Here is a 63236-nt window from a genome sequence, read left to right as displayed (position 1 = left end):
CGTCTGGATATATTTGGCTGCACGTTGGCTCCTTTGAAACCTGCTCATAGACTATTTGTTGCCTCGTTTCATCTGTACTGGCATTTCCCTTCTATCATAAATACAACTGAAGTGATTTACTAAAGGGAAGCGGAATCTAACACAACGATTTCTTCCTCTTTCGACCCTTTGAAAAGCACTTGAAATTTATTTGGTTTTTGCTATTTACTGTACTGAGGTGTCAGAGCAAGCCACTGGGCCTACACCCAGAAAGCTCCACCAGTTCCTTCTTGGTGGCTGTTCTGACATTCAACACCTTGACACCCGGCCACGTGTCTGCTTTCAGGTTCCATGTCATAACTGACACAGATTTTGGTCTAGAAATATACTTTCACTGTGATTTCAAAGGCTCAGTTCCACTTGTATGACAATGGAAACAATTTGCTTTTATTTTGAGGAGGCTTTATTACTGTAACTATGGCCTACAACAAAAATTAGTTTTTTTCATACGCTTAGGCCACGTTTTAAGTTACACAGCCTCATCAGTTAGCATAAGGGCATCACCTCAGTTTTAATGTCACAAGTATTCATGTTTTCCTCTGGCTGTGGGAGGATGGGGTTACTGTAGATACCCCAATGTTGAAAAAACACAACCACACTTTCTAATTACCTTATTTTATCACCATGACATGGGATGTTGTCAGTAAATAGTGATTAAACTGATCAATTATTGACTAAAGCCCAAAGCGATGATGTTCTTAGTTCCCTGCATTAATTAACATCAGTGATATGAGAATAATATGGAGGTAGAAAACAACAGCAGTTTAAATTCTCCATTTTCTATGGCTGACAAAGAGCTAAGAAGTGATAGAAATGTTCCAACATAATCTTTCTGTAAATATCTACATTGTTTTCTAACTTAAAGGAACTTAGTAGTCACACTTATGTCATCACTGATACATAACCAACCTTTCTACAGTAGCCGATAAGGGAGAAACCAAACACTGGCTCTAGAGGGAGCGTGTCATGTTTTCAGGGTACCGGAAGGCTAAAGTCGCCTCTCCTGATCATTGGGGAGGGGAGGGGTAGTTGAGGGGCATTCAGTTGGTTGCAATATGCAATGTAACCACTAGATGCCACTAAATCCAACCTAGTTTCTGGAATACATGTCCTCCGTTTTCTGTCATTTGTGGGTTTTGGAGATTTTAGGCATATGGATGTTTAAAGCTTCCATTTGACTTAGTTTAAATGAGAATGAGAAAGCAGAGGGGAGGTTTAAAGAGGAACCAGGAACTTGAGCAGTCGTTTCCTTGTAACTCAAGTGCCAGTACTTCCCCATGTTTTATTAATGCGTTCGTTTTTTTGAACTATAAAAAGTGGGTACAGCCATGTCCCCCTGTGTTCCCTCTATAAATCACAGCCCTGCTTGGGAACATCAAGACGCTATTAATGGAGTGTTACAGTCCCTCTCAGTTTACATCTACCTTTTAGGCCTTTAGCTGACACACACAGAGCGACTGAAAATGAGCGGGCAAGTGTTGCACAGGGGAACTTTGCTTAATGTGTTAAAAAAAAAGTGAAATGGACGTAAAAGAGAAAGACAGGTTAAAGTTTCGACAGTGTGGCTCTATAGAGAATGGGCAAAAATGGTTTACCCTTTTTATCGAGGTCATTTTATATTAGAGATTAAAAGGACGAGGAAACAAAAAATCTAAACTGTTACCTGAAGCAATATATAATTTTTCAACTTTTACCTTTTTTCCTCAGGGGCTGGATAATTATACTTCCTTCTCAAATAAATCACACATTTTATAAGCTGAACAAATCACATAATGTTTCCACAGATCGTTGTTGTCTTTGAGGGTCAGAAAGCAGAATAAACCTGATAACTGAGTAAATAGTTTAGTTCCAACTCGGAGGTTATGACCTCAGCTCTGGCACCAGAGGGCCCAATTTACGGGAAAGGGATTTGTTTAATGATCCTGTACCAAAAAAAAACAATGTCTACAGTTTAAAGTGTAGTTTGTGCAGAGTTTGGACCTGATGGAGAAGTGTGGACAATGTAGACTGTACTGCCATATGACAATGTAGACTGTACTGCAGGAGGAAGTGAGACTAACCCAGACTGGAACAAAACCAAAAACGTTTTGTCTAATCTGTAATTTTCAGGGGATTTTAGTATAGTGGTTTTTAATACTAAGATCCTTTCATGCCCACAGTAATTTTTCATACAGTTTTGGATTCACCGGAAACGTCTGGACACATTTCATCATGGGTGAACTCCAGATGCAAACCAACTGTTTGCAAAAGCCTGAGAAAATATTCCAGAGAACAAGACTGGAGTGAACGATTCAAATTGGTTCCAGTCAAACCCCTCCCCTTGGCCTATTGGTCGGCCCACGGAACATGTGGCCAGACACCCTGTGGAGCTCTGCACTGTATCTCCTGTAGATAAAACACACCACAGACACGGTGCGTTACTTACACAGATGTCTCTCTATCTATGTCTATCACTGACCTTGACACGCTCGCCTAGGTAATGGGAAAACTCCGTCTCCTGCTCCTTTGCTATCGTTTCGGCACAGTGTTGATATGCACAGAGGGAAAGAAGAATCTGTTCTAGGTGACATTATGGAGAACACAAGGTTTTGTTCATGTGTGACTGAATAATAAATTATCTCCTATCTGTATAATATGCAAAGAAAAGTACTTTATCATGTGAAGATGTTGAGGAAAGACACTGCGTTCAGTGTCAGGTGTGACGTGGACTAAGATTATGAAAAACGCACAATGAATGTGAATGTGCGGCCTCGTGTGAACGTGTTTCTTTCTCCAAAGCCACGAGGAACCTGCAGAAAACAAGTAATCAGAGTTTTGAGGTGATGTAATGTTCTTATGTGAGCTGGGAGGTTCGGTGTTAACCTCCTTCCTCAACCGAAAATCCAGCAGTTCAGTTAAAAAACATGTTTGGTGTTTATAACGTGATTTTCTAGTCTTAATGACTCAAAGAGCTTTACACTAAGCACTTCATCCATACCTAGAGGCAGCTGCAGCTCAGGAGGTAGAGCGGGTTGTCCACTGTCCAGGATGTTGGTGGCTTGATCCCCTGGCTCCTCCGTCCCATATGTCGATGTGTCTTCAGGGTCAGTATCTTGCTCAAGGACAATTTGACCGGGGTTTGAACCACCGACCCTCCAATTAGTGCATGACCCTATAAAGTTGATTCTAGACACAATTTTATTATTGGATGATTTAACGGGATTGAGTCAGAACCTGGCCCAGTCGCTGTTTACACAATAAACAAATAATAAAACTTTGATTAAGGGAATTGGCCACGTAATCAACTCAGTCATTCAAAATGCGATCAAAAATAATAAACTTAGTTTCAGCAGGAGATTTGAAACCAATAAATGATTAGATGAGTTCATGAACGTAGACTTTAAAGAATTTCCACCTGCCATTCTGATCTCATTTGGGGCAAGAGTCCAGTGTGCAGTAGTGATCGTGATGTGGAGCTGCCGTATCGAGGTCCCGCCCATCCTCGTGCTTCACCAATCACAAGTCGGCCTCAGCTGTCAATCGTGATGTTTGGCCCCATTTTTATTGCATAAAATAACAACTTTGCATAGCTCACCTGACAATACTAACCTACATCTACCTGCTCTCACACACACACACACACACTCACACACACACACACACACACACACACACACACACACACACACACACACACAACAACACACACACACACAGTAATCGGATTTCTCTTGTGCTTTCTTTTCTTTTTCTGGTCTGTTCTGGGAGTGTCTCCTATCTGCTTACTGTCTTTGTGCCCGTCCTGACTGATCTATTGTTGCTGACTAGATTTCTGAGCTAAATAAACTTTATTTTAATCTCACCTGCACAACAAATACATGTCATGATGTTTTATCTCCTCTCGTGGTTCTGTCGGGCCGGCAGTGTCAGTCTAGTGGAGGATCCACCTTTTCTCATGTGTTGGGGCAGAGCGAGGCTCCCCTCTTTGCACCAGAGGAATTCCATGCACCTAAATGTCAGCATGCCGGAGGTAGAGCTCGGTCTCTGGAGCGCTCCGTGGTGATGCAGATCACAGAGTTTTTTCAAGGAATCTTGTCGCTGGGCAAACAAAGAGCCACGTCCAGTTTGAAATAATTCTCCAGGTTTGAAGGCCAAGCCAGAATAGTTTGGTGAGAGTAACAGTAACCAGTATTTTTCCTGGAGTTAAGCGCTGACATGTTTCTGTTAAAATCTATAAAATACAGTTCAGTGTTTATGTACGCCTGTACCCGAGTATGTGATACTAGAACCGGCTGTGGAAAGAATATCTCCCACTGCACGCGGAGAACTGGAAAGCAAACAAAAGGTGCTGAATTGAAACGTACCAGTCGTTATCTCACATTACTGGTCAAGCCGGTGTGTGTGTGTGAACCCTCCTGAAACACCGGTGATATTTCTTGGAGCTCTAACAAAGGGTTCCCAGCATGTATGAAATAAAAGAGGGTCACTGTTAACAGCTTCTTCTCATAGGGCTGACACATGAAGAAGGATCGCACTGGGGAAATTAAAGTGTCTCAGATAGCATGCGGATGTGGGGCCGCTCAGACACTGATGCAGCTCTTCTGCTCTTCTTGTGTCCATCACAAAATGGAGGTGAACCTAAAGCTGCCCACTGGTAAAACACCAAACGTGGCCCAAATATTCCACAAACATATCTGGTCCTTTTTTTTGGCCAAGGGCAAAGTGTAATCTGGATGTAAAGCTAAAGTGAGCCATGTGGTAAATGGTGACTGTGCGCCAAATTCACCACCTTTATCACCTTTGGGTGAAATGCGGTATTGTCGTGTGCCCCAGATCTGCCAAACTGGAGCGGACCGGCCAAGTGCCATCCCACTATGTGGGCCGGATGTGGGCTGTGTGGGATTTAGGCCAACCGGGCAACCTAAGCAATGCAATTACAATGTGGGGTCCAATTTAAAGAGTCTTTACTAACTTGGATTGTGGCAGGAACCTGGAACAGCTGTAGGGAAAAAAAATCTGCTGTTAGACTAGACTCAGACTTTGGCCTTCTTCCTATGACTGGATGAACCTGCTGCGGGCTGGGGGTTGGGGGGGGGGGGGGGATAGAAGAGCAGCTGGGCTCCTGTTAAACCTTTACTCCGTCTACTTTCCGCACATTGTGTACATTTTCTCTGCATAGCCCAGATTGTTTTTCGGTGCTAAATCAAATCCACGTTGTGTGATGCTCGGTATGTGGACTGACTCAAACGACCGGGGCTTTGATGTTTTCACGTGATGGTAGCTTGCAGCAGTGCACGGAGCAGCGGTGCGGTGCAGGGATGTTGAGTAACTCATGCGTGCCCGTGGTTTTTTTTTGGGACTCTCACTGCTCTGTAAGGCGATCAGTCGTGAGGGTTCTTCAGCGCTCCGCAGCGGAGTGAAGCTCTCACCTTCTATTGACTCAGTCAGCGCTGGAAAGAGACATGACGCACTGAAACACGAGTCCTCGCTCTCTGCAAAGAGGCTATATAAAGACCAAACTGTTGCACGGAGGTACCACTGGACCCCCTTTAGTTTAAGCACGCAAGATAACATGCTTATTTATTTGCTTACTCAGTTTCCCCATCAACTGCCATTTTCTTACCAAGCCTCTCAACCCCTTCTCCCTAAAGAATGCACTCTGGAGCATCCTCACAGGCTTGTTAGCATTCACCCTCTGCATCTGACGAGAAAGACCGCACTGTTTCTCCCCGATCAATCAGAGGGCCCCCCCCTGAAAAGCCGCATCACCCGCCCAACGCCAACACCTCTGTCTTCGCTGCTCTTCTGGCGACTGGGGGCCTGCGGGTGTGATTCTGGGCACTGGGATGCCTAGAAACCGGGTCCTGTGGTCAGTGCCAGTTTCCATGGTTCCCCGCTGTCAAAAGGAGGTCCTCTCTTGGCCTGGCGTGTTTGAGAAGGCCCTCGTGAAAAGATGGCTCTGTGTCCTGAGGTCCCGAGCCCACCGAGAGCAGAATTCCTCTGTGCCTCTGGCTGGGTCGGGGTTGTGCAGCACAGCGGATGGAAGGGAAAAAGGAAGGGGTGGTGGGGGGGGGCACACACACAGAAGCAGCATGTTTGGGTCCTGGCTCGGAGCCATGCATCAGTTAGGATCTCTGGGGAGTGGGTCACAGTGGGGGTTCACAGGAGGGAAGTAAAGAGGCCAGTGTGTACAAATTTACGCCAGCAAACACACACACTCCAACTGCAAAAGATACAAACAGACACAAGCAGCTATCTGTGCTGGGGTCAGTTTGTTTATATGTCAAACTGCAGTTTTCACGAAGATGGATGATTTTCATATTTCTAGGAATCAGGAATCTTCTATTTTTGGCGATGAAGTGTACGTGTGATTCATCTCTTGGAGAACACCTCCATAAACACACACACACACACACACACACACACACACACACACACACACACACACACACACACACACACACACACGTACACGAACGCCCACACACACACACACACACACACACACACACACACACACACACACACACACACACACGTACACACACCCACACGTACACGAACGCCCACACACACACACAGGTAAGGAACTATGTGCACATAACTTTGAACAATGACTCAGCGGAAGTAGAGCAGGATAAGCCATCTTGAGAACACACACACACACACACACACACACACATAACATCCAGACTGGATCTCCCAGTAACACATGAGAACAGTTCAAAAGAAAATAAGTAAACTAGGAAATGAGCTGTCGCTTATCGAAGAAAACAAATCAGATGAAGAGTTTTTCACTTTTTGTTTCAGGCAGAAAAGCATTCTCTCTGTTTAAAAGGATTCGGTATTAGGAGTGTTTTTCACAAAAACAGGAAAATGTGGACGTTTCTCATTTTATTATCAATTCCATGTTTTGAATATCAACAGAGCACAAACGTACAATTGTCTGAGGGCTCAATGTGCAACAACAGACCGAACGATCTGATTTCAAAGGGACGACCAGTAGAACCAGTCGACTGTGCTGGTTTCGCCACCTGTCACAATAATTAGCTGCTCACACCTTGTAAGTTTAGAAGCACAATTATTTTCTTGATATTCTCACTTTACAACTTTTTTTTTCTCCAGGCCTTCACCTCTTTACGGCAGGTGTTTAAATATTAGATCAGATGTGGGCTATTTCAAATACTTTGACAAGAACTTCTGTGTTGTGCAGGTTGAAGTGGACACATAGTAGTCACTTGAATATAGAAGTATTTCCTCTTCTATTCCATAATGACTTGTGGTCATTGAAGGTCTGATTCACTGTGTCCTGTGCATATGGACGGGGATGGAGCCACAGCAGCAAGGCCCCGTCAATCACGACTCAATTTCAACTGTCAATCATGATGTTTCATTCTATTTTTTTAGCATAATAACTAATTAATACTAAACCAAACATAAGTCTGATAAGAACGACCTAAAATGCCGAAAGAATCACTGAGACAAATGTATTTGATTTGTTTTTCTACTTTATTAGTTTGGTCCATGTCCCATCCACCAACGTGGATGAGGCACAGCGCATGACTTATAGTGAAGCCAGCCACATAAGGTCTGTGGTTGTGACTTAAATTGTTTGCGAATGTATTATATTTAGAGTCAGTTGGGCCAAACATCTAGAAATATTCAAATAAAAAGACAAATTGAAATGTTTACAGTTGACAGAGACAAAACTCTGATCTCATCTTTGGCTCGGTGGATCCCAGAGGAGCAGACAGTTGGAGCTGAAGGTGCTGATGAGCTTCTCTGACACGTCCAGGACACAGAAGCAACATCAGCTGCAGTGAAGCTGTCAGGAGGTTCAGCTGTTTGCTACTGTGGCCTGAAGCTTCTCCTGTTGAAGGACCAGTATGTGATGGTTGATGGTTCACTGCAGCATCAACCAGTCACCAAGCTGAGAGATGATCTCAGACAGCAACAAATACCATTTCCTCTACATCATCTTTCTCTCCACTATGTACACACACCTTCAGTCGATACCTAAGGGTGCATACTGAAAATAACTGTTTGACAATCGATGTTTTCTTTATCTTTCTCTCTTGACTCAAATAAAACTTTTCCACAGTTTTTCTTGATCATTGGGTCTCTCAGACCCATGAAGGCCTACACTGGACACAGTGTACGTCAAGTGTTATTATCTTAATACCACTGTGCATACAATAACTCCCATAAGGACGATATCATTCTTAAACAAGCACAGGGAACACGCTGTGAGTTTCCACCGCAGCGTTGAAAACGTGCTGACGGTGCTCGAGCTGCGGGCCCAACGCCTGAGCTTGCACTTGCTGAACGGCTGCGTTTCCACTGTGGCTTCAGAAAAAGCACCTGGGACTCCCCACATCAGGGCCCCGGGAGGAACAGCCACACACGCAGGCTGGGCTCCGTGGGGCCAAACATAACAATAACCCTCGAGCTGGTCAGCGCTCGCATGCTGCTCCGCTTTCCATGAATTGACAATGTCGAGTCCAAGGTTTTCCGTGGTCAGGATCCAATGAAACCTCCGTCCAGAACAGCACCGGCCTCTGTGAATACACAAAGAGGGATTTACTGTGAGGTAAAGAGCAATTATGTAATATACAAGTGGAGCAATGACACAAAACAATATGTCCTTTGAATTACATTGTTTATTCCTTTCATAAAGGAACATGAGAGGTTCTGCATGTGTATCACAAATACTTCATAATTAGAGGGATATTTTGATAAGTGTATGATTATATATTATTATACGATACAGCTTCAGATTGATCGAACAAAGAGTTTAAAACTAAAGAATTAAACCCATTGCTAACTTTGAGAACACGTTGAGGTGCAGTATGATTCAGTGTAAAACAAACATTTTCTTTTTTTATTCACATTATATCTTATTTTGGTAGATTTGAAGCAAGATATTCACAAATCAGTCAAGTTCTGGAGTTAAAGACGCAGTTCTTCCTCCCCCTGGTGGACAAGTACCGACAACGCAGCTATACCAGCCCAAGAGAGACGCTCATTATAAAACTTCTCACTAATTCTGTTTCTGGTTATGATTTCCTTTTTCTACCTCTTCAAAATGATTTTATAAACTATAATAATATTGGGATATTATGTATTATTGGTTAATTGTGTAAACTGTCGTATTCTGCTCTAGGGTCAAGTTTTACTTTTATAATTTAAGTATCTTTTCTGATGATGCTCATGATTCCTCATCCTCTGGATTGAAATCTTTAATATTTTTACACATTTTTAAAGACAAACTTCTTCGCACTTTCTGGCACGACCCTCCGGAAGCTCTGCAGTTTTCACGGCCAGACCGGAAGTTAAGGAGGGCATCACTCTCGTTGTGTCATTCATCTTTGTTTGTGTATATTCAACAACACACTGGTTTAGTTAAGAACTGTTTGATCGGGTTTAAAACAGTTCAATGTGGTTTAGACTTTACTGGTCTGAACGGTTTAAACCGGTTTATACTTCAGGACACATTGACTTCCTGTTGCTTTTCTTACCAAACAAGCTACACAACATTTAAATGAGAGGTTCAGACTCTTCCTGTTATTTCAACTCAGGCTCACAGTAAAATAACATTATTACAATGATAAAAACAGGTTAATACAAAACTTTTTCCTTTTTAAAATGTCACTGCCAAAGGTTTTGTTTTTTTATTCAAACTTTTCATAAACAATAATTGCTGGTATCACAAACACAATCCACCCTAATGTCAACATTCCAATCATCATCTCTTTATAACCTGGTTAATTTAAACAGCACTTATCTGGATAACTCTGATAGACCTGTAATCCACACAAAGGTCAAGGTAGTAATATACATTTAAGATTATTGTATATATATGAATACTTTATAAGTAATACTTTAATAGTTGTAAATTATTTTAGTGACTATTGTCCCCATCGGCTCCTCGACATTCTTCAGATGAGATAAGACAAGTTAAACTTTAGTAGACAAGAGAGCAAAGGAAAATACCAAATGGATTAAACGTATTAAATATGATATAAAAGATACACAATACATAATAATCACTCCAAACAGATTATTATGTGTAGAAAATGTAGTAACATAATATTCAGAGTACAGCAGACATTCCCTGCGATAGTATTATATGTGGTTATAAAGTTGAATTTGGTGAATTCTGCAGGAACCTTGTTATGTCACCACCCCATAGTAAATGGTTATGAGAGGTTTGCATTGTGTCGTGTTATTTTACTGAGTCCCACTAGAGGGCGCCCTGATACACATGTAGAAGAAGCTGGTGTTTAGTTCTAACCAATGGGACATAATCTATAAATCATTTATTAGTATTCTATAGTTTAACCATAACCTATTTTCACAAAAATATGTTATGGCCCGGCTGTGAAAGCATGACTGGGACCCAAAGGTTAAGAATCCCTGAACTAAGCTGCTAAAGCTGTGTGGGAAGAGACACAACCTATATTAATAATTCATCCATAAAGCGACCTGAATGATTTAATAAACATGAATTAAGCATATAGTTCAAACTGAAACCTCTTTTCAAACAGTGCTGTGTTGGAGACTGGTAATGAAAGCAGTAACCACAACACAACCCTCGGTTACAACCTGCTGTGTGTCTCACAATAGCACAAAAAACACAGCATGTTTTCCTGTTTCTTACAGTATTGGTTCTTAATCTTTGGATCTTTGCAGGTGAGACAGACGGACTGAGCCACAACATGTAACAGCCTCTCACAGACAATGTTGTGAAGCAATGAGTGACATCACTTCTGAATAAAGGATATGTTTCCTTTTCTTTTTTTCACGTTTGAAGGTCAGGGTTGAAACATCACGTGTCACCGCCCCACGGCCACTGGCGTCATGTTGGTGGTTCTCCTGTCCTCCATCGCTCCAGCTGCCCAGTGGGCTCATGATGGCCCAATAAGACTGAATAGAAGAAATACATGGAAGCTCTAAAACCAAGGTGTCCTGTAAAACGCTGTAAATCTGTTTAGGTCCCACAGAATACAGCTCAGTGTGTTTGCTCATTAAGACGAGTTAATTATTAATCCCCCCTTTTCACTGGTGGACTCTCCATCTGGCGAATATATACTGATTGACCAGAACTGGAACATCTCATATATCTGCACTAGGAGACTTTTCTACAGGAAGAATGGAAACTGAGAGGTTTGAGAAAAGTAACGTTAGGAAAATGATAGAAAGAAAAATGTGCTAATGAATCTTTGTGTCTTTTGCATGAAAAGGACCAGACATTTCAGCTAATGCCTCGAACTAAATAATATCACTGTTAAACTTACATTCAGCTTTGACACTTTTTATATATGGAGGAACATGGGGCTCTGGAAGAAGATCTTTCCTCCATCTCCTAACCAGATGATTGGCTGAAGAGCTGAACCCAGTTGTGGTTTGTCCTGATTCCTCCATCTATCCAGAGGCCAGAAATATATTATATATAATATATATAAGGTGTAATCACCTAAACCTCTGCGTAGCTTGTTTACCATGTTCTTGATGAAGAAATCAGAGTGAAAATTAATGTATTTGTGCCACAAAGATCATTACGTGTCTTCTATGTTGTGTTTTTAATAGCTTTGAATTGAGGGTAAATGTTTTTTTCACTATGATAAAAACTTTAAACATTTGCAGTCTTCATACTTTCAGTTGATTTCCAGGATTTTGTACAAATCAGTTATTAATTGAAGTAAATCTCTATATGTCCTGTATATTTCTGAATGGTGTTTACAACATCATGGATTATGAACAGAGGGAAGCAGTGGAATACATGTCCACTCTGCACAAAGCCATGAATGGGCTGGAAAACTTCCTGTGCTACTCATCAACAAACCTACTGAAGAAACTCAGCAGGACAAAGTGAACCGGGGAGACAAAGAGACAAAAGGTCGATTGATGATGATTGTTAAATCTGTTGCATCTGTCGTCTTCTTTTTAAATTGACCCCAGCGAGCCTCCATTGGCTTTGCTCCACGGGACCTTCTGTTGTTCTTATAGAATCGTCCACAAAGTTCCATGAACTTCTCACCTCACTGTCTGTGAAGGCGTCGCTGCAACAGGAGAAGCACAGACAACTTCTGGCATCTGCTGACATCAGAAAAGTGTTACCGCTCCATGTTTACTGCTCGTGCCACACACACACATTTCCTTACATCTGCCAAGGAGGTTGTGTTTTCATTGCTGTTTGTGTGTCTGTCAGCAGGATTATGCAAAAACTGCTGAGCTGATTTAATTGACACTTGGAGGAAACGTGGGCTATGATCCCAGGAAGAAACCTGTAGTTTCCAAGTTCTTTCTCTTTCTTAAACATTGTGAAATACATATTCACATTTCCCCAGATTTCCAAATGAATAACTTGATGAACGAAATCAGACATATTCAGGGGACTGGTGCGTGTAATGTGGTTCGGCTTGATTGATTTTAAAGGGACAGTTGGGCCTGGAGGTTTGAGCTCTTCTAGTTCAAAGTGTCATGTCTGTGTGTGTCTCTTTTTCACTGCTTGACAGCTGCTGTAGAACCAGTGCTCTTTTCAAATGTATTTGTACATTATGTATATTTGTATGTATTAGTTTGCAGGATTAAACATAACCACTGAATTGGTGGAGGGACGGAGCCGGGTACTGGGAAGAACACCTTTTATTTGGGTGTGGATAATGGATTGAGGACAGATCCAGGATTTCTTTCGGTCACTTTCTTCCACTGTGTTTTATGAAAGATAAATCATTCAGGTTATCAGACCACTTCAGTGTTTATACTGTTGGGCCCTGGTGGAGGTTTATCCCTCTAGTTTTGAAATGATAAACACATGTCAGACATAGTTTCAAACGTGCCAAGCCGCAATGATCAGGATACTAATGTAAACAATCAACGAAAATCACAAGGCTGTAAAATGTACATTATACTTAACCTAGGTATATATATATATATATATATATATATATTTAAGAATCGCTCTAAAGCTAAATATCTAAAGAAAATTCAGTAAAAAACTCAAAAAGATAATTGTTTTTATTATTTTATTGAAATTGACAAAAAGCACTCACACATTCCCACATGGCCTTGTTTGGTTAAATAAACCTGCAGCGTTTTCCCTTTCTTCTTCTTCAGGCTTTTATTTTGAAAGTGGCTTTAACACACACACACACACACCCACACAGACTCACACTCACTCACACGAGGCGGAGTTTCGAGCTCCTCCAGTCTGAGGCTCACTGGAGGATTTTGTGCAGCAGACTCGGACTCTGCTTGTTTCCTGCTGCAGGATCATCTGAGGAGAAGTGAGATCTGTGAACATGTAACTGTTCACACACACACACACACGGACACACACACACGGGTCCGGGGGGAGAACCAGCCGACACGATGGACTCACACAGCGGGAGGAAGTTGTGTGTCTGCGGGCTGCTCTGGTGGTCGCTCCTGGTCGAGTTGGCGTCAGGAGGTAACAAAGCAACTTTTCTCTCTTTTTCTCACCACAACGACACACAAACCAGATTCAAAGTGTTGATGGTGTGAACACAAGCTCGCACTGGTTCACTCTGGCTTCACGTGCTGGTAGTTTCCCTGAGTTCATAATCTCCAGGTCATGAAAACAGAGAAATCAACCTAAACATAATCATTAACGTGTTATTCCCTGCGCGTTGTGTCCTCGCTGCAGCTTCTCTAGTTGTGTATCTGCAGAACCAGTGTCACACTGGATTGTTCGATGTGCTGTTGAATCTCTGTGGGGACTCACTGGTCTTAAAACGTTAACCTGCAGTGAGACACCCAGCTGGGCTCGACAGAATGGGACTGTGGACATTCCAGAACACTCCCATTTTAAATGCATGATTATGTGGGATGATTTCTGAGTGAGACTAATAATCCCTGTGTTTATTTTGTATCGAATAAAAGGCTCATTATCCTACTATTTATGTTATTACATATGAAATACATACTATGATAATCACTTTTAGGTTATAAGGCTGTCTTGATCGTTTATTAATCTGGTCATGATCTAGTATTTTGCAAGATTTTCCAAATGAATAAAGCCAATAATCCCAGTATTTGTTTTATGTCATATGAAATAAATACTGGGATTAGATTAGTTTTAGATTATTTAGCTGCAAAGTCACATTTCATTCCAACCACAGCACTCTTACTTAAGATGCATGATTATTTTGTGGGTTTTTTCAAATTAGTGATGCTAATAATCCCAGTATTTGCATTACACGATATCAAATGAATGTATATTCCCAGTATTTATTGTATATCGTATTAGATAAATACTGGGATTATCAATTTTAGATTGTTAGGGTTACATTTCATTCCAGCAGCAGCGAGACACTCCCACTTAAGATGAATGATTATTTTGTGTGATCTTTCCAATGAATTATCCATATTTGTTCTCGCAATGATGTGCATCAGAGTTTAGATCCTGTGTTTGTGCAAGGTACACACACACACACACACACACACACACACACACACACACAGGATCTATACTTTGCTTGAAGCACCCACAGCACTCTCACCTCATCAGAGGCAGCAGCAGCAGCAATGGGACTTGTGATGCCCACTGCACTGGAAGAACTATCTGACTGTGACAATAGCACACTCAAATGAGTTGAAGGAAATGGACGGTCGCTGCTGTGGGACCTCAGGGAAAAATATGTTTCTTATTTTTTCTCCAGATGTACATTATTTACAACTGTGTGTGTGCATCCATCAGCCCAGTCTGGTTGATGTGATTGTTGGCTATGTGTCATCTACACTCAGATTGGCCCCACGCTGTCCCCCTGGGGATAATCAGGAATTACTTCACTATGACTCACTCTCACCATATCATTGGCTGAGTGCAACTACAGTACAGACAGTGGCTCCACTGTGATGCATCACTTTCTGCATACGTTCATCCTCCCTTCATGCAAGAACCATGTGGCTTTGTTATAACCAGAGATGTTCTGAAACCATTTTGTTCCTTCCTAAAACTGATTCAGATACCTGGAATCCTCCAGAGTACTGATCCCAGTGCATTTAGAAACACTTATATAACCTATTTTAACTGCTGTACTGACCCTGTATGGAAGTGATGCTTGCTATCACTGCTTAATGGGCTCAGGTTGAATCCTGGACAATGAAAATTAAAGATTTATTAATAATTGAAAAAGAAGACAAGTAAATAAAGCTAGAAACTCACGATTGTTACACGCTGCTGCGAAGGATGTCACTGTCACCACCTACTGTAACAACGACTCCATTTTCCTTATATTCATTGACTTTTCAGTAAATCGCCAGAGTCTTAACGTTTTGGAACCAGGCCGACCAGCTACAAAATGACCCGTGACCACAAACATTTGACATCATTATTTTAAAGGTGAAGGAACTACGCATCCCATAAATACTGAATGTTTATTCTTGAATTTGACCTTGTTGTTGACGCAGTGTTGCAGTATATTGTACTTTGTTTGTAGCGTTTTATATTGTGCATAGTATAGTATTGAACCCTGAACGATCCGATCCTAGCCGAGTCTTCCTTGGAGGCTGAAATATGTTGGCTGATAAGTATAATCTCATTTCGGAAAAATAATGAGATTTTTAATTTAACATTTAGCATGAAGTTTACAACCAAATAAGGAAGCTACTTAGCACCTAAAGTTCTTACGCCGCAGTCGGGAGCTCAGTGTTGTCAGTTGTCGTCGTAGATGGGCGGGGTCAGAGTCCTCTGGTTCAACGTTCAGACACGCCCCCTCGCTCCTCACCCGCCTTCTAGTCCAAATATGGTATATTTTGTTTGAAAAAATACAAGATGCTTTTTGTTAATATCCAAAGTCTCGGCTTCAAAATGGTTGTTTCCAAAACAATAGGAGACGTCATGGTGTGTGTGTCTGTGGGGGGGGGGGGGGGGGGGGGCACTTGGAATGAAGCCAACATACTTTAAAGATGTAGTATCAGTACACAGATTAGTGTACTCACTGATGCCTGACCTGTCTGTGTCTGCAGTATCAAAGGCATTTCCGTTGCTGGTATCGAAACATCTCAACCAAAACATCCACGTCTCAGGCTTTGATAAAGCATCAGACCTGACAGTCGGCAAAGAACAAAAAAAAACAAAGAGACACTTCCGTCAGGTTGCATCTCTGGATTGTTGTATAACCCGAGCACACAGGCCGTGACAAGGCCTGGTCGTGTCCCTCAAATTAACTGTAAGGTGTTCACTGAAAGGTCACTGGCTTTGTTGTTGGTTTGAGAATTCTCACACAAAAAGAAAAAAGTGTGACAAAGAGTGGCCACGCAGACACGTAGATTACAGAACAACCGGATTCCTCCTCGGCAGGAGCACTCAGGTGCACACAGGTGTGTTTATGTGTTAGCTCTGTCTTTCTGGAGGTCTCTCATTTACATAGTCCCATAATCTCTGTGTTTCTGCAACATCCCAGATATTCTTCCCACCGCAGCCTTTCCAAGAAGTCCGTCTCTTACAGGGACCTTTTCAGGGGGACGACCCTTTTGTTTCAAGTCACATGACGTTCAGTCATGTGACTTGAACAGAGCTGTGATGACGCCAACATACAGTGGAGCGTGCATGTCCATCCTTGTGAACTAAAGGGAAAAATGTCATTGCTTTCCTCTTGGCTGGTTTTCGGAAGTGCTCCCCCGCCCACGCTGTTATGTACACAGAGCCAGTCAGATGAACGAGCCTGACGTATAAATGAGAGAGGACAATAAATTCAGTTTGTCTGAGTCAGGGTCCAAATAGGGATAATTTACGCTGTTGTGCCTGTGGGCCAATTAATTTATTTTATTTCCAGCTGCATTTTAGCATCAAGCAGGCCACGTGCACTTTACTCCCGACTGATCAGCGCATCGTAGGACAGACTGGATAGTTAACGGTGGTTAATTTGATTCCAACAAACAAGAGCAATAAGGCAAACTGTCCACAACAAATATGAAAATGACGTCTTCGGGTGACTGCCTTTGTTAGGACACACAGAAACAATATAATTGGTAGAAACTGTGAATACAAATGTCCACTGGATCAGCGGGGAGAGGTTTGAGAGGAATCGTTGATTTGAAATGAAGAAAATGTTTTACTAAGCTTTTTCGAGAAGGTGGAGACATGTGAGGGAAACGTCTTTGAAATGGAAGAACGCTGGCTCACTAGAAATATGTTTGTTTAGGGGTAAATTAATGAATTCAGCAAGAGAGCTGCAAACTAAACTGCTATTTTAATCAGTTAATTGTTTTGAGACCTGTTTCATGGGAAAATACCAAAACATTCAACATTTGTGTAAGAAATTGCACCATCGCCTGTTTTCATAAACTGATTAAACCAAGAATCGATAATATTCAGTATAATAGTTGATGATGGAAGTAAATGTCAGTTGAGAGTAATTGAGAGTTTAGAACCAAACCTAAACTGTGAAAACTTCAACAATAAAATCTGATTTATCTTTTTTAACTCTGGATTGTGGTGAATATGATGGAGCTGCAGGTGACATCTGGTATTTAAGCGTTCAGCGTTAAAACTACAGAAGAGGAAAAACTGAATTCAGCGCCATCTGATCGATTCATTCGATTTTCTGTTGTTTCCTTTTTTACTGGAAACCATTCAATAATTTACTGAGTGAGTCAAAAGAGAAATTGGCTTTTTATGAAACATTTACAAAAAACCCTTTTTTAAATTTAAAGAAAAACTCCTCAGACTTGATACGTTTCTTTTCTTTCTTCTATTTAGTTAAAAAAAATCTTACCTTTGTATATGTGTTAGCAGAGGACACATGTGGTTTTTGTTGCATTTAGGTTGATGACTATCGTTTTTTTTTTCAGTCAGCAATCAGCTGCTGTTCCTCTTTGTGTGTGTAGTGATGGTTGAAGGGCGAATTCACATGCTTTACTGGTTTAATTGCACCAACAGTTCATTCAGGTTGGATTTGATCATTAGTGCATTAACCCTTTTCACATAGTAAAGTAAACACATTAACTACCATTAACTTCCTCTTAGTTTCACCAGTGAGTCACCGAGGCCCATTAGCTCCGGCCGCTCTGGCCTCTGGGTCGTCAACTCCCAATAAATCAAACGTGGAGGGGACATGTTTCCTCACAGAGGCGGACATGTTTGTTTGTTAACCTTTGAATATGCGTGGGACTCGTGGAGCTCATTAAAAACCGAACTGGTGGTGCCCGGGCACGGAGTCTCCGATGAGAAAGCCTCAGAGCAAGTCAGCGCAGATTACAGGGTGATGCGAAATGGCAGGGAGGTGAGGTAGAAGAAACAGCTGGGTCCATCCGCCAAAGCTGCTTCTGGAACAAGGGGCCACAGACAGTGTGGGGACTTCAGAGCCTTTCATGTTCAGGTTGAAGGTTCCTGTCAGGGCAGGGCAGGCCCCAACACGCCCTGCTCCCTCCGAGCCGCCTCCACATCCACTGCCTCGGTGGGGATACTGCTGCTGTGGCACATAAGTCAAAAGAGTTTTTAAAAATTGAGAAGAGCCGCCACCGTGGGTTCGGACAGTCCACGAGCAACTTTCTCCTCAAGCTACAAACGAGCTGAGACGTAAACCTGCAATTCTGTTTGGTTCAGAGTGGTTATTATCGGACAGGTAGAGCTTCAGAAATCCTAATTATACTCCTGCTGCAGTTGAATGCATGTAAATCATTATGGTGCAGTGTATGGAGTACAAACAGAGCGGGCCCACCAGGAAGGCTGAGCAGAGCCAAAGACACTTGCAAGCATTCTTTACATCAGCTGAGGTATAATTTGTGTGTGTGTGTGCGTGGACACATGTGTGTGTTTGTGTGTGTGTGTGTGTGTGTGTGTGTGCGCGTGCCCCACTTGTAAAGAACAAGCAGGATGATAATTAGCTTGGCTTTTACATTTAAATGTCACATGTTGGCTATATTAAGACCACAATGCTTGACTTGACTCGCTCTGTGTTTGCTGTCGTCGCTGCTCTTCCTCTTCCTCTTCCTCTTCTCCCTCGAACTCAGCTCAGTTGTCATGCGTTGATTTTTAACAGCCTGTAAAAGACTGTGATCACCACATTGGACACCATATATCAACTCCCTGTAGTTCTCGCTTGTCACTTTCTAAAAAGAAATCCCTCTCTTTTGTCTCTTCCCGCAGCTTCCTTCTATGGCGACGGCTTTGTGCAGCTCAAGGCAACAGAGTCGTCCGACCATAACTCGCTGCGCGTCCGCTTCCGAACCTCCAGCACCGACGGCCTGCTGTTTCTCGCTGCCGGCCAGACCAACTACTTCCTACTGGAGCTCCACGCCGGCCGCCTGCAGGTGGGTACATCCAGGGCCCTCGGCACGGGAGCATATGTGCTGGAGCATACATCAGCGCACACATGCACGCACACATGGGCATCGCTGCATATGAACGTGCATACAATGCATGCAAGGGAACGCGCTTGACCACATACACACGCTCACTCAACAGACTCTCAGACCCGGAGCACCGTGAGCTATGGGTCCATCTCAGCTGACAGTGTCAGTCTCTCAACACAGTAACACAAGCAGACAAGCCTGCATGGTGCGAGCTGAGTGTTAACCCCCATACCAGTCGCCTCTTGTCACAGTAGACAGCAGGAAATAATGAAAGCAGTCAGATGTGTGTGTTTTCTATTGTGTCTAAATGAGTCACATCTTTTTTACCTGTTCACAGTGAAACACAATCTGCAGCTGATGAAAACATTTCTTCATTTATCAAACACTGTTAAACTGATGAGTGTACGGCTGGTGTGCACATCTGAAGGTCCTCAGTTACTGCACAGACAAAGGATTTTCTTTTTTATTGTTAATCTTTATTATTGAATTAATGGCATTTCAAGAAATTGTGAAAGAATGTGTAACATAGTTTCCAGTGGGGGTGTGGTTTCACCAACTATAGGTGCTCAAGTACCAATGCAGTGTAGTCTTAAAAGCCTAGTCAGATGAGAAATTGATTGTAGAATTAACACATAGAAGTTCAAAATGTCTTCTTATTTGATAAAGAGAAGCTCACGGCATTGACTTCTATCGTAGAATCCTACTAATTTGAGAAAATCTCTTGTTATTGAGACCCTTATCCCAACCCCCCTTTATTTTAAACTTCACATGCAGTCCATGAAATGTGTTTGGGTTTGGGATTTAATCGGATGGTGACAGACCACATGAGAGTACAGATAAGGACAATGCCTTCACACAGGTGTGTACACAGGCACAGTCAGGACGGATTATAACCCAACCGGCTAAATCACCTTCGGAGGTGGTCAGAAGGAATGATTTCGTGCAACTGCTTGTAAACACACAAGTCCTCAGTCCTCAAGTTATTTGAGAGAACCTTGGATAGAAGACGAGACAAATTGAAAAGCAAGTAGTCACAAAAAGGCAGCTTCAGGGATGGCCAATTTCTTCTCTTCTTATATTAATCTATTCATATTAATACCAGATGTCATCAGATTGAAATCTGACAGATACAACCTGCATAAAAACACATTTGCCTTTTGGCTTTGTAACGAAAACCCATTAATGTCATGCACCAATAGGCACATTTTGAACCGTCTTAAAACACTGTTACTAGTTCTGCAAAAGTTAGAAACTGATTTAAAAGTTTACCGACAGTGGAGCTGTGAGCTGTGTCTGTGCAGCCAGTGGATTTATAGCTATTAAAAACAGAAAAAAAGAAACATCCGACACACTTCCCCGGAGATTTACTTCAATGACAAGATGTGTTTACCTTCAGAACTCTTGAGAAATTTAGGGCACGTTTCTGTCCTAGGCAAGAGGCTCTATTTTTAGCCCACAACTCGAGCATTTCTGGGAGGATTTAAAGGTGAAAGACGCTCGCCCCTTCTAAAGCATCCCGTAAGCAGCTCTGCCAAACTCCGTCAACATAGAGAATGGACAGACGTGTTGTAGGAAGCCTTTTGTAGAAACACTTGGATTTGCATCAGAGTGTTGGTGCATCAAACTCAAAGAAATCCTTGTGACTGTGTTTCTATTCGGGTTAGACTGTTAGACGACCGGGGTTTAATCATGCTGACGACTGGGTGACACGGTCGTACTTCAGTGAGCACAAGTAGAGAAGCACTCGTCCCTGCTCCTTAAACTGCCTCAGGTCGGCAGATTATTTTTTTATTTTTGTTCACCCACACAAGCTTTCCTCGAGCTTGGGGTCTCGCTCCATGTGAGTCAGACGTGAGCGTCGCTCCCTGGAAACCCCTGCATGAATATCAGGGACTCAGCAGCAAGCCTTGACAAGCATGTCATCTGAACGCAGCATTAGTTCGGAGATGGTGACATGACGCTCTCAGGACATAGCTGAAGGCAAAGAGGTAATAGTTCACTTCCTGTGTGAAATCACAGACAAAGAGCACTGTTGAGAAAAACAGGTGACATCATGGAACATAAACAGTCTTTATCCCGTGTTTCCTGTCCAGGTGTCTACAGTTAATTATTCAACTCATATTATAGTAAAGGTTATTTTATTATTTCATCTCACACAGTCACAATATAAGAAAAATCTACATTTTATGATCACACAAAAGAGTTGCATGTCTGTTTGGCTGCAACAAGGACATACAGTATAAAGATATATTGGGATTTATCTTTCATATTTAACTGCAATTTATATAATTGCTATTAAAACTGTTCACTGTAAATCAAATTAATTTTGCTTCTAGGAAAAGATTTGAGCAGTATCATACCTTTTATTCCTATGATATAGCAGATTTTGTGATCGAGTTGTTTTGTCATTTCAGCTGAAACTGGATCTTGGATCGGGGGAGCAAGTGTTGCAGTCAGACCGGGGCACCCAGCTCAACGACCTGGCCTGGCACTCTGTGGAGGTCCAGCATGTCCAGTCCAACATCACTCTGACCGTCGACAAGAACTCTCACACCAGTGCCAAGATGCCGGGCTCCCATCATAATCTCAACATCTATGATGGTCTCTATGTTGGAGGCTCGGGCAGCCTGGACAGACTTTATCTCCCCAGAGACCCGATAGGCTTCCGAGGATGCATGGACGACGCTGTCTTCAACGAACATGACCTGCTGTCCTCACTGAGGCCATATACTGGATTCAAGACTGTCCATGAGGTGTCTCTGGGCTGCAGTCCCCAATTCCTTGCCACAGAGGAGGACCCCATCAGTTTCTTCAGCTCAAGAGCTTACATTTCTCTTCCAACCTGGAATGCCCAACAGGGAGCGGGTTTGTTCGAGTGTGTTGTGCACACTTCATCAACAGAGGGAATAATATTGTACAGTTCAGCCAGAGAGGGGTCTTTTGTCGCTGTGGAGATCCAGGAAGGTTTCCCAGTGGCCATTGTTGGGAAAGCTGGAGCGAAAACGGAGCTTCGTTCGCTCACGTTCATCAATGACAGGAAATGGCATTCCATCAAGTTGCATCTCGGGTCCAAAAGCCTGGAGCTATCTGTTGATGGAGAGATGGTGAAAAGCAACATCGGCTCTCGTGCAAAGGGACCTCATCTTAAAGGTTTTCTTTTCGTTGGAGGTATTGACGACAGCACCAGGTCAGAAGTCAAAAAGGTGGGGCTCGTCTCTGTGTCTGGAAAGCGAGTGAGAGGAGGTTCATTCAAAGGCTGTTTGAAGAACATTGAGGTCAACGGAGTGAAGACGGGTCTCTCTAGTGCTGTGGTCACCAAGGATATCTCAGTTGGATGTGAGCCGGAGAAAGAACCAGAACCATCAACCACAGTGAGTCCGACAAGCACTCCAGGATCCCTCTTTCACCTGGTGACACCGACACCGTCATTTCACATGTCCACTCTTGCAAGGGGCTTGGACAGAAGGTATGGCTCAAATTTTGTGCAGATTAAAAACCTTGTGGTACCAGAAGGCGGCAGGGCATCTCTTGATGCCAAACACATCAAGGTTCTCTTGGACTTCAAGCAGCTTGGCATTCGACAATCCCAGATTAATTTCCGAATCCAGGAGCAACCTATTCGGGGTCAGATAAGGCTTGATGTTGATCAGGACCAAGAGGAGAACACCTTCAGCATGTTGGACCTCTGGCATGGACGAGTGATGTATATCCACGGAGGCTCGGAGGAACCAGAGGACTTCTTCATGTTTTCTATTTATTCTAGCAGTAGAAAGCAAGTTCCTGGTTATCTGAAGGGAAATAAATTGTACCGGTACAATATTACTGTGACACCCACTAATGATGCACCTGAATTGAGCCTCCCTGAAGGAAATCTCTTTGTCCTGTTGGAGAACTCGAAGAAACACCTCACCACAGATGTTCTGAAGGCCACAGACATTGACAGCAGCAACAACGACCTTGTCTTCTCTGTACTTGGGAACCTGAACGCCGATGCGGGCTATTTAGAAGTTGAAAACACCCCTGGCAAATCAGTGAGCTCATTCTCGTATCTAGACCTGGAGGAACTGAGGGTCTACTACGTTCACGCTGGGGTTAGAAATTCAAGGATAGTCCTTCGGGTTGGCGATGGGGAAAAGGTCAGCAACACTGTGGTTCTGAGGGTCATGGCTGTAGCACTGGAGTACAAAATTGCCAACAACACAGGTCTTGAGATAATTCAAGGAGAGACGGCTATAATTGGTTCAAAGCACCTGGCTGTGCAAACCAATGCTGTCAGACAGATTGTTGATGTTCGTTATGATATCACCGAACCCCCTCAGTATGGAGAACTCCAGAGGCTTCACTCCAGCGGTGAATGGAGGCAAACTGACACTTTCTCCCAAAGGCTCCTTGAAAAAGAGCGGCTGAGGTATGTCAGCACTTTTCAAGACATCCAGACCTCCAATGCCACCGATTACTTCAAGTGCAAAGTCAATGTGGCCGCCAAGGCAGCCACAGAAGTACTCTTCCCCATAACTGTGACGTGGGTGAAGTACCACCTGACGAGGAATACTATGATAGACTTGGATAAAGTGAGGAAAGTGACGCTGGACTCTGAACATATTTTTGCCACAGCTGAAGGTGTGGCCCTCTCGGAGGACGACCTTTATTTCCGAGTTCTCACGACACCCAAGAAAGGGAAACTGCTGCTCGACGCCACAGTCTTGATGAAGAACTCAACTTTCAGCCAAAGAAATGTGACGGAACTAAAAGTACATTACGAGCTCGTTGACAGGCCTTATGAAGACACACACGACAGGTTCAAATTTCATCTGGTTTCCAAGCATGCTCAGTCCCAGAACTACGATTTCCAGTTTTCCATTAAAGCTGATGTCAACAGTGTGTTCATGAGAAACGAGGGACTCTTGCTTCTGGAGGGAGAAAGTAAACTCATCACGAAAGACGATCTGTTTGCGGAGACTTTGAGTGCAAAGGATTTGTACTACACTGTCATCAGCAGCCCCAGACATGGAAAACTGTCCCGGATTAGTCAGTCAAATTCCAACGCTAGCTACGACAAAATCTTAACCTTTAGCAATCAGGATATCTTAGAGGAACGGATCATGTATATTCACGATGACAGTGAAACGACTCAAGATGAGTTCAGTTTCATTGCCTCCATCAGCCAAGGATTCAAATCCTCCATCTCCGAGGATGAATTTGGCTCCAAAGAAGGAACGTTCAACATCTCCATTAATCTAGTCAACGACCAAAAGCCAGTGCGTGTTATCGATAAAGTTTTCCATGTAGTGAGAGACGGACAAAGGTTACTCACTTCGGAGGATTTGCGTTATCATGACACAGACTCTGACTACGATGACGGTCAGTTGGTTTACACGCGTCGTGGAATCCCGTTGGGAGACCTGGTTCTGGTCAATGACACGACTCATCGACTGTTCCAGTTTCGACAGAAGGACCTGGAGGAGAAGCGAGTGCTGTTCATCCACAAAGGTGTGAGCACGGGCAGGTTTGTCCTCTTTGTCTCCGATGGGAAACATTTCGTATCAAGCCTTTTAGACATCAGTGCACATGACCCCTTCCTGAAGGTCGGCGTCAACACTGGCTTACTGGTTCAGAAGGGCCGATCAGTAACGTTCTCCACCAGTAACTTTAGTGTCATATCAAACCTTGACATCAGAGACGACCAGGAGGTTATTTTCAAGGTGGATGAGGCTCCAAAGTACGGACGTCTTTATCTCAAAGAAACAATCGTGGATTCGTTCACGCAGTCGGACTTAAAGGACGGGCTGATTTCCTACCGGCACAATGACAGCAAACTTCTGGCCGACTATTTCAACCTAACGGTGAAAGCTAAAAGTTTTCGACTCGCAGCGAAGATCAATGTGAAGGTTTATCTGGAAAGTCACCAGAGGCCACCCATAGTGTTACATCGCAACATCTTACTGGTGGAGGAGGGGAAACCAGTGAAGGTCGATGAAACTAAACTCGAGGTGAGGTTTATGTTAGTTATAATAAATGATATTTTTGTGATATCACATTATCAGTTCAATTATAGATAATCAACTTTCTGTATATTTGCAGTTGCCTCTCAGTTTTAATATTTTTTTGTCTCTAAATTCCAATAATGCTTAAATTCACTTTTAAATGGTTTTGACCAGTGGGCCATAATCCTCTCAATTAAAATTAACAGAATTATATTCATGAGAATAATGATATTATACTTATATTTTACCTATATTATAATTGTATATGTTTCACTCTATTAAAATAATAATACATGCATTTGTTAATCAATTAGAAACATCACAGTTTAATGACATCATATCCTGAGATAAATGTTTATTAGGCATGCATCCTTTCATAGCTATAATGACAGAAGGCTTTTAAATGTTTGTCTGCAGTCTAAATTATAAAAGAACAATACTTCTATTCAATATTTATTTTATTCTCCTGGTTTTAAAGGTTCTTGAAAAGGTCAAAACTGAACGATCACCGGTGTTTGTGTGTTTTCACTGTACAATGATGCCACGTTACATTTGGAGTCAGATGAAATCTAAACTCTGGTGACACATGGAACATTTCAAATGGAACCAGTCACTGTGTTCTCTGATTGTTGCAGGTCACTCACGAGGACAACATGCCATCCGAGATTGTATTCACAGTCAAGGTGGCCCCCTCTCACGGCTTTCTCAGGCGTTTTGTCGAAGCGGAGAATCGCTACATCGGAACCAAACATTCCCCTGTCAAGACGTTTAGCCAGGAGGACGTTAACAGTGGGAACATCCAGTACACGCAGGTAGCGCCCAACGAAGTCAATGACACCTTCCTGCTCGACGCCACCAACGGGGTCACTGACGTCAGCGGCATTCGGATGTCTGTTGACATCATCCCGCGCCTCATCCCACTTCAGGTCTCCAATTTCACGCTGAACGAGGGCGCCTCCAAGGCGCTGACCCAGGATCTGCTCAAAGTCACCAACCGACACTTTTCTGGGATTAACTTCCTGTACAGTTTGTCCGAGCCCCCGCAGCACGGTCACGTTGAGCACTCTCGACATCCGGGTGTGTCCATAACCTCTTTCACCAGGAGGCAGGTGAGATAATCTCTTACAGTTGATGAATAAATTATTTGATGGAGTGTGGCAGTAATGGTTTTAAAGGCAATAAGCAGAGATTGTAGTTTATTTTATGATTAAGAGGAAAGTGTTTTCTCATTTACGATCTGAACTTACAGGTGTTTTTATAATGCTTGTACTGAAAATACATTCTTGGATGGATAAGTAGTTTGAGGGATTATCCGTACAGTAATTAACTAGCACTACATTTAACTACCACTTAAACCACAGAGCTCATAATCTCTGTATTCTATGTGATGTACTTTGCACCGTAGAATTTTTTAAATAAATATTAAATGTATGTGTGACTCAGCCTCAGCCCTTCATCTCACCCCAAATCAGCTGTTATCTCATGAAAATGTGAAAAGCGAGGACGTGTTTGGTCCTTATGTGCACGTCACGTCAAGTCACATCAAGTCACGTCATCGTGTCCATGACATGAATGAGTTTGAGTTCAGTGACGCGACCTCCGTGTCACAAAACATCCCAGTGTCTTCGTGCTGCTGTGAATTTTGAATAAACCCATGCAGCTTTAGTTTCAGGCTCTGCCTCGTAATAATCTCCCTTATCTCTAACCAGGTGGAACACGAATTCATTTACTACGTGCATGACAGCAGCGAAAGCTTAGCCGACAACTTCACCGTGGTGGCCAATGACTCAGGGCTGAGGAAGCAGAGTGCGGCCCAGACGGTGTACATCCAGGTTACAGCTGTCAACGACGAGCCTCCTGCTATTACCACCAACAGGGTCCTCAGGGTGAGTCTACACTGCTCTATATTTAAACTGTTTTTTTTTACTAGCAGCTCTGGCCCCATGGCTTACTGTAAGGTGGTTTGCATGTGGGCAGTGTTGCCATGGCTGGCTGCATGAGGGGGAACTATGTTTGCTATGTGGAGGAGGGTCCAGGGGGGGTGGGGGACAGGGGGGGGGCTGGCAGCGCAGGCCGTGCTCCGACGTAGGTTTTCTGAGGTGTCGGGAGTTGAGGTGTCACATTACAAACTGATTCTTGGTGTGTTCAAGTACACGGTGAAGTCAGTTTCTCAGAGAAGTTCTATTTTGCATTTTAGTTTTGGTTGACCGGAAATAAAAAAAATTTCATAAGAGACCTTACTCTTATGAATGGAAAGTTTAAATTAAGTGCAAAATACCCCCCCCCCCCCCCCGGACTTTACAGAGACATTGGGTTTTGTTGCCGGGAATGTGTCGCTTGAATCTAATCCTGTGTGAAACATCATAGTGTCGAGTGGCGTGATGTCATGACCTGGAAATAACAAACGCTGTGACTTTGTGGCCTCGATTCCATTCTGCCTCACAAACCATCATCACTATTCTCAAATCTAAAAAAAATGCATTTGCCTCCTCTCTGTGACGAGCACTTCTACTTACATTTTAAATATATAACGTGTAAATAAGACAGAAGTTGTGGTTTGTATCTGTGCGCTGAGCCGCGTCGACTCTATCGGCTTCAGTGGCCGGAGCTGAGAGAGGTGGAGCTGGACGGAGGGGTTGAAGTGTCGGACTCCATTGTTTGTAGCTTTGCCCCAAATGCCTCAAATTCCTCTGGATCCTGCAGATTCAGAGAAGAACGACCTCCGACTGAAGAACGTCAGGAAGCCAGTTGAATTAAAGTTAATTAAATCAGAAACAGAGCGATTAGTTTATCCACTAACTGGTCTGCACACAGTGATAATCTGTTTATTTCAAGTGTGCTCATTAGTCCTTGTATAACGTTGCAGTGGACATTAGGTGGAAGGTCAGGATTTGAAACGCTCTGTCCACAAGGTGGCTCTCTGCCCCTGCACATCATGCCAGGGCTCAGCCTGTGGAAGACTCAGCTTTTCTCACATCAACTGTTTCCTCATAAGATGTTAGTTTTGGAGCAGCTTTGATCGACTGAATCAATACTTTTTAAAAGACTCCTCATATTTTATTAATCAATGTGCCACTGGGATTATTGTTAAAGTCTGAATAAACCCTCAGTCGAACCTCCAGCGAATCACAGAGCAGGAGGTTTGTGTGAAAAATACAAATATTCATTTTATGTCAGAATAAAGCAAAACAAGAAAATACAGATAAAAGAAACAGCATCAATTATTTGTTTAGTTTGTTAAGTTTAAAATGAAATAACTTTATGCCAAAAATAAACTTATTTATTTATTTATTATTTCATCTATAATTGAAATTGTAGAGTTATTAATATTAGATCCATAAGTATTTACTATCATCCAATGCAAATGTCTACTGTGGCCGCTCTACATTTTCACTGTGTCTGTTTTTCTGTAAGTCAAGTTACAATTTCCAGGTTTTCTTTTGTGCGGTTGAGATAAAACCAACCAGATTTTTTTTAAACATCTCAAAGGATTTAAATAAAAGTCGATCAGAGATGTAAGTGCGGTTCTGTTACTGTTATTTAAACTCGACCGTCGTGTGTTTGTGGTGTCGTTTGTGCAAATTGCTCTCATGTGTCTTTTTGGGGGGGGGGGGGGGGTCTCCTTGATTGCTGTTTGTCAGACTGAGCCTGCTGTGACTTCCTGTCAGATCAGGGGATTATGGGAAGTGTCGTGGTTTCCCGGCAGTGGAACACACACTTACACGCATGACGAGTTGTTCTCATGGGGAGAGCCCCTGTGGGACCCGTGTGATGTGGTTTACAGGTGCTAATTGAAAAAAGGACCCCACGGTTCTGTTCCAGTAAATAACCCTCAGAACCAAATGAGAGACCAGCTCACTGCCAGCTAGTGATCACACTCTCTAAGTGAATTTCAGGGACATTTAACCAGTACTTTGTCATTTAAAATGGTAAAACTAACCTCAGACATCCAGTAGCCCGTGTCTTTGTTGTTGTAACCACTTCCCTTCACACTTCACTTCAAGTGCACTTCTGCCTCTGTGGTATGAAACATTTCTCACATAAACGGCAGCGAGAAGTTGCCAATAAACGAAGTTGCTCCTTCAGAGTCTGGGCAGTTTAGTGCTCGGGCTGTGAATCATCAGAATCAGAATCAGAATCAGAAAGTATTTATTGCCAAGTAGGTTTACACCTACAAGGAATTTGCTCTGGTTATTGGTGCGTACAATGAACATAGAAACATAAAAACATAAAAACAGAATAAATACAACACACATAAGAAAAGCAATAAAAAGAAACAATATATATTTACTCCCTTTTTCTAATATTTATACAAAGTAACATTTATTTAGACATAAACATATCTAAATAAAAATATATAATAGATAAAAGAAGTAAAAAGTGAAATGCAAGATGCAAAACAGTGAACAGTGTCAGATTGCAATATGCAATGTAATGCAGTATAATATGATATAATATAGTGTGTTAATTTAACACATCCTTGAGGTGGGGGGGCATAATAAAAGTCTGAGTCAGGTGGGGGTCCCGGGCCTTGTCGATAAGGAAGAAGCAGCATTATCGAGAAATACACCTGCTCCAACAATCGCGGGTCAGTCTCAGCTGTCAATCATGTTTCACCCCGTTTTTCAAGCATCGAATTAACCAAATAAAACCAAACTTACTCGAGAAATTTGTGAGACCTAAAATGGCAGAAACCTTCTTTGCTTTTAAGTAACCCTTCCTGTGTCTGACATCACAACAACCTGTTACAGCTGCTCTTTTATTCCATCATCGTATTGTCTCTCAGATGAATAAAAACCGTTCGTGATGAAGGCTCTTTGTGGTTTGTTCTTTCTTCTGTTCCTTCGCGTGAGCTCCTTTACATTAACCCCGAGCTGCGTCTCACCCACACTCTGTTCTCACACTGTGTTTACCGTCTCCGTGGCTATTTTTAGTCCCGAGATGCCCTTTTTTTGTTTATTATGTCGCTGAATGTGACCTGAGTGATGCTCAGAGTGACACAGGTCGTTAGTGCCCGATCATCTTCAGGCGCCTGGGAGATTTTTATTCATAGCACTTCTGCTTCAGTGGACGAGGAGCAGAAGAAGTGGAAAATGACCCGTAGAGAAGAAGAAGAGAGAAATGTGTGCTGGAGATTAATGACGAGGACTCATCAGCTCTGTGTGTTGGTCTTTAATTGGTCCTGATTCATTTCCCACTGTATTATATCTGAGCAGAGAGTTGGATATAAGGTTGGTTTGGCTTTAATTTAGCACATGACCACAGACTGTATTAAAAAAATGGACAAGACCAAAATATACGAAGACTGCCATCTTGGCCTGAAGACAGAGTTTGTGTGGTAGCCATTGGGGTACTGGAGCCGCCTTATCGACCAATGAGTATCGACCAGGCACTCACAAAGTTTCATCTGATTTTATAACAATTAAAACCAAACTTACTGGAAATATGGAACATTTGAACCAGCATCGGTGTGGCTAGAACCACCGAAAATGACAGAAACTATCTTTGAGAGAAAAATATTTATGACCTATACAGCAGCCGACCACCAGGGGGTAATCAAGATAATTTGGCTTCACTTTTGAGTGATGTCATCCATCTTTATATTCAGTCTATGATTTTGACCTGTTGTCCCTCAAAGTAAATGTCAGAATCCCATTTGGATGTCAGATACTGTCGCTACCTCCCTCTTGATCCGAGTCTAACGTTCCCATGTCCTCCATGATCTCCATGTTCGTGCAGACTACAGACCACACCTGTTTGACCTTGTCCACCATGTTTCCAGGTCTGGGTGTTGTCGGTGACGGAGATCAGGCCAGAGGATCTGATGGTGCAGGACCAGGACACGCCCCCGGAGGAGCTCCACTTCATGGTGACTCCGCCCAGCAACGGGCACCTGGCACTGAAGAGCGCCCCCATGAAGGCGGTGCTCAACTTCACGCAGGCTCACATCGAGCAGGGACAGCTGCTGTTTGTGCACAAAGGTAAAATGAGTACACTGCAAAACGATGGCTGTGTGTAGACTGGGGTCGGTGGTTCGATTCCACTCGCTTCCATTGCTGTAAGTTGGTTTGAATCAGCTTTATTTAAACAGGGTTTAATAGGTGATAATACTTGAACCTCTGATGTCAAATGGTGGATAAGATCTGTGAGCAGCCTCAGATCAGGTTTCCACTGACTCCTCTGATTCATATCTACTATTTTCTTTGCCTGCACTTGCACCTTCAGGAACAGAATTGTGTGAAAGGAGCTTCACTCTACATGTTGAAGAATGTCTCTTTCTGTTTATATACTCACATCCAGACAAGTATAGACGTAAGATTTTGATTGAGTGGTCACTTATTGACTCAGATTTTCAAGCTTACATGGCAGTTTTTCTTGAGACCAGCCTCAGGACTGCTGATCACTCACTTTTCTTTTTCTGTGTATTCTGCAGAAACCAGACGCAGCTGAGAACAGAGTGAAAACATATACAAACAAAACTGATATGAAGTTGCTCTTTTTTTAATGCAGCAAACAGACTCTAGCAACTTTCTTCTTGGTTTGATGTTTTAATTTCTTGTTTTCTGTGTCATGACATTTCCAGGTTCCATGTCTGGAGGATTCAACTTCCAAGTCAACGATGGTGTGAACTTCAGCCCAAGGCAGATCTTCAGCATCACGGCCAGAGCCTTGGTTCTCAGTTTAGAGAGGAACCGTCTACTGAAGGTGTTTCCAGGTAAATCCTTCATGTCTTCACACGTTAAACTGGTCCACAACTCTGATAAACACTAAACCGTCAACGTGCTGGTCCACCTCTCAATGTATTCAGTCTTTTCTACTCTCAGCTCTCAAGACACAACTTTATTAATGGGTAACAAATAAATCCATCCATGCCAGCCGACCCTGGCCGAGGGATGGGCTTCGGGACAGGTCAATAGTCTGTCACGGGGTCGACACACAGGAATAATCAACCTTTCACATAAAAAGGCAGTTAAGAGTCACCGATTAACTTAGACTGCAGGTCTTTGGATTGTGGGAGGGAGCTGCTGTAAGGTTTGAATCCAGAACCTTCCTGCTATGAGTCCACAGTTTAAACCTCTGCTCACCTGACGTGAACCTCCAGAAAGACCCTGATTGGCCTTCACAGATAAATATGTAGATTAAGTTTTGGGGAAAAAAAGTAATTTCCTAAAACACTTTACAATATGTGTAGTACACAAAAACACTGGAGTAAGTAGTGCATCATATTTTTGTCGCAGATACTGTCACACACACTTATATTCTGTCCTATCAAGAACATTTGGTTCTCTTAGTGTTTTTATTTTTGGCAGCAAGATGATGTGTGTGGGATCAAATCAACAATTTTGAGTATTCTTTTCTGTTGTGGGGTTTTTGGTGGTGAGGGGATTTTTCCCAGTGCCTATGACAGATGGATCTGGTGTGTGTGTGGTGTGTGTGTGCGTGTCTGGATTTATGTTCTTCCTGACTACGTCCTCTGCCCAAAATTCCTTTGGTAAAATAAACCAGCTCTTTTCCAACATAACTTACGACATTATCCAAATACCAGACAGCTGACGTGTTGCTATAAAACCACCTTGAATGCACGTCAGCAGCTAAAAATATGCCAAGCGTCGTCTGTGTGTGCAAACACACTTCTGAGATTTTTACAGAGATTTCCAGTGGTCTGGTTTGTGAGTTAGGAGGAGAGGATATTGTGAGGGCAGCAAATTGCCAACTGGCATGCTCCACCGAGCTTCCCAGCCACAGGGTGAGTGTGTGCTTGAAAAGCTGTGTCCCTGTCTGTCTGAGGCAGCCCTGTTTGTGCTTTGTGCCGGGCGGAGCAATGAGAGGGGGGGGGGGGGGGGGGGGGGGGGGGGCAGCATGGGAGCTTTAACTGACAATGAAGGGTTTTGATGAGGCGAGGGGTGACATCAAACACTTTCACACTGCGGAGGGGAGGCTAATGTTTTACCTCTTCCTGGTAAAAAATTCTCAAATGTCTGCTGCTGTCTGTAAAACTCTGCAAAGACTCCTCACTAAACGCTTGCATATGCCACATTATGAAAACCAGCGTTTGGCTTCTTTCAAGTTCTTGTTGAACACACCAAGCTAATTATTTTACACAATGTATGGTTACTGTTAACTGGTCACAATGGGAGTAAATGAAAAATGTTGTCCACCCATGTGGAAAAGCAAAACTGTTTCTAGCTGTTCCAAACGGCCGGCCTCACAGTGAACCCCGCAGCCATCATGGAACAGGAGAGAGAGAAGAAACCCAGTCTCCTTTCTCATCAATCGAATCATCACTTCACAGGGAAGCATCGTCGGGTTAATGTTTTCCATCACGGCGGCAGATTCCCGTCAACTGGGATTCAGAGAGGACAAGCACGAGATCAATGTGCATCAGAGGGGAGAGGAGGGCGGTGGGGCGTGATGAGCCGGACGACTGCATGAAGTCATGAGATGTAGAACAAATTAAAGGACAAAGGAAAACAGATGGATCAACCTGTTATAAAGAAGGATGGTAGCGGGAGCACTTAAGTGACTCTGTGGCAAATTAATTACAATTCTCACAGGTCAGGTAGGAGGGGTCCTTCAGGTGGGTCGGTGGGCTTTGTAGCTTTGTGTCTTTGCCGGCCCTCTCTGTGATTTTAGGTGTTCGTTACTGATTCATTGGTAAAGTAGGTTAAAAGAGTAAAGCAGGTTAAAATTATGGTAATGCAAAGGGAGTGCACAGCCGTGAGTGATCTTCTGCCAACAACAAAAGCTGCACAAACATCTGACAATATGGCAAAACCCCTGTCGTACCGATTTAGTCCATTTTGGGATTTCAATGTAAAAAAGACAGGAAAGTCCGTCTCTCCCACTTCCTCTTTGAGGGAAACTTCCCATGAGAGAAGTGCTCGTGAAAAGCGACGCATGGATTTCCCTGAGCTCCGACCCCTCATTCCATCTATCTCTCCCTGCCGTCATTTATCATTTAGTTTTCTCACACTCTTCACAAAGCAGTGGGGCTGTGGAAAACAATGTTATTGATCTTACAAAGAGACAACACTCTCAGAAGTGAGGTCCTGTCATCGAGCACCCAAGATGTTTCCCCCAAGTGGAAGTTTTCTGCGTGTGCGAGGAGCTGATCCACTTTTTTATTTTTTGTGTGGATTTTATGTAACACACTGCACACTGCATTAGGACGGCGCGTTACATCTGCAGTGCATCTTTAATGTGACACTTCAAAAGACCCTCATCTTTCTGTTCCAGACGATACTTTGCATATTTTGCAAAAAGATGTGAACCGTCTCGGGGGGGGGGGGGACTTCCTACATTTGATGCAGCTGCACGAGTGAGGTCATAGATAAACTGAACGCCAGAGAAGAATCACATATTTCTCCTCAGATACAGTTTCTGGTTTCATTGATCATCTAAAGCACCTCATCAGTAAATTCTTCTGAATTAAATATCTTGTCTCTCCCCCCAGGCTCCTCTGCACTAATCACAAATGAGGCTTTACAAGCGGTGACCAATGACATCAGCAACACCTCCACTCGCGTCATCACGTTCAATGTGGTTCGGCATCCGAAACTGGGCCGACTGGTGACGAGGCGGCCGGATAACTCTACGGTCGACATCGCCACTTTCACGCAAGATATGGTGAGTGACTGTGCTACAGGGCATCGCGTTCACTGAGGCTCGAGTCCAGAGTCCGCTGGTTCGATTCCAACCAAGCCCTCTCTCTCTCTCTCTCTCGCTCTCTCTCTCTCTCTCTCTCTCTCTCCGCTTCTCAAGCTGATATTCTGTCAAAAGAGGCCATTTTCCTAAAAAATGTATCAAAAATATTGTCAGTGACGAGCTGAAGGTCTCAACACTCTTCTCTCAGGACATTTCATAACAAAACACAAGGGATGTGAACCAGAGTAGGTTTAAAAATCAGGCTTCCTCCGTTCTGGTGGAAAGTTGCCAGATTTCCACCGTATGAATAATAAATTGAATATTAAATACTCTTCCTCCTCATTCAGTCGAATTGATGTTGTGCTTCTAGAGCTGAGTGGTACATGTGAGGCTTTTATGTAAGAAGTTATTTCTGATGGTCGTCTGACATTGTTGACTCTGTGATATTCTGTCTGCTTTATTTACTGCTGAGCACAGCAGATTTAAATCAATTATGAAAGCTTATACATTCTGTCGTCATGTGTTTCAGACTGGTGAAGAATCACTGACGCCAATTAGAGCAACTCACACGCTTGATTAAACTGCAAGTTCAATTTAGGAAATGGCTGAACGGCTGACGTCGCACAAATTTGTCGATTTATTTTAGATACTGGATTGACGACAGTTTCTGTGCTTCAGGTTGACCGGAAAGAGGTTGTGTACATTCAAACCCCCATCGAGTCGGTGGGCTGGGAAGCTCTGGACACCATGACCTTCTCTGTGGCATCTCCGCCTGCTTCCCTCGACAGCCAGACCTTCAAAATGGACATTTCCTATGAGAATACTGGACCTGAACACAACACAGTCCTACTTGCAAACACAGGTATGAATAAGAGTCTACTATGTTTGCAGTTCTGTTTGGTTTGTACTTGTACATGCCAGTATTTTAAGCTAAATGTTAACATGACATTTTGAACATGCTCACCACAAGCTGCATAAATACGGTATAAGTGTAATTATATCTAATTGACTTCATGTTTTCTCGGGGACAGGTGCTGAGGTAACGGAAGGAGACAGCGTCATCATTGATGAGTCTCATCTTGACGCCTCTAACCTGTTGTCCAAGCTGCCGACGCCTCGGCGCAGCTCCTATGAGGTTTGGTTCCAGGTAACGTCTCTGCCCCAGCACGGTGTCATCGTCGTGGGCGAGAGAAGCCTCACCAAGGAGAAACCCAACTTCTCCCAGTTCATCATCAACAAATATGGAATCACCTACAAGCACGACGACTCCGAGACGACTCGTGATTCCTTTGTCTTCAGCGCGTGGCTCAATCTGAAGGGCAAAACGGCGCAGCGCCCTCAAGACGACGACGATGTGGTTGAGGAGAGTTTTAACTTCACCATCACACCTGTGAATGATCAACCCCCTCTGCTAAAAACCAAAGCTCCAAGTCTGGTGGTGGTACAAGGAGACACTGTGGCCCTCGGGCCGGAGAATCTCAAAGTGGAAGACTTGGACAATCCTCCCGATGATATAAGGTTTTCTGTGATTAGCAAACCAAACAACGGTTACCTGGCTCATGAAGAAAGTCTGGATGAGTCGATAATGGCCTTCTCTCAAGCTCAGATCAATAACAGAAGCATCTATTTCATCCATGATGGAAGCTCCGTCTCGGGGGTGTTCTACTTCAGTGTTACAGACGGGCATCATAAACCGATATATAAACTCTTTAACCTAGAAGTGAGAGAAATCACCATCTCTCTGGTCAACTACACTGGACTGACACTGGAGCAAGGCAAGACCTCAGTGTCACTGACCCAGGAAAACCTTGCTGCTGTTACCAACGGGAAGAACGTCACCATTCACTATCAGATCACCAGGCCTCCGAAGTTTGGCAAACTTCTGAAGGACAACCAAGAGGTTACAGAGTTTGAACAGGAGGATCTAGTGGCTAGAAGCGTGTCCTACCATATGATCTCTGTCTCCTCCGCGGAAGACAGCTTTGAATTCACTGCCTTTACTTCTGAGGCAAATCTCACTGGAGTGTTGAACATAACTGTCAGGCCTTTGGTCCAGGTTGGCAAAGGTTTGAGGATTCCCACTGGAGTCCTGGTCAAACTTGTCTCTAGTTTCCTTAACGCCGCAGAACTGGCTAATATCAGCAATAGTGACCCTGTCTTTGAGATTATATCCCATCCTAGAAATGGGAAAGTGGTTCGGACAAAACCTAAAATGTCCGGGAAAGCCGAACAAGCTGAGTCCTTTACCTTCCAGGAGGTGATGCAGGAGAAGATAGCCTTGGAGCTGAATGCCAACCTGACTGGAGTTCAGGAGCTCAATGACTCACTGGTGTTTCTGCTGAAAGCCGATAACATTCAACCTGCTAAAGGGGAGTTCCACTTTGCAGTTGTGCCCTATGATCCAGCACTTTTCCCCACCACAAAAACTCCTGTCCCAACCACATCATCTGTTCCTCAAACACCAAGGCAGACTTCAAGAAACGGAACTGCTTCACCAGTCCTGTCTACAGCTCTGCTCTCCACCCAGCAACCAAGTAAAAACCAGCAAAAGTACAAGGCACGTAACCGCTGGGGGAACTCCAACAGGACTAACGTGTTCAGTACGACTCTTAGCAAACCCACACGAGGATCCGAGGATTTCCCCTTCAGGAACACTCCAGTTCGTGTGGAATCCTACCCTCAAAAAACCTCCAGTCCACTGATGGTGATCTTACCGCTGCTGGCCCTGCTGCTGCTGGTCATCATCTTCGTGGTCCTCGTTGTCTTTCTGCGGCATCACAGGCAAAGGAAGCAGAACAATGCTGCACAGAAAGAAGCCCCCGGTCTCCCCAGCAGTGAGTCCTACCAAGGCCAAACCCAGAGGAGCACGGCGGTTCCCTCAGTGACTGTCACTCAGCTAAACCCCAACTGCCCAGGCAGCCCAGTTCTCAATCGGTTATTGCAGTCAAACCACGGCTCGGGATATAACAGCATGGATTCAAACATGTTCGCCAGTTCTTGGAGTAATGGTTCCCCTGCAGCGTCTTCCCAAATTCTCAGAGCCACCACTCCGACTCTTCAGAAGAACCAGTACTGGGTATGATCCCCCGCAAACCAACTTGTCGCCATGTGCTTTGGAGAATTCTGTTTTTACAACAGATTGAAACGTGAAAAAGGTTCTGAGCTTAAAGCTGCATCAATCAATATTTTTGTATTAATCCTGAATCAAAGGTCGAGTGTGTTTTTGGTCAAGAGGGGGTGGAGGCTAAATCAGAGCTAAAAGGTCACCAGGTAAGAAACAGAGCCACAGCAGGATAATTATGTCGCTCTGTCTCTCCTGGATGTGTGTTTAGATAATTGTTTTCTAACAATTCAAGCGACAACTTTAAAACTATATAAATTGTGTATTAGCTTGTTTTTGAGTCTTTCTGCCCCTAGTGGTCAGAAATTGATTTATGCAGCTTTAAGGATAGATGACAAGGGGGAAAACCCACTATGGCCAAAGTCCTTTGCAATATGTTACTCAGAGTCAGGATGGTGTTGAGTTCTCTCTGAGTTGCACAGTCCTGTGAAGCAATAGTTAATCCACCACTAACCACTGCTGCGTGTTCAGCTGGTGGGACACACACTGGTCCCAGTCCTCACTGTGCTGATCTATAACCTTTTTGTCTGGTGCCTGATTGAATCACTCGTTGTCTGGTCCTCGTACACGTCCACGTCTCTCCCATCGTGGGTCCCATTCATCAGAGCGGGAGCCTGACAACTTGAAACTGTGAATTTCTAGACTGACACTGGAACGAAGATGTTTCGTCTGAGCAATTCAACTGATTGTGCAGATTTTATATTGTTGTTATGTAATATATATTATAGTATAGCAACTTTTTTGTAAACTCAGGGTATTTTTTGTTAACATTTACTTTGTGTTACTCTTATTGGGGGTCGCATGTGTTGCCATTAACCGATCTTGGTTTCAACCAGATTGAAAATTATAAAACTGACAGTACCACTATTAAATCTGTTATCTCTTTTCTAGGTCAAATCAGAGTGGTTGAAACTGTTTTTATTTTACTATGCAGTATTTTTATATTTCCAATAAGCTTAAATGTAAAAAGCAACGCACTAATACTTCTCCAGATATCCGCCCTCAGCTCAGTTATTAGAATTCAAACGGTACGTTGGTTCTCTAAAATATTAACAGATGAACAAATAGTGATCACCTGATTTTTTTTGGGGAGGTTGAGCTGCTAAATCTAAAACAATCTCATTACACTGGAGATGAGTTTCCGAGGTGAGCTACTAACAGAACAATCTATTCTTCTAAAACAAGAACTCCATCTGGGAAATACTTTTTCTTATTACAAAGAACAAAACCAGAATCAATTACTTTGATTTAAAAAAAAAGTGTTGGTATTTATAATAACTACGTAACGCTGACAATCCTGTTTAACTTGTGTCGTGAGATCTGCTGTGCGCATTGGGTGTTTGACGCTGGTGATTTATCTGCTGTACATGAAAAGGTCCTGTTCTGTTCCAACATGTTCTACTATGGGAGACGAGGAGTAAACCACTGTAAACTTCTATATGTTATTCAATCATTTTGTACTGAAGAGAAGTGTCTATCCAGTGTATTCTAGTCTCATATGAATGATGTAACCCTCATTGTAACTAGTGTGATATTTATTTATACCATGTTTTTAATAAACCACTTTAAAATGTAAGATAATCATATTGTATATAGAACCCTGTTGAATAACCTCTGTTGTCTTCTTATCTGCACATTTCATTAGCATCCAAATTATCCCTTATTTCTTGTTTTTGGCAGTTTTCTCTGTCTCAGCCCTCGTTGTCCTCTTTATAGACCTCATTTCTATAAAATTTACATTTCACCAGACGACCACTTAGCATATTTTACTTATCATCATCACTTCTCCCTGTTTCCTACATTGAACTGTGGTCATCTCGTATACGAAAACAATCAGATCTGCAGGACTGTGTCACGGGATCTGCAACGAGGTGATTTCCATTGAAACTCCCAGTCAGCGCCCAGAAGGTAAACATGTAATGTGATTTACTAAAACACAATGAGGACCTATTCTGCAGCGGAGGCGTCACTGCTGTGAGTCAGGTCTCATGAATGAGGGCATCATGCAAAGTAAGCAGCTGTTGGCCTGATGTCAAACACAGTAAAGATGTCAGTCAAACCCGAAACAGGTAGTGATTAAAGAATGTGTCCTGGACTTGTGCACATTCAGTTCCTGTGAACTGAGGGATCTTGCTGACAGTGGTGAACAATGGCATCACATGGTGGCCTGCAGACTGAGCACAATGATGTCATGCAGCCGAGTTCACCGACAGGAACTCTACCGGGATCCGTTTGTGAATCACAATGTTTGTTGTAGGGAAATTCCAACACAAGTATTAAATTGTTCAGAAACTGAGGATTGACATACGTCCACTGCCACAATGACCGACCTCAACAATATTCCCGTGTCCACAAGCCACCTCACAAAACACAAACTAGTCCCAATTCGTCGTTACAGAATCTCACACAAACTTTGATTCTGCTTGTTGGCCCCACGGCAGCAACACAACAAACACAGGAAGCTGCAAATGTAGACGCTCAGTTAAACAGAGAAAACTAAGATAAGCACCGATGAAGCAGCTGAAGCAATTTGAGTTCATCCAACCTCTTGATTTCCTCGTGTTTTTGGCAGTTATTAACATAGCTCACTGTACTTTTATTGACTTGTTACAAATAAAAATGAACCTACTGAAGAGGGGTTGGTTTTTACCAATAAGCAGAAAAAACAGATTAACAGCAGGAACCAATAAAAGTTAATTATTTTGATAAAGAATTATAAAAATGGACTGAAGTATAGTCACAGATCACAGCCGGTAAAGAGCACACTAAAAAAAAAAAGGCTTTACATGAGTGAACCACCTTTGATGATGTACAATAAAATGTGTATGTTTACATATATGTTGACATTCAGTATAATATGATGCTTTTGAGTTGCTTTTGACTGATCCTTTGAAAATTGTTTCCAGGGTTTTTATTAAGTTCACGAAGAGTATCATCTCTTTTCAACGGCCTGTGTTAAATAACAGCCTCCAGGCAAAGAAGAATTGAGCCCCTCATTCTGAACAAATTCCAATAGGCTCAAAACAAGCAACCACAGGCCAACTATTACCAAGATCCTCAGAGCATAATAGTATGTGATGATGTTTACTCCTCTTCATTCTGGAATATCAGCTTTTTGCATATGTGAGGGCACATTCAACCTAATAAAAGAAAAAGAAGGAAGGCTATTTTGCAAAGGTAACAGAGAGGAAGAGGAAGAAGAGGAGAACGCTGCCCGACCCATGTATACACACAGTCAGACGACTTATCAGTAGTGTTGTGAAGTTAGGAATAGACACACAGGACATGGACTTTCTCAGTGTTTGGTCGATTTTGACCCTCATCCCCTCCCTTACTTACAAACACACTCACACTAACACACAAATAAACAATCATGCAGACGGTCTTGTCATCGTCCAATTCTGTACTTCCCCAGTTTGAATCCAAACTTAGATTTAACCTCACTCGCAACTTGACAAGAGTAGAGATGAAGTCATGCAAGAGTCTACACACAAAATGTCTAAACAAACAAACACATACACACAAACTTGGTAAGACCACCCACAATTCTTATAGACGGTGAAATTGCCTGTTGGTGTTTAGGAATGTTGATGATCTGACTAAAGTAAACTAAAGTCTAAACTAAGAAAAGTCAGACACTGCAACAAACCAGCTTGTTCTCTTTATTGCCTGAAATCGTTTGCAGAGATGCTCGGTTTGTTTGTGATGTCCATGTCAGATGTTCTATCTTTTGTCCGGTGGAACTTAACAAGATTCTAAGATACGAAGATTAAAACAAAAAAGTTCAGATACTGAGACTAAAAGCAAAGTACATTATGATCAAATTCAACGTTTATTGTGCTGTTATATGGTGACATCTGTGTTCTACTGCTGGTTTTGAGGTCTCATGTGGTTTCATGTTATATTTGGGTCTTATTTATTCAATCATCTGCAGTAATATTTTGCTTCAAATAGCATTTCTACCTGATTTCTACACTAGTGAAAACATCACTAAGATTATTTTATTTAATTTCTGCCAAACCTTACTCACTGGACCTTTAAGATGTAAATTAAGCTCATTCAAACCCACTCAAGCATGAGCAGAGGTCAAATTATATTCTTGGAAAGAGGAAACTGTTAAGAAAGCGCTGATCTCACAATGGGAAGTTACAAAATGTGGATGTCTGGCCGGGGACAGTCACATGTCAGACACTCAGAGCCATCAGGGTTTAACTCACCTCTGACCTGATGTCTGCAGTGTGAAACAGGGCTAATGTCTGTCATGCAGTTTTCAGTTCACTTGTTAAATTACAACATTTCAGATTTAAAAGTGAGTCAATGTGGGTCATAATGCAGCGTGTGAGACAAAACTGAGGAGAGACGTCGAGAGTTCAGATATTAAACCTCAGATTGATCATTGTAATTTGGAGGTTGTGTAATTGTGGGGCAGAGGGTTAAAGCACAATCGCACCCTGCAAGACTGAGAGAGACAAAGCAGTCCCGGCTCATGTGGTTCGATAATGTTCGGCACAGATGAATCCAGATGGTTAATTGAACCAGTTGTATTATAAAGACTATGTTTAAGTTCCGTTAACTCTCCCTTTTCTCGCCTTCTTCTTTCTCACAGTTGCAATAACAGCGATATCCAATGTGCTGCTCGAAAGACCATTAGCACATCATCCACAAAGTGTCGTTCAGTTGATTCATGCGAGCTAATCAAGGCGTGTGACATACTGCAGAGGGTTTCAGAATCTAACACGTTGGTGTTGAAAGCTGCGGTGGAGCTTGTGCACACAACGTAAAACAAAGAGCTGCTCTGCAAAATCCAGCTTGTTTCTCCGTCTTCTCGTGCAGAGCTCCTCACCCGACTGGCACCAGGCTCCGTTTTATCTGATGCTAAACTGGGTCTTACGCATTTTCTCATCTGCTGGGTGTGTTTGTGTGTGTGTGTGGGGGGGATTAGCTGCCTGATTCACTGACAGACATGTCTCTGGATTTTGGCAGCGAGCAGAGCTTCCTCTCTGCTCTGCTCTCGACTGATGTGACCTGAAGTGGCACCAAAAAAAAAATCTATGCGGAAAAATTCTCTTTAATCTAGATATCTGTGTCCAGAGGTATCATGGGTGTAAACCAGTGGTAATTGTCCTTAATTCTTTTTTTACTGGATAGATAAATCACTCATCTATGTCCTTTGGGGGACTTTTTGATGTACTTCGTCTTTTGACTGATCTTCCTCGGACTGTACTTTTTACTTAATTGAATACAAAACTTATTTTTCAGTTTCTTTTAATCACATTTAAACTAATACTGGAGGGAGTTCTTGGTAAAGCTGCTTCATTGTAGTATTCTGCTTGTAAATCCTTTTATTTGTTCTGATTGGTTAAAGCAACGTACCAGATTTTGAGGCCTTAAACCCCAAGATCATTAGGGTACATGAGGTTTGAATGTTTTTGGTGTTTCTGTATAATTTCACATAGACAACCTCTCAACTAAATCAGCATCTGACACACACACATTCACACACAGCAACAACACACACACACATGCAGCCGGCCCCCATGTGTCCCAGTGCCCATTGATTTGACGACCCTCTGTGGATCTGTCGATATTCATCCACCCTGCGATCACACACAGATGCCACGCACCAGATGTTCAGCCTGATGTTGTGTTTTCCCTGAACGGAGTCACACATTGACACAACTCTCACAGTGGTCATTACATCATTATTATACAGGATGGAGTGGGAGGGAGAGGAGAGATATGATGACACAGGTCTGTTGACACTTGGAGAGGATGTGTGCACTTTGCTGATCCACATTTTTCACTCACATTCCATTTACACACTAATGTAGACGTGTGTGTGTGTGTGTGTGTGTGTGTGTGTGCGTGTGCGTGTGTGTGTGTGTGCTGAGTGTGTGTGTGTTCGAACGAGGTCAGACCACTAGCAGTCCATGTCAGCTGGTTGTTTGATGACTGTGGTAGACTTTGGTTTGTGGGCTGCAGTGGACGTAGAGGTCAGGGAGCTGGTCAGTGCAGTGTGTGTGTGTGTGTGTGTGTGTGTGTATGTGTGTGTGGGTGTGTGTGTGTGTGTGTGTGTGTATCTGTGTGGTGAAGAGAAAGAATAAGACTGTACTTTACATCCTATTGACTAAGACGAGAGGAAATGACGAGGATCCATTAAAAAATCTCTTAGAGGCCCGACCTTAATTAGTAGGTTTGGTTGAAAATGTGCAAACTCCATTAGCATGCAGATATCCCATCCCTGCTCTCATAGAGCATTGACAAAAACACTTCTGTACCTTTGGGTTACTTTTGAAATTTCAGCTCCAAACAGAAAAAAACAAAATTTGAAGTTGGCAGAGGTTCAGGTTCATCGTTGCTGTGATAGTCCTGGAGGGAGAAACATGGAAACGAATGTTTTGTTCCTCTGTTTGTTTTAGATTTTGCACGATCTTATGAAAGTCCCTTTGTTGATTCAACATGTCATTGTGACTTTAAATTTGCCTGAAATTCTAATTTCCCATGAGCGAACCCTGCAGGAATTCTCCTATTACAAATTAGAATGGCACTCAGAGAGCACGTACCTCTGCCAAGGCCCAACAGTCCCCGTATGAACCAACATTTCAATCCACCACATCCGAATTTGAATTTGTATCTGCACCAAATTGCACACACACATAGATATCAGTAATTTCCTGGGGAATTGGGTGAAATGTTCAAAATGGTCCTGAATCGTGTCCCAGTTTGAGAGATTCTTTCTTGGCCCGTGTCCCGGTACCAGGCCAAGTTTCCGCTCTGTAGTTTTTACATAATCCTGCAAAAAAATAACCAACACACAAACAGACAGGGGTGAAAACATAACCTCCTTCGCTGAGGTAAGGATTTACATGACGGATCATCTTCATATGTAAACTGCTTTTCCCCGACAATAAGAAATAAATACCCCTGAGATTACATAAATTAGATTATGATTGACAGACATTGATTCAGTTCTTTTCCTCTATGAGAAAATGCGAGCAGGGGAAGTGGCCTCTTCCCTGTTGTTCTCGCTTGTTTATTATAATTAGAGCTATAAATGAAACTCTGTGATGAGGCTGGGGGAGGAGAGAATGCACATTGGCCCACAAAGACAAAAAATGCATGTTCTGTGTGTGTGCCTGTGTGTGTGTGTGTCTTGGAGAGCAGCCAGAGAGGTGGGGGTGGGAGGGCAGTCAGCGTTTTTTCAGACAACATGAATGAGGCCCCACCAGAGTGAGCTTCCTGTGTGAGGACTATAAAAACAAAACCGGGTCTAAAGCAGAGAGCTCCCACATTCCTGAACGCTCTGCCAGGTAGAGGACGCGCCGCTCGGCCTCGCCTCTCTCCTTGAACAAACAGCAAAACACAACAATTCCCCTGAAAACAAAAAGAACAGACAAATGTTTGTTAAGGTCAAAGCTGCACTAGTAAAGATGTAATGTCCTGCAGGGGGTCCTTGTAAAGGTCGGGCTCATTACATCTTACTCTTCACAGACAAACGTTTTTTTGTTAATGTAAACTTTTTCAAACCATAGAGTGTAGATCAAGTTCCCTCCGACAAACCCACTCAACCAATCGAGAGTCAGTCTCAGCAGCCAATCAGGACGTCTCACCCTGTTTTTATAACATCAAATAAGTCATTAAAACAACATTAATGGAAAACTGAGCCAAACATCGGTCTAATAAGAATGACCTATAATGTCTGATACTATTTTTGAGTAAAAAAATGTTTCTTTGACTTTTTAGTTTGGTCCATCTCCCATCCAATGACATGGAGGAGATAGCAATTGTGACCTATACTACAGCCATCTTACCAGGGGGCGATAGAGATGATTCTGGGGGGGTTGAGGGACAGGTTATATCCACTGAAGACCATGAATGAACCCAGGCAATGTATGTATCTTTAGCTCTTCTCCTGTGAGGGTGGCTGGGGTCTGGACATTAGAAGAGGGCTGACCACCATGACATGGAGGAAAGGTCATAAAAGATTCATCCTCTTAGACAAAGATTCTATTTTATCAGTAGCTACAACTTTAAGAAATTGAGACAAGCTGGTGTGGCCTTTAAAATATTTTTTAATGAATGCTATTTTTAGCTTCTGTGTGTGTGTGTGTGTGTGTGAGAGAGATATTGGGAGTTGTCTGTTCTTTTATTTGGCTCCTTCCAGTCACACTGGTAATGGGTGTGGCTGTGGCGGGACGTTAAAACAACACCTTCTCCTATTACCCTACTTACTTTCCTAAACTGTGAATTCTACATTAGATTAAGCACAGCACAGACTTTTAGATGTGATTTTATCCTAAAATAATATTTTATAAGCAGGGTGCAGCAGGTCTGAGCCTCTTCCAGGACTCTGGGCCGGCCGCGCCCCCGGGGAGTGGGCAGGGTGCTGCTGTTCTGAGGTCAGTGGATGATCTCATGGGAGCTGCTGTTGGCTAATCATGCTTCCTGCAAACTGAAAGTGTCTGTAATGCTTCTGTGGCAGAGCAACACAATAGAGAACGATTTAGCTCTTTAATAAGTAAACACTTTGCTTTACAGGAGGAGGTTTATCATCTTCATTTTAAGCAAATAAATAGGAAAATAATTCAATTATTTCACATGTAACTTTATAGCATAACATTCTGCACAAAGTGTTTTACATGAAAAGGTAGTTAAAAGAAAGGAGATACTCAAAAAGAGAACATAACACGTACAAAAATAAAATCTTTAAAAAGGAAAAGATTATGATAAAAGAAAAGTCATGGTTGAAATTAATTAATAGAAAGGTTTTTTTAAATGTATAAATAGAGTAAAGAGGAAGCTGGGGTTTGTTCCTATTCTTTGGTGAATAATTATAGAAGTATGACAAACATTTTCCCCCTGAGGGGTTGACTCAGTTTTCTGTACATTTTCTGTTATTTCGAGCGATCCCGTCTCCTGGGAGTGAAACCAGAACCTGTGAGATTAATTAAATTTCAGAACACTCTGTGCCTCCCAAACCTGCTTTGATAATAGCAGGTCCTTGCATTGTCTTTTTGAAACATGTGACAGTGGAAATATTTCAGGCATGAAGACAGAACACTGATGTAATTGACCTCAGAAGATAACCAGGGTTACCAAGACTTCCCAGTCGCGGTTACAGGAACACACTGGTCGCATGACGGGAAAATAACAAAGCTATTTCAATCCACACCTGCAGAGACACGGTCTGTAAATCCATTTGTAACCTGTGGATTAATAGTTAAGTATCACATGTGCTGAAGTGTAGAGCAGCAGCACCGATTTGAAGAAGTGATATTACGAAGATTATTAAATAGTGAAACTATGATGAAAACCCCACAGGGGACAAACCTCAGATAAGTCTCAGGAGGATTCATCACCCACACAACAACACACCCAGTGGGATTTTACCACTGGGACTGGAATGGGAAGCTGGTGTTGCACTGAGTGCTTCTGTGATTTCGGTTTTACCCTCGAGAATCTGTTCCGGTTTCAATCTCTGCTCTGCACCCGAGTCAGGACAGCTGTGTCGGGACAGGGCCGCCCCTCTGCCTCTGTTGACTCCGATCAAAAGCCGGCACAGACGCAACATGTGACTGAAAACAGACCCAGACTCAGCCATAACACCCCCCCCACCCCCACCCACCCGACCCCTCCAGCAGGAATATGCTGAGTACAGGCAAACGCCTCACATTCCATAAGCATGAACTCTACAGAAAAAAAGGAAGTTGGGTCCCGACTTACACGTGCAGACCAAAGAGGGAGTTACACGACAATGATGAAGAGCTGCAATGCAATGTGATGCATCTGCCTCAGCAACTGCACACACACACACACACACACACACACACACACACACACACACACACACACACACACACACACACACACACACACACACAAACACACACACACACACACACACTCACACACACACACCGGCCAATACATAAAGAAATAACAAGAAATGAGCCAGAATTTAAGTTTGTTATCCCAAAGTTAAATAAATAATATGTATCAATTCTTCGTTAAAATGTCTAGAAACAACTTGACCTGTGATATATATTTTGTTGACATGAATACTTACATTATCCAAAATATTCAACCCCAGAGAAATCACCACAATGTTAAATGAAATTGACACAAAATTGTTTCTCGGATCAAGCCCCTTGATCTGCATCACCTCTAGAAATTGAATAGGTCTTGACCCACCCATCCGCTAAATTTCACGGAAATAGGTTGAGTAGTTCTGGCCTTATCCACAGAAAAAATATAAGCTCCTTACATAAACTAATGAGTGTGAACAAAGCCTTATAGAGGTTTGGTGTGAAACGTCTGAGCAATCAGAAGTGAGTGTTGCACAGTGAGGGTGCAACAGGAACTGATTGTAATCCACACAAGGGTCCAGAGCCACTGATTCAGCTCTTTGTTAAAACACTGTGGTCAAATGTGGCGGCAACTACTGAAACTGATGGAAAACAAACCTACTGCCGGTCTGAAGAGAGTTTCATATGAGTCATATGAAAACAGAAAAATAGACAAAGTAAAAAGTGAAAACTGCTACTCCTGTTATGATGAAGATTGTCAAAGTGTTCCTCTCACTGAGAGCAGTGAATGAACAGCTGGGAGGAGGATGAGGATCAGCTGGACTTTCTCATTCTTTCCCCCCCGAGAGCTGAAATGCAACTAGTCTCTTCCAGAAGAAATTCAAAAGTCACTTTTGTCTTTCATGTCAGTTTTTTCACACTTAGTTATTGTGTTGCCCCTGCAGCATCTGGAAGGGTATTTCCGGGCTCTGCTCTTGTGGCCTCAACTTTCTCACACTTTGTGTTTCTGTGAATGTGGTCAGCTGCTGGCAATGTTTTGTCTCAACTGAAATTCAAATCTGAGTCGAGCGCTGTTGTTTCCTGTGAGCTAGACTGTGGTGAGTCCGAAGCCCTCTCCCTCTGCCTCAGAATAACTGCACTAATGGTGATGAACTGATTCTTCTGCCTATTGTTGCGATCAAATGTGAATGTGATATTGTGTTCATTCCAAAGTTCCACAACAGAAATGCAGCTGTAAAGTCCCTTTGATTAAACGTTGGTTTCTGAGCCACACACTTAAATCACTTATTCAGAAGAACCAAAGCTTTAGGCTTGAAAAAACAGGAGCACCCATTTCTTCTGGCGTTGGCGGTATTAACAGAAGGCCTGTGGGGGGGGGGGGGGGGGGGGGGGGGGGGGGGTGGTGGCTGAAGGCATCTTGTTGGGTTTTATAATGAAAACGGAATCCAGAGACTACGAAAGTGAAAGCGAGACGACAGGAACAGGAGAGGAGATGGAGACGATTTTGGTTTTTGCAAATGGACTTCGGCATGCCAGGAGTATTATTAGCCATGCTAGTGGTGCAGCTCTACAAATGTTACTGTCGCTCTGTCGGTCAACCCACCACTTGTATCCAGACGGATATATCTAAAGAACGACTGTATCGGATGAGGTTCGACAGATATTGTTGATCCATTGATTTTTCATCCTGCCAAAGCCTTTAGATAAGAAAAGATAGATGCTCTTTTATTTTTCCCCTAGTGGTGACATTTCCAGTATTGCAGAGCAAAGAGGTTTAAAAAAACAAAAAGTTGACATGCAATGTAAGCATAAGGAAAAATATATACATTGTTATCACGATAAACAGATTGTGGGTGGGACTGCACATAAATAACTCTGACATATTATAATTACAGGGACAGATTTAGTGCACAGATGAATGAGATTTCTGATTCCTGATGAATTGTGTCGTTATTTCATGGTTCCCAGATGATGTATCCTAATAGTCCCCTAACTTTCATCCTACAAACATGAATTCCCAATCTTTGATTTCACACCACAGTCTTAAAGACAAATTTCTGTATTTTTAAATCTGGGCCCTTTATGTTCATATAATTGAAAACCTTTCTTTCTTCTTATGGGGCAACTGCGGCCACCAAAAGTGCCTTTTTTCACCAATAAAAGACTCAAACAGTTTTTTGTAAGTACCATTCATTCACAAAATACCAGCTTTTCCCTTTAAATTGTGTAATATTACTCAAAGAACACAGAGCTGCTAGTGTGGCTGTAAATTCGTAATGTTGTTGGAACAAAAAGGCATCTGCTCATCCCTAAGAAAGTGGATTCATTAACTACACATTAAACCGCTCTGTTTGAGGGAGTGTCTGGTTGTAGCTGAGATGTATCACAGTACATTTAATTCATTGATTTTAATACTGCCTTCAATTAGGGATCTTGGCAGGAGAATAAAAAGCCTTCTGCCAGTGTTTCTGTAAATATCTGTATTCTGGTTTCAAGCAGTGGCAGACGAGGACAGATCTGAATAGATTATCTGATGGGAACATATTAACATAAATAGAGCTGGGTGGTTGAAAGCTGCTGTTATCTGCTACTTTCTACTCATCATCCGTCAAACTGGATCCCATCAGGCCAACTACACTGCTGCTAAGACACCTGCTCTGCATCTTGCTTATCTCCTTCGCTTGTACTTTGTTCTTTTGACCTTCTGCTGTTCAGTAGGTGTTCACTGTCGTCCTCTCTGCTACTGGTAACAGGACCCAGATGTCCCAGATGGTTGGTCGGGCTCTGCGTCGTCAGCAGCATGAGCTTAGCATGAAGCACTGACACGGCACGCCGGTCCTCCAGGGAGACCGCCGAGGAAACCTGCAGAGCCGCACTCTGTTCTTCTGCAGTTATTAAATGGGGAGATGGCTTCATTACATGGGCCACATAATATCTATAGTATGAGCGTCTGAGGCACGTGAAGGACAGATAAAAGAAGAACTAACCGACATGCACAATTCGTACAGTTCTCCCCAGTTCCGACATATTCATTCCAATCGATTGTACAATAACTACAGATTTCATATTTAAGGTATTTGACAAAAACACTCAGGATCAACATACAGCTTTCTGAGAAGGAGAAGTTTATTTTGAATCTCTGCTTCAACATTAATCTCTTCGCGGTGCCGCCAGCATCACAAAGGTTAGAAACAGCAGACCTGTCTAGATTGAACAAGTGTGATATTAAAATGACACCATCTCCAAAAACTAAACCAGGAAAACCCACATTTAGTAAACACAAATTCACATATCTGGCGTTTTGTGTGTCCATCGTACTCGTTCTTTAACATCGGCAAGCTTGCGTATCAGCACCAGTGCTGGCTGTGCCGGTTGTAAGGCCTGGGTTCCTATTGTCGAAGCAGGTAATCCTCTCTTGATCCAGGTTCTGTCACACTGTGAGAGTTGCAAAATCAATTCTGGAGCCACTGAGGCAAAAAAAGAAAGAAGCTGAACAATATTATCGCCCCATAAAAGACCCCCCCCCCCCTCCCCTCATTCAATCACAGTGATCTGTGAAGATGCCAAATTTGTAGATTTGTACAAACAAATAGCATATATCTCAACATATAGATTATATAAAGCTTATTTTAGGAGCTAGTAACAAAAATGACCAGAGAGATGTAGTCAGAAGGCACAGCGAGACAGTGGAGACAGCGGCTGCTCAGCGAGGAGACTCAGTCCTGTTTGTCTGAGGAGAGCGATACTGGGAAGGGGCTGATGGTTTCCAGTAGGCAGAGTGTCAGCCAGTGGAGCGTCGGCGCTCCCAGAGTGGCAGTCACTTAAAAACCGTCCGTTAAGAACCGCGTTGTAAGGCTTGATATAAGAAATCCTTCATCTGGTATTCAGCAGTGGATTCAAGGCTCCTCACGCGTTCTTGAGACTCGCTCTTTAAGTCATGATATTAATTTAGATTTCATCCACTGACACACTGGCCCAACTGGTGACCCATCGTTATCACTGACCCATGAAATCTGAAGGCTTAACTTCATCAAATTACATGTGCTCTCTCAAATAAGGACGTCCAGTCCCCAAACGATGTGGCCAACACACACAGGAACCTGAACTGGGTTGAATTTTCTTTTTAACTGGAGAATAATCTCCTCGAACGTCTCTCCCTGCCCGGTGAAGAGCGTTCAGCAGTGTGGCGCAGGCTCCACTGGCTGACTTAGAGAGATGTGCGTGGCCATTGGTCACCGAGGTCTTAACCGACAGGCTGGGACCAGTAATCCGTTAGGCGTTGTCATATTTCTGCAGAGCCTCTTCTAGCTTGCCGGTGATTTTTTGAAAGAACGAAATCTGTTGCTGTAAGTAGTGCTGCATCTGGGCCCTGAAGTCACGCACGCGGATCTGGTGGAAGTGCTGGATCTCAGCCAGCGTGGCACAGGAGATGATGTTGCAGCGCTCGTTGATGCCTTCTGCCTGTGCCAGGTCCATCTTACCCTCCTCCACATGCTTCTGGCTTTCCTTCACCTTCGTCAGGGCTCCTGTTCCGAGATAGAAATACAGGCAGGAATTTAGAATACGTTTTGTCTTGTTCCATAAGAGTGTTTTGCAAATAGAAACACACCCACCCCATTTATTTATGTATGTATATTTAATAACCACATGCTATACTAACCAAGTGGGAAAACGCGCTCACAAGCATGTCCCGTTTTGGGCAAAGTTCCTTCCCTTGAACCAGAGATTTAATTTCCTTAAACTTAACCTTTACCTTTTCAAACAGACTTTAAAACCCTAACTGGAAAGTTATTTCATAAACTATATATTCTTGTCTGTAAAGAGTCATGAGAAACACTCGGCAGTGAATTTATAACTTCCAGGAAATAACCAAAAAAAGTATTAAACCATTGGCATGAACAGTTTGTTCCAATCTCCCAAAGAATCTAGATAGATCTGTTTCCATAGTTAGAAAATGTGAGGGGGCCCAACTCTAAAAAAAACATATTACACAGCTTTTTATAAAACAACCATTTAGGGTGTTTTTCATGCAGTTTCTTTAGTTCATCGACTAAAGTTGTTGGCAGCTCCAAGGACGTTAACATTGGCAGCGGCCTACCAAACATAAACAGGTCTGTTTGATAGAGTTTCTTATTATTGCTGATGATATGATGACAAAATCCACCAATTCAAAGCAATCAGTAACAGACCAGCAATCCAACACAGGTGAAAACATTAGTCCTGTTTAATTCTGTTATTTCTCCTCCATTGCTTGCTAGATAATTCCCACACTGTAGCTTCTTTAAAAAAAAAAAGCCACCTGACGTCTCTCACAGGAAACTATAACTTGCAAAGTATCGCATTTCACACTCATACTGAGAGTTCAATCACACTCAACCCTCAGTTTCCACGCTGCTGCTAAGAGCTGTCTTCACAACCATTGTGATACCAAAAGAAGAAATATGCCTGTATACAACTTTCCAAACAGATGGTTCCATGGGAGCAGAAGGCCAGAAAGGGTCAGAAACACCACAAGCTTATGACAGATGACTTATCAAGCTGCTGACATTTTCTGACCGAGCAAAGCAAGAAATGTCAAGAGCAATAAGTTTGATGTTGAAATGCAAGAGAAACGGACAGGACGCGACCTTCTGTTTGAACGCACCACTTAAACATGTCTCCATGTCCTCGCTGCAAGCAGAGAGGACGAATGGTCGGTTAGAGCAGGGACACGATCACGCTTCGGCCATTTCTTCGTGTTCCCTAAAGTTTTTTGTCAGAATTCATTTATTTGTGGGGAAAAGAGAGGAACTCCAACTATTTTTCCCTTTTCAATGAGCTCTGCAGCCTTTGTGATGCTATGAGCACATGCAGGTGGGAAAGCCAGAGGCCGTAGTGCAACATGTCTTTGTTCCAGCTTCTCTTTTGTTGCCTCTGTGTTTCAGGTGGCTTACCCTCTGAGATTTGGACTAATGGAAACAGAAAAAAATTACATTTTGACTTCACCTGCGACCTAGATGTTAATCGAGGGAACACTTAGCACCGATAATGAAAAACACTCCAAGCTGTAGCCATGAGATGTTTTAAACTGGCTGTAGATCAGTTTCATCTGCTCCTGTTCGTGTGGTGGAAACGTTGGTCAACTCAGTCCTTTGAAACAGGAAACCACCACTGATGTGCTGTGTGTAACCGTGATGATAAGTATCCACTGTGTCATGGAGATGTGTGTTCTAAATGACACGCACAATGTGTAGCGATGTGAATGACAATGAGGGTGAGGTGTGTTATTTGTGCTGTAGAGGCAAGTGACAAAACTTCCAGTTTTGGTCTGTCATGGGATTTTCGAGTCATGAGGTGAGTCAGCAGCCTGCTTGTTTCCAGAAATGTGAGACAGCTGACGACTTTGTGGCTACACTCTCTTTACAAATCATTACCCGAAATATGCTCACACACATCTCTTCATCCCTCCCTCCCAATCTGCCCAGTTTACCCTCTGGCTTTAGCTCCTCTCAGCTGCAGTTTGACCCAGATCTTAGAAATTCCTCTAATGCACAACAGACTGGATACGACAGACAGAGAGGTAAAGACAACAGTGGAGCAGAGGGGACAAACACAGCTGCCAGAAGACTTAAGTGACGATCCCAGAGGTGTTTATTTGGCTTCCTGCATTTAAAAGACCACTTAATGGACTCAAGAGGTATAATTGTTAGCATGGACACTTCGTGAGGAAGACAGGAGCTCGTTAATAGAGGACGGTGTCAGTAAACCCGAATATACAAAGCCCCAGTGACAGGAAGTGAACTTCACAGTCCTGCTTAAAAAAAAGGGAACCGGCCTTCTTGAGGGATTATCAAGAAGACCTTAAAATAATCTGCCATTGTGTGATCTTCGAGCTGCCTGTTGAGTCTGACCAACAGTTCAACCCCCGACATTTCATATACTGTAATATATGACGAGGGGGGGAGAACATATCTCAACCTTCTGAGAAGCTACAGCCAAGAAATGTTGTTTGTGCAAATGTATTTTTAAATCAAAATAAGTGACTGAAACCATCATCAGGCTATTTCTATATGGGCAAACGATCAGTCAATTGCCTGAGAAGTAACTGTCAAGTTGACCATAGCAGAAATGATCAACTTGCCTGACAATAATGCCTGTTAAAAAACAAATTGATAAAGAAAAACATGGTAATAACCCTAATTTTATTAAATATTTCCCAGTATTCAGACTTTTATCACATCAATTTCATGCTGGCAAACAGCATCTGCTCAATAGTCCAGATGCTTGTACCTGGAGATGTGAAGCATTGTAAACCAGAATGGCCCAAACCTCCACCAACACACAACAGTCCTTGAGTTTCAGTCGAGCTTCACCAGATAGCACACGCTCATAGAAATAAGTTCCCTAAATATGACTAATTATTCCCTGGGAAAAACATCACAATGTGGAAATATGAAGAAACAATCTGTGGGATCCTCATCTAAATTATAAAGTAATGTTGTAGTGCATCTGATGTTCTGCTTTGGTTACTCCTACAAAAATGAATATAAGCTAAATTATGCTTTGTGTTGATATAAACCTAAAGAAACATTCCAGATTTAAAGCTGCAGAGTGATAATGAGATGTACATCATACTGCAGAGTCACACCATGAATAAGGAAAAGCACTGATGAGTGTCTCTGAAGAAATCCTCCCTGGGTGTATGGAGGTGGCAGCCAACCCTCCTGGGCTCACTGGAGGCCGACACTTCCCTGCTCACGTAATCTCTGGTTACACAACACCGAGCTACCGCGAGCCTGTGACCTGCAGAGCAGCGGCAATACCCATCTCCTCCCTCCAGCACCTCAATCATCTCTCTGTGCATGAGAGGACATTTAAAGAGCCTGTGACAGTTTATCAGACCGACCCGCAGCCTTTGCCAAAGCAGTGTCAGCTCAGGGGCTGCTGACTCAGCAGGAAGACCTGACATCCTCCCAAAGAAGTGCTTTCCCTCGACGTGCCTGCCATTGTTTTATCACTTGGTGGTGCAGTGATAAAACGGTGACGAGACCAGAGAAGCACAGCTCTCAGCAATGTGCTGAATGGACCGAACGCAAAGTCAGAACAGGGATGAAGTCAGCCAAGCCAAAAGCTTCAGAATTTATTATCTTAGCCTTAATTAATTCATATGCACTCTATGCTTTTAAGCAAGTTGATTAAGTAACAGCGAGAGGCATTAGGAACTTAAATATGTAAATGTAGGGACATTAATCTCATCAGATGTCAGATGACGACTTGTTGTCTGAGCCATAAAGTGACATTATGCTCTTTTCTAAAGTCAACAACATTTCATTAACCGAGAAGCACTGCGGGCAAGAACAATGTTATCACACTGTTTACGAGAACGTGTTTGAAAGATTACAAATGGAAATATAAAGACTGTGGGTCGGGTTAACAAAGAGGTACAATGACTGTTTTCAGTTCCTCACAAGTGACCATTTATACGTTTCTTTTACTCACCCTGCACAACCTCAAACAGGGAAGTTGCACTTGTATTCTGCCTCACCTTCTCACAAACAGAATTGGGGTGGCAGTGTGACATTTTTACAAAGCGGCTAAATGTCTGTGTAACAAAGGGGGGGGGGGGGGGGGGCAGCAATGCTGATCACACATCATGATATCCAAATCACCAGCAAAGGCTTTATAATACAATGTATTTTTAATGGCAACCTAGCTGGATCTCTGGTTAAATAGGTTATAGAACCTTGTGTATGTAGTAAAATGCTGTATTAGTCACTTACTGCTTCTTTAGTAATTGGGTTAACCGAGTAAAAGTTATATTTTAAGCCCAGCTTTAACTTGTAAAGAAAAAGTGTTTGTGAAATTATCCTCCTCTTTCTCAAGAGCCTGAAACAAGAAGAGGCAACAAACCCTGCAAAATCAGATTAGGACAAAAACAAAAGTTACAAAAAGCAAGTTCGATAAGTTTTAAAACCAAAGTATCATGAGCTGGTGCTGTCCCTGCCAGGCTGCACACTAATGGCTCATGTTCTCCCTGTGGAGGTGGGGATCAATAGAGTTCAGTGATCCACAATGGGTGGGAAAGCTCACATTTCCCTGCTCAAGTCCGTGGGGACAAATACAAATCTGTCTGGAGTCTGACGTCCTAATGAGACAGATACAAAGAGCTAAAAATGGAATTCAGCTGCGGAAAAGACAGATAAGCAAGAAAGTAACTGTGATATGACCGTAAAGCCACCCCCACAGATAACCTTCTCTACAGGGGTAATGACCATGGATAACCTCAACCTGTATGTTCAAAAGCTGCCAACGTTAACATTTCACTTTTTGCTTGATGTCAAATCTTGATTATTGCTGCAACAATAATCTCAGCTGACCCGCTTGGCCGACTGGGCTTCTGTGTGGCCTCTTCTAAATGGGTTCTTTGGTTTATCACAGCAAAAGGATGTGGCTCAGTCTCACTCCAGCTATCAACCAGGGAATATCGGTTGGTTACAGAAGAGGAACACCAGAGAAGATATGTGTAAACGATGTATTTCATCCACCGAGGAGGTTATGTTTTCACCCCTGTCCATTCGTTGGTTGTTTAGTTTGTTTGTTAGTTAGCAGGATTATGCAAAAACTACTGGACAGATTACCATGAAACTTTGGTGGGTCTCTGGATTACTTTTTAACATTGAAACAGGGTGTTTATCAACATTTTCCTTGATTTCTCAGTGAAAAAAAAAATGCTGCTGTGTGCACTCTGCTCAGTGTCATTCTAGTGACATATATGAGATCATGTGAAACATAGGGCAAAGGTAGACAAACTCACTAAATGATCAAGGCCGGTGTATGTTTGAGCTCGCAGCAGCACAGTAGTGTCTTCACTCAATGATATAAAAGCTGCTACCTTGAAATCTTTCCTATACATTTCTGTTTAACTACCTCGCTGTGAGTGGACAACATGTGTCTTGTACCTTTGCAGTGGTTATTCACATTTAAGGCTCTGTGGCAACACGTAGCCAATTTAAGTAACAAGCAGCCATTCAGTTGTGTCCTAATCGAGGAAACACTCAGGATCTATAATGTACTGCACATTAACTGTTCCGTCACTGCCATGCAACACTATACATCTTTATAGCCTCTCGTAGATTCTGGCATGGAAGAGATGCAACAGGCCCAGTGGCATGATGAATAGACAAACTACATGAGTTTGCATTTGAACCTTTCCTTCAAAGAGTAATTAATTAGAAATGGATTCTTTGCCAGCTTCAAGATTAAAGTAAAATATTAAAAACTGGCTCAACCGGACTGAAAATAAACGGCGGAACTAAACAGTTTCCCTTCATCAAAGAACACGTAGACATCAAAGTAATTCTGAATTCAATAAGCGACACGTGGCTTTTCTTTTATCTGCTGGACGCCCGGGATTTCCCAGCAGCTTTGTTACCAGTCCCCCCAGTGTCCTGAAGTCCTGTCTCACTGCACTCCGTCACCTTTTCTAAACAAAAAAAAATGTGCCTGCAGCAAGGTTTTCCATGTGTGGTATCAAATCAGAGTTTCTTATCTGTGGATTAAGGCTGGGCTTATCACACCAGACTGTGTGAATGGCTGTGTCACCTTATTTTTGGCTGCATGTGGCCTACGTGGCCAACTTGATTTGAGCTGAGTGGGAAGTTTGTGTCCCACCGCAGCCCAAACACTGTCTGTCCTGTTTCCCCAGCGTCGCCTATTGTGGCCTGAATGGGCCCAGTGTCTGTAGGGGACCTGACTGATAAACACATATGTCCACAAGGGAGGTGGGGAGTTAACACAAGTCACCAGTGAACTTCTAAACCTAAAGGTTCAGTGTGTAGAATTTAGTGACATCTAGTTGTGAAGTGGAATTCCCCTCGTCCCACCCTCCGCTGCCAAACAGTTGGAGAAAAACTCAAAACGTGTTTAGTTTGTCCAGTCTGGGCTACTGTAAAAACATGGTAGCCTCCATAGAAAGGATCCGCTCCCGATGTAAATATAAAGTATTTACATATAAAGAGCCCATTCTACGTAAAACAAAAAAAACTATTTGAACAATTTGGATGAAACACACTAGTGAAAACCTCTCAAAGATTATTTTATATTCAATTTTTGCCAATCGATCTATTCCACCTAAATCTTACAGACTGACCCTAAATGTCACTTTGCCCCTTTTGGTTGGAAAGTCCAGATGTTTGGATCCGTACACGTGGTTAATGAAACAATGGACACCAGCAGGGACTCTGACTGGAGGATGAAAAAATTCTCCTGATCTGACAGCCATGTGATTTTACTCAAGCAAGGCCCTGCTACTGAACCCAAAGGATCGAGAAGGATTAGATAACACCATCCTCTAATCTCGCAAGTGTAAATAGGCCTACGTGGTGTGCTGCACGGCATCATCTCAGGTATGACTCTCGGTTGTCAGTTTGTCAGTGATTGTAAAGGTTTAAACGTCAGGTGCTGTGGATGACAGAGCACAAAGACAAACTCGTTGGCACATCTACTTGTGAAAGCCGTCAGTCAGGTATGACTTACACAAGGGAGGAGCGGTTAGGTTTGAGACGCACGTATTCTTTCAATTATCGTTTTCTCTTCCTCATCTGTGAACCACATTCTCTCCAACGACATGGTGGTGATGGTAAGTACTTCTCTGTGAACCCCAGTGCAACAAGGCCGTTCCTCTTGTGTGGCCTCTTGAGCGTGACATTTTCTCACACAAGGAGAACTGTCGACTAGCTGAGGGTCCTGTAGGAGGACGGTCTTGAACATTGACTTTCTGTACCTGGACTAAACAGATGTGGGCAATCAGTGATGGACGTGTGATCAACCAAACCACGTAGAGCCTTCTCCAGCTCCAGATCATTAACATGTAGTTCACCTACAGTGGAAAATCAAACACAGCCGAACAGGTGCTGCCCAGTTGATTCACCCAATGCAAACCAGTTCCCCCCATGCAAACACTGCACATTTGTTTTGCAAAGTGATATAAGCTATAATTGTAACCTGATTAAATCTGATAGATATACCTGTCTGAAACCAATTACATTGTTGATCTTGTTATGGCCAGAACATGTTTTTAATGTATTTAACTTTAAAGCCAGTTGATTGTACATGAGCCAGACCTGAGGTGAACAGATGGGTCTGAAAACTTGATTTAAAATCCCACAGGTAAATTAGTGTTTTATTTTATATGCATATGTGTGGTGCATTTTAAATAGATTTTAATGGAAGCCAATTTCTGCGAGTGAAAGAGAAACGGATGAATAATAAATCAAATTCATGAGATGAAAAAGTCGAGATAGTAGTAATCTATTTTGTTGTGACAGTATTTTGAGAAATTTTGCAATAGCCTAAACTTTTCTATGTATTTTATTTTGTTCTATTTTTCAATAATAATAATCTTACTCTATAATTAATGTTACTACACATTCAAAGAAGACAAAGTCAAAGTGATATTTTGGCTCCTTTGAAGTTCCTGTGAAAGAAATCTTATACAAAAACATAATCAAAATCAGTGACACGTGTGTTCGCTGTATCTGACAGTGTCATTACTTTACCTTTCTGGACATGGATGATGTCTGGGTAGTTTGCCAAGTGTCCTTGGTAAAGAGCAAACAAATCCATGATAGGGTCAAGATCCTTTCTGGGCTGCTCAGCAAAATACTCTCCGATGGCTTCATACGTGTCTCCGGTGAAGGAGATGGCCTGGTTCAGTCCGGCTGAGTACGCCTGCTGGTCTATTTCAAAAGCCTGGCTGAGGAACTTGAACGACATCCCCACTTTCTGATACTCCTTCTTGAAGCCGGTGATCTGCTTGCGGGCGAACTCGTTGATGGTTGCATTGAGCTGCAGGGTGCTGTCGTCCATCCTCTTGGTGAACGTCTTGAATCCGTCTATTTTGCTCTCGACCTCCTGAAAGTCGAGCGGAGCCGCTGGGGTGCTGATGGTGAGGAAGAAGTTGGCCCCCACCATCTCGTCCTTCTCGGCCTTCCTCTTCCCCTGCTTCCAGGCCTTCTCGTCCGTGCTGCTGCAGGTGAGGAAGTGCTGGAAGACATCACACTTGGACAGGACCGGGTGGCTGGTCATGTGGTTCATCCACCACATGAGGCCTTTCCTCCTCTTGGAGATAAAGTCCTCCTCGAAGCGACCTGTGGCCTGCTTCTCGGGGATGTGTGGCACTGAGATGACGGGGAACTTCTCCACCAGGCGGGCGTACAGCCAGTCGAAGTGCTTGTACCTCCTGTTCACCTGGTTCTGCGTGTGGCTGGGGGTCAGCTTGTAGGAGATGTAGCTTTTCATCCCCTTGAACTTGGTCTGTTTGGTGGGGTCGTCGATTGTGCAACCGAAGGGATACGGGTTCTCCTGCCACTCTGGACCATACTGACCCATCACCACACAGAGCTTATCCCCATCCTTCACGAAGCCTGACGCCTCTCCCAGCACAAAGGCCTCACCTCCAGACTTGACGAAGGTGGAGAACCTGTTCAGGTTCCTGCTGACGGTGGCTGAGCTCTTGGCCTGCTGCGCATTGCCTCTGGACGTGGAGGATGTGGACACTCTGTAGGTGGACGGCCCGTTGCCTTCAAAGTCACGATACCGTCCTCCCACAGTCCCCGGTTCATCCGCCACAGTGGAGCTGTCATCCCAGTCATCATCCCAGTCATCGTCGCTCACTTGGCTGGGGGACTGATAGAGGTGCTGCTGCTGTGGAGGCTGCTGCTGCGGCGGAGGAGCTGTGGGGAATGTGGTTAAACCTGGAGGAGACGGTTTGGAAAAGTTCTCGGTTTTATTCGGAGGACTCACAGAGCCGTCGAAGCCTCCGGGCGGGATGTTGGCGTATCTGGAGTCCGGTTTAGTGTCCCCAGATGGGCTGCAGATGTTGTTGTTGGACGTGGAGGCGGCGTCGCTGCTCACGAGCTCCACGTAGGACGCGGGGAACAGTCCCCTCTCCCCTTTGCTGTTCACCCCCTCGAGCCAGCCCTCGATGTCCTGCTCGCTGTACAGGGTGACGATCTCGTTCTCCTTCACCGACACCTCGCCCGGGTTCTCCGAGTGGAAGTCGTACAGCGCCCGGGCTCTGAGCGCCATGATCCCCCCGCGGCTGGATGGAGCAGGGATCGGGGGACAGCGGGCTAACTCGCTGCGGGCTGGCCGGGGCAGGAGGGAGGCGCAGCGGGCACAGGGGCTAGCTTCAGTCCGCCAACTACTCCTGCAACTCGGCGTAGAAACTTCCCACCGTCTCAGGGAACCTCCTCTTCTCTGGTGCCCTCTGTGCGCGGCTCTTCCCGTTGATCGGCCCGGTGCAGAGGTTTGCAGCGTGTGCCGCTGTACCACGACTGTAATCCGGGCTCCGGATCCGGGCTGGACGCCTCTGCTCTCGGTGCTCCGCTGTGTCCGCAACGCGCAGCATCCAGCTCGTCGGGCAGGCTGGATAATCGAGGGCGGAGCCACGAGATGCTGCGATCCGCCCAGACAACACCAATCAACCGCCTGGGATTAGCAACGATGAGAGCCTGGTTCTCAGACTGGACATGTGTCCTCACTTGTTGAATGTTTCACACTGAAGACACACTGTGAGGAGGGTCTGTCCCATTTGATAGAGTGCTGTGGAACAGTAATTACACCTCTGATCACTTCAATAATAATCATAATAACATGAACTTTATTTATTTTTGCGCTTTTCAAAGACAAAGCTTAACACTGTTTTGCAATAAAACTGAATTTCTAGAGCCAACAATTCTATTTCAACATGATTAACAAGACCAGATAACTTAACATGTAAAGGTTCAGTGTGTAAGATTAAGTGACATCTAGTGGTGGAGTTTCCTGTTGCAGCTGAAGAGCCCTCACCTCACCCTCCCCTTCCAAACATGGGAGAAAACCTGTGGTAATCATCAGTTGTGATTGATAATCAAAAGGTGTTTAGTTTGTCCCATTTAGGCTAATGTAAAAAACATGGCGGCCTCCATGGAGAGGACTCGCTCCTGATAAATAAAGCATTAAGGGTTAAGAAAACAACAATTCATACAATTTAGATGAAACACACTAGAGAAAACATCCCCAGGATTATTTTTTATTGAATTTCTGGCAATAGATCCCTTTCACCTAAATCTTACACAGTGAAGCTGTAACTTATAATTTCAGCTTTACATTATACACCATTCATCTAATTTTTTTCATTTTATTTATTATAAAGTATGATTTCTCATCTACACATCAGTTATCTTGCTCTGTGTTCCTCTGATACATACAGCTACAGGTTAAAGTCTGATTGTCTCAGGAGATTATCTTTACCCCGGATTCTCACCAACACAGATGTTAAAACACTTTAGTTCCCCATTTCACTGACAACAAACCACA

The 63236-nt window shown here is 43.2% G+C and overlaps 3 protein-coding genes across 3 annotated transcripts; 2 read left to right on the top strand and 1 right to left on the bottom strand.

The window, feature by feature from the left end:
• Nucleotides 1-8469: 8469 nt before the first annotated feature.
• On the top strand, nt 8470-12545 carry si:dkey-193c22.1 (uncharacterized protein LOC567837 homolog). The gene is given in 9 exon segments (XM_053421083.1): nt 8470-8608; nt 10832-10927; nt 10930-10998; nt 11322-11484; nt 11608-11620; nt 11708-11917; nt 11984-12009; nt 12011-12131; nt 12537-12545. Coding segments are annotated over 8 exon segments (660 nt in total). The 5' UTR covers nt 8470-8608; nt 10832-10878.
• Nucleotides 12546-13208: 663 nt separating this feature from the next.
• cspg4ba (chondroitin sulfate proteoglycan 4ba) lies at nt 13209-39666 on the top strand. The gene is made up of 10 exons (XM_053421654.1): nt 13209-13471; nt 19136-19299; nt 21756-25331; nt 25961-26434; nt 27035-27211; nt 31108-31306; nt 31909-32040; nt 34780-34952; nt 35649-35832; nt 36002-39666. The coding sequence occupies exons 1-10, from the start codon at nt 13393-13395 to the stop codon at nt 38050-38052; spliced, it is 7209 nt and encodes a 2402-aa protein (XP_053277629.1). The 5' UTR covers nt 13209-13392; the 3' UTR covers nt 38053-39666.
• Nucleotides 39667-51001: 11335 nt separating this feature from the next.
• snx18a (sorting nexin 18a) lies at nt 51002-62261 on the bottom strand. Its single transcript, XM_053420614.1, has 2 exons — nt 60434-62261; nt 51002-52423 (listed from the first exon to the last, which is right to left on the bottom strand). Exons 1-2 carry the CDS (start codon nt 61962-61964, stop codon nt 52170-52172), a joined length of 1785 nt encoding a protein of 594 aa, XP_053276589.1. The 5' UTR covers nt 61965-62261; the 3' UTR covers nt 51002-52169.
• Between the last annotated feature and the right edge of the window lie 975 nt (nt 62262-63236).

The sequence above is a fragment of the Pleuronectes platessa genome, chromosome 4 (assembly GCF_947347685.1).
Source record: "Pleuronectes platessa chromosome 4, fPlePla1.1, whole genome shotgun sequence".
In the NCBI taxonomy this organism is placed as follows: Eukaryota; Metazoa; Chordata; class Actinopteri; order Pleuronectiformes; family Pleuronectidae; genus Pleuronectes; species Pleuronectes platessa.
The sequence above is the reverse complement of the archived record's forward strand: the minus strand, read 5'-3'. Positions and strand labels throughout refer to the sequence as shown.

Bases quoted from the DNA above. Each gene is read 5' to 3' on its own strand.
- cspg4ba (XM_053421654.1), top strand. From the start codon at position 13,393: ATGGACTCACACAGCGGGAGGAAGTTGTGTGTCTGCGGGCTGCTCTGG. The intron at 13,472-19,135 runs GTAACAAAGCAA...CTCTTCCCGCAG, and splicing joins GGTCGAGTTGGCGTCAGGAG to CTTCCTTCTATGGCGACGGC. The intron at 26,435-27,034 runs GTGAGATAATCT...ATCTCTAACCAG, and splicing joins CCTCTTTCACCAGGAGGCAG to GTGGAACACGAATTCATTTA.
- snx18a (XM_053420614.1), bottom strand. From the start codon at position 61,964: ATGGCGCTCAGAGCCCGGGCGCTGTACGACTTCCACTCGGAGAACCCG. The intron at 52,424-60,433 runs GTAAAGTAATGA...ATCTCGGAACAG, and splicing joins CATCATCCATGTCCAGAAAG to GAGCCCTGACGAAGGTGAAG.